Raw genomic sequence first — 72,089 nt, 5'->3', positions numbered from 1 at the left:
ATATATTACCAAGGAAATTGAAACTATAAAAACAAATCAAACAGAAATGAAAAACTCAATTCACGAGCTGAAAAACGAGGTAACAAGCTTAGCTAACAGAACAGCCCAGATTGAAGATAGGATTAGTGAATTAGAAGACAAACAACTTGAGGCACAACAGAGAGAAGAAGAAAGAGACTCAAAAATAATAAAAAACGAGAAAGCCCTACAGGAATTGTCTGACTCCATCAGAAAGAATAACATAAGAATAATAGGTATATCAGAGGGAGAAGAGAAAGAAAATGGAATGGAGAATATACTCAAACAAATAATAGACGAGAACTTCCCAAGCCTGTGGAAAGAACTAAAGCCTCAAATTCAAGAAGCAAACAGAACACCGAGTTTTCTTAACTCCAACAAACCCACTCCAAGGCACATCATAATAAAGATGACACAAACCAATGACAAAGAAAAAATTCTCAAGGCAGCCAGGGAAAAGAAGAGTACAACATATAAAGGAAGGCCTATTAGATTATCATCAGATTTCTCAGCAGAAACTCTACAAGCTAGAAGAGAGTGGACCCCAATATTTAAAGCCCTGAAAGAGAGGAACTTTCAGCCAAGAATACTATACCCATCAAAGCTATCCTTCAAGTATGAAGGAGATATAAAAACATTCACAAATACAGAAAAAATGAGAGAATTTATCAACAGAAAGCCCCCACTCCAGGAAATACTAAAGGGGGTTTTCCAACCAGATTCAAAGAACAAAAGAAAACAACACCACAAGTAACAGCTCCACCAAGAACACAATAAAACCAAACTTAAACTGTGACAACAAAGGAAAAAAAGGGGGGAGAGGATGGAGATTAACAGTAGCAAAGGACGATGAAGTGCAGAAATACTTATAAGATAGGGTACTACAATGAATATGGTAGGTACCCTTTTCATTACTTAATGGTAACCACCCTTGAAAAAACCACCACAAAAACACTTGACTTAAAAAAGGTAGCAACAGAGGAAAGAAGTATGGAACACAAACAAACAAAAACAAATGATAGAAAAACAAAAGAGAAGAATCAAACTAGATACAAAACTAACAGAAATCAATTTATAAAATGGCAGTAGGGAACCCACAAATGGCAATAATTACACTAAATGTAAATGGATTAAACTTACCAATAAAAAGACACAGAGTAGCAGAATGGATTAAAAAAGAAAATCCAACTATATGCTGCCTACAAGAAACACATCTAAGCAACAAGGATAAAAACAAATTCAAAGTGAAAGGCTGGAAAACAATACTCCAAGCAAACAACACCCAAAAAAAAGCAGGTGTAGCAATACTCATATCTAATAATGCTGACTACAAGACAGAAAAAGTACTCAGAGACAAAAATGGCCATTTCATAATGATTAAGGGGAAGTTGAATCAAGAAGATATAACAATCCTTAATATATATGCACCAAACCAAGGAGCACCAAAATATATAAGACAGCTACTTATTGACCTTAAAACAAAAACTAACAAAAATACAATCATACTTGGAGACCTAATACACCGCTGACGGCTCTAGATCGGTCATCCAAACAGAGAATCAACAAAGACATAGTGGCCTTAAACGAAATACTAGAACACCTGGATATGATAGACATCTACAGGACACTTCATCCCAAAGTGACAGAGTATACATTTTTCTCTAGTGTACATGGAACATTCTCAAGAATTGACCATATGTTGGTCCACAAAGACAATATCAGCAAATTTAGAAAAATTGAAATTGTACCAACCATATTTTCTGATCATAAAGCCTTGAAACTAGAATTCAACTGCAAAAAAGAGGGGGAAAACCCCACAAAAATGTGGAAACTAAACAACATACTTCTAAAAAATGAATGGGTCAAAGAAGAAATAAGTGCAGAGATAAAAAGATATATACAGACAAATGAAAATGAAAATACGACATATCAGAATCTCTGGGATGCAGCAAAAGCAGTAATAAGAGGAAAGTTCATTTGACTTCAGGCCAATATGAACAAAGAGAGAGCCGAAGTAAACCACTTAACTTCACACCTTAAGGAACTAGAAGAAGAAGAACAAAGACAACCCAAAACCAGCTGAAGAAAGGAGATAATAAAAATCAGAGCAGAAATAAATGAAATAGAGAACAGAAAAACTATAGAAAAAATCAATAAAACAAGGAGCTGGTTCGTTGAAAAGATCAACAAAATTGACAAACCCTTGGCAAGACTCACCAAGGAAAAAAGGCACAGGACTCAAATAAATAAAATCCAAAATGAAAGAGGAGAGATCACCACAGACATCATAGATATACAAAGAATTATTGTAGAATACTATGAAAAATTATATGCCACCAAATACAACAACCTAGAAGAAATGGATAAATTCCTAGAACAATACAACCTTCCTAGACTGAGTCATGAAGAAGCAGAAAGCCTAAACAGACCAATCAGCAGGGAGGAAATAGAAAAAAACTATTAAAAACCTCCCCAAAAATAAAAGTCCAGGCCCAGACGGTTATACTAGTGAATTCTATCAAACATTCAAAGAAGACTTGGTTCCTATTCTACTGAAAGTCTTCCAAAAAATTGAAGAAGAAGCAATACTTCCAAACACATTTTATGAGGCCAACATAACCCTCATACCAAAACCTGGCAAGGATGGCACAAAGAAAGAAAACTACAGACCAATATCTCTAATGAATACAGATGCTAAAATACTAAACAAAATACTGGCAAACCGAATACAACAACATATTAAAAAAATAATATATCATGATCAAGTGGGATTCATCCCAGAATCTCAAGGATGGTTCAACATACACAAAACGGTTAACGTAATACACCATATCAACAAAACAAAGAACAAAAACCACATGATCTTATCAATAGATGCAGAAAAGGCTTTTGATAAAATACAACACAATTTTATGTTTAAGACTCTCAACAAAATGGGTATAGAAGGAAAATATCTCAACATGATAAAGGCCATATATGATAAACCATCAGCCAACATCCTATTAAACGGCATAAAACTGAGGACTTTCTACCTTAAATCAGGAACAAGACAGGGTTGTCCACTCTCTCCACTCTTATTTAACGTGGTGCTAGAAGTTCTGGCCAGAGCAATCAGACAAGACAAAGAAATAAAAGGCATCCATATCGGAAAAGAAGAAGTAAAGGTATCACTTTTTGCTGATGATATGATCCTATACATCGAAAACCCGAAGGACTCCACAAAAAGATTATTAGAAACAATAAACCAATACAGTAAGGTCGCAGGATACAAAATTAACATACAAAAATCCATAGCCTTTCTATATGCCAACAATGAAATATTAGAAAACGAACTCAAAAAAATAATCCCCTTCACGATTGCAACAAAAAAAATAAAATACCTAGGAATAAACATAACAAAGAACGTAAAGGACCTATATAATGAAAATTACAAAGCATTGTTAAGAGAAATCGAAAAAGATACAATGAGATGGAAAAATATTCCTTGTTCTTGGATAGGAAGAATAAATATAATCAAAATGGCCATATTACCCAAAGCAATATACAAATTTAATGCAATTCCCATCAAAATTCCAATGACATTTTTTAAAGAAATGGAACAAAAAATCATCAGATTTATATGGAACTATAAAAAACCCTGAATAGCCAAAACAATCCTAAGAAAAAAGAATGAAGCTGGGGGCATTACAATACCTGACTTTAAACTATATTATAGGGTCACGATAATCAAAACAGCATAGTATTGGCAGAAAAATAGACACTCAGACCAATGGAACAGAATAGAAAGCCCAGAAATAAAACCACATATATATGGTCAAATAATCTTTGATAAAGGGACCAACAACACACAATGAAGAAAAGAAAGCCTCTTCAACAAATGGTGTTGGGAAAACTGGAAAGCCACATGCAAAAGAATGAAACTCGACTACAGCCTGTCCCCGTGTACTAAAATTAATTCAAAATGGATCAAAGACCTAAATATAAGACCTGAAACAATAAAGTACATAGAAGAAGACATAGGTACTAAACTCATGGACCTGGGTTTTAAAGAACATTTTATGAACTTGACTCCAATGGCAAGAGAAGTGAAGGCAAAGATAAATGAATGGGACTACATCAGAATAAAAAGGTTTTGCTCAGCAAGAGAAACTGATATAAAAATAAACAGACAGCCAACTAAATGGGAAATGATATTTTCAAACAACAGCTCAGATAAGGGCCTAATATCCAAAATATACAAAGAACTCATAAAACTCAACAACAAACAAACAAATAATCCAATAAAAAAATGGGAAGAGGACATGAACAGACACTTCTCCCAGGAAGAGATACAAATGGCCAACAGATATATGAAAAGATGCTCAGCTTCATTAGTTATTAGAGAAATGCAAATCAAAACTACAATGAGATACCACCTCACTCCTGTTAGATTAGCTATTATCAACAAGACGGGTAATAGCAAATGTTGGAGAGGCTGTGGAGAAAAAGGAACCCTCATTCACTGTTGGTGGGACTGTAAAGTAGTACAACCATTATGGAGGAAAGTATGGTGGTTCCTCAAAAAACTGCAAATAGAACTACCTTATGACCCAGCAATCCCTCTACTGGGTATATACCCCAAAACCTCAGAAACATTGATACGTGAAGACACATGTAGCCCCATGTTCATTGCAGCACTGTTCACAGTGGCCAGGACATGGAAACAACCAAAAAACCCTTCAATAGAAGACTGGATAAAGAAGATGTGGCACATATACACTATGGAATACTACTCAGCCATAAGAAATGATGACATCAGATCATTTACAGCAAAATGGTGGGATCTTGATAACATTATAAGGAGTGAAATAAGTAAATCAGAAAAAAACAAGAACTACATGATTCCATACATTGGTGGAACATAAAAATGAGACTAAGAGACATGGACAAGAGTGTGGTGGTTACCAGGGGTGGGGAGAGGGAGGACATGGGAGGGAGGGAGGGAGAGAGTTAGGGGGAGGGGGAGGGGCACAGAGAACTAGATAGAGGGTGGCGGAGGACAGTCTGACTTTGGGCGAGGGGTTTGCAACATAATTTAATGACAAAATAACCTAGACATGTTTTCTTTGAATATATGTACCCTGATTTATTAATGTCATCCCATTACCATTAATAAAAATTTATTAAAAAAAAAAAAAAGAATGTAGTAAAATAAAAACACATTTTTATCTGTACATGAGAGGCAAACAATCATTGTAATAGTAATAAAGGGAAACATTTAGATCTCTGTGAAGATTGATCAAATTTTTTCTGGGTCCTGGCATACCAATACATTGATTCCATACCACTCAATGAAGTATTTCGTGTCGGTTTCATATTATATGCCATTTTTTAAATGTTCTTCAGTCCTTTTTGTCCTCTGCTCCCCTTATTTTTCTCTTAGATTTAAAAAATAATGTTTATTTTTTTTTTAAAGTTAACGTGTGCCTATAATCACATGAAAAGCACAAGAAGCAAGGAACAAAACTATTCATAACCACAAGCGGGTCACCGTGTGACGTGTCCTGTGTCCCCTGTGTGTATCACACAACACGCCTTCCATTTTTGTGTAATTAAGGTTGCAGTTATGTATCATGCTTTTTCACACGTGATGAATTTTTACCATTTCAAAGTCCCAAATCTGTCCAAGTATGTGATAACCGAGAATACACTACACCAACTCAATCTGGAAGAAAAAAACTGTAATCCTGACTTTCTTGGCAACAGAACTTTCATAAGAGACAAAAATGGCAGTAAGTCTCTAGATAAAGACGTTGGCAAAATTACAATTAAAATACCGCATTCCCTGAATGTTCAATTAAAAAGGAGGCACAAAGCAGCGGAGTACACAAAGTATAATGCTCTAAGGGAATTTGTTAGGATCTATTTTTAAAATATTAGCAAAGAGGTAAGTTTCCACTGAAACACTTAGTGTGGTCCTGCAGGACAGCTGAAAGAGAGCCGGACACGTCAAGGTATCATCACAATGTAAATATGCACCCACCCACTCACATTCCTCCCTCCATCCTTCCTTCTGCCACTCTGCTGCCCGGTGAATGGACACGTCCCGACGTCCATTTCTGAGATGGTTTTACAGTTCCATGTCCAAGATGCCTCTTTTCTATCAGTTATAACAAGAAAGATATTTACAAAGGAGTTAACTCACTAACTTTACGTTTTATCATACATTGTCACCTCAGGACATCTAAAAAGCTCAGATTGTTGCAGAAGAAAGAATGCACCTTGTCCACAACAAACACAGGGACTTATTTTTTTTTAAATGAACATGTAGGCCTATGGTTAGAACCTAAAATTTTCTCCTGGTTATGGAGATAGTACCAGCAGAGAGCCTTACCCTCCCCCTGCCCTTCCCCTGCCTCTTCTCCCTCCTCCATCACTTTGGTGACTAAACGCACAGTTCTCTCTCAGATGTGATTTCGCAACTTCGTTTCCAAGAGTCCCTTTCAGAAGATGGCCCTGCGACAAATTTTAACACGGATGTACAAAATGTGTTTGTTTATTAACTCAACTTTTGTTCTACATTGGCAACCTCCTTACTCTTTAGGGACTACATATTATAACCTCAGGACCCATTTGTCCAGTATAGTCGCAGTATATACAGTAAAGATAAACAAAATTGCACGTACCATATAAGGCAAAAGGTACGCTAAAGTTTCCTATTGCACGCTAGCAAAACATCTTTTTGCGATTTCTTCCCTCCCATCTTCCTCAACCCAGTGAACAGGTGCATAGAATACATGATTCACAGGGGTGGGTTGACAAGTCCACTTCCAACGACAATATTTCCTATCAGGTTTTAAAAGCTATTTATAAGAAACATTATTCTATGATTTCTACTTTTAAATACATCAAGCAATGTTAACTGCCCATAAAAACTAGATATTTTATCTAAGAACTTACTTGTCTACTGTGCTCACAGCACTGCTAAAATTTCACACACATAACAAAGGTTATAATCGACGCAACTTCTAAATATGACCATGTTGGCCTGCACCATTCCCTTTCTCACTCCCTTCTCTCCATCACCAATCCAGGAGACAGGTTCGGGCAAGTGTAATGCTTAGTGGTGGTTGAACAAATTCATGTCCAAAAGTCATTTACACAAGACAAGCTTGCCTTTGAGTTCAACACAAAGTCTACAAAATGTGCTAACTTCAGGAACCACTCTGTCATACACTGGCAACCTCTTTATTATCTATATATTCACAACAGAGACTAAATAGTGCCATTTTAGGACTTGTCCATTATGTGTGCTATATACACAGCAAAAACAAAACATATATAACATACAAAAATGATTTTATCTCAAATGTCTACATATGAACAGACTAGCATATTATCATCTGCAATTCTTTCCCTTCTACCTCCTCCAAACCAGTGAACAAGTATAGATTATAGGGTACGGCTCGCAGACATGGTTTATAAAGGCAGTATTTCTTATGAATCTTAGCCAAATGATATTCACGAAAGTTATATGTACTGCCTTTACATTTAACATACATTGGATACTTCTAAACATCTAGGTGGACTAGATGTTTCCAATAAAGACTTCATTTGTCCATGATAGACACTGCGGCTTTGAGTAAAATGTGTCCATGTACAGTTATAACTTGAAAGGGTCTTAGAAATATGAACATGGTAGCCTAAGAGCACCCTGGCCCTCTCTCCTTCCTCCACAGACCCTGTGGGCTCTAATGCTCAAATTTGCAGAAGACAACCTTTCCTAGGAATTCTTATCGCAAATATACTAAATGTATTAGCTGACTATTTTTGTCATACACTGGCACCCTCTTTAACATCTAGAAAGACGAGATGTAAATTAGGACGCATTTGTCTGTTATATACACAGTAGACACAGCAGAGTATACAAAATGTGTGGCCATGAGGGACAATAGATAACGCTGCCTCACTTAGTGAAACGCAGGCTCAGAGAGCTCTTTGCTCGGCCTTCTCCCGCGGACCAGCGCACAAACACAGCGTGCGGTGTCGAAGAGGTGCTTCGGCCATTCTCCAGATCACAGTTTTTGATGTGCATTTCTGCAAGATGTTTCCTAAAATGTCTTTTTGCTACCTCTACTTTTATCAGGCCCTTCAGAACACATAGAAAGTTATTTCAAAAAAGTACTGGCCCTGGCCGGTTGGCTCAGTGGTAGAGCGTCGGCCTAGCGTGCGGAAGTCCCGGGTTCGATTCCCGGCCAGGGCACACAGGAGAAGTGCCCATCTGCTTCTCCACCCCTCCCCCTCTCCTTCCTCTCTGTCTCTCTCTTCCCCTCCCGCAGCCAAGGCTCCATTGGAGCAAAAGATGGCCCGGGCACTGGGGATGGCTCCTTGGCCTCTGCCCCAGGCGCTAGGGTGGCTCTGGTCGCGACAGAGTGACCCCCCCCCCTCATGGGCAGAGCATTGCCCCCTGGTGGGCATGCCGGGTGGATCCCGGTCGGGTGCATGCGGGAGTCTGTCTGACTGTCTCCCCATTTCCAGCTTCAGAAAAAAAAAAAAAAAAAAAAAAGTACTTAGCATCGTCAACTAGTACACAGCAGTGAGGAACAAAATGCACACCTAAGACAATGGTTATAATACGACAATGTCTTCTAAATATGACCAGAAGTCTGGCAAAGAACGTCCTTGCCCTCATTCTCGAGGTCTACGCCGTGTTCTCTCACCCAGTAAATAAATGTGGACCTGTCGCTCTGGATGTCACATGTTTCCAGAGGTAGTCTAACAATTTCAAAAAGTCATTTCCAGACTACATTTATTAGTATTATTTCTAAATGGGCATTTGCAAGACCTGTGACTATGTAACCACTCAGCACACGCTGGTAACCTCTTTACACCAAGAAGGCGTGGGCAGAGCAACGTTGTCTTCTGCAAGGTTAGGAGGGGATGTAGACAGCCGCTCTGTCATATCGACACAGGCCTATAAATGGCCTGGAAATCTGCCCCAAGGGCGGTGGGCACTTCCAGCCAAATGGGTGTTATCTTGCCATTTGTCTCTAATGAAACCAAGGCCTATAGTGGAACAAAGACCTACTGTCCACTTCGGTGGACCTGGTCGCACTCCCCAGGGGGCCTGTGAAGGCCTTTGGCCATCATCTACAGGACCAGGTGAGGTCTCGTCCAGCTGGGACAGAGGAGTCACCCCAGGTGCCATATCCATGCGGCTTCAAGGCCTGATGGTGGGTGAGCTGTGTCCACCCACGTAGACCTGCATCCCAGTGGTCCCATCCTTCTCGCCCCGCCACGCGTGACACTCAGAGGCTGCGCGTCCTCGGTGGCGTGGCGGGGGCTTCGCTGAGACCCGTGGTCCACGATAGGCAGGATGAGGCACCGCCTAGGGCTGCAGAGATGCAGGTAGGGGTCAGGGGAGAGGTTTGCTGCTGCTTCAAAGTCTGGGTCCAGCCGGTGGGCTACCGCAGGCAGAGGTCTGGGTCCCCCTAGGGTGGAGCCTGCGCCTGTCCCCGGGTCCCTGGGTCACCTGCCCGCCCAAGGCCGCAGGACAAGGCCACGCTCCGCTCCTCACCGTGCTCTCTGCAGAACCTTGTTCCCCCTAGCTTGCCTAATATGTTGCAAACTGTTCAAACTCTGTCAGCCAAGGTCTGATTTAATATCCTATTCTAATCTAATGTTATTCAGTAGTCAAGGCAGTTCAAGAGCAATTGTTTTTGTGTTTAAGATGAAGTTAGAACAGAATTATTTTGTTTTGGATAAAAAGCCATTCTAATGTCTTACGTGCGCAACAAAGAATTAAAAGTTAATCTTTGATCCTGAAAGTAGTTGATAGAAATCAAAAGGCTCATAGTTACAGACGTGTGTGTCAGAAAGTACTTTAAATATCTGATACTGTTATAGAGTGCACACTAGTCAAAATGCTCTGGCATCAGTGTTTGGATAGAGTATACAGGGCCGACAGAAAAGTCAGTCTCTTCGTTCAAATATTGTGGATACTTTATAGAAAAAGAAGGGTTGGTTAAAAGGATATTTCATGCAGCAGACTATCATAGATTCAAGAATAATTATAAGATACAACATTATCAAAATTGGAATTTGGGGGCCCTGGCCGGTTAGCTCAGTGATAGAGCATCAGCCTGGCATGCGGGAGTCCCGGGTTCAATTCCCGGCCAGGGCACACAGGAGAAGCGCCCATCTGCTTCTCCACCCCTCCCCCTCTCCTTCCTCTCTGTCTCTCTCTTCCCCTCCCACAGCCAAGGCTCCATTGGAGCAAGGTTGGCCTGGGCGCTGAGGATGGCTCTGTGACCTCTGCCTCAGGCGCTAGAGTGGCTCTGGATGCAACAGAGTAACGCCCCCTGGTGGGCATGCCAGGTGGATCCCGGTCGGGCGCATGCGGGAGTCTGTCTGACTGCCTCCCCGTTTCCAGCTTCAGAAAAATGAAAAAAAAAAAATTGGAATTTGGGGGCAGTCAGAATGCGGAAGCCGGAGAGATGTGTCACCCAGAGCCTTCTAGGAGAGGTTTGTCACCGGCCGTGGGAGTGCAGACGGCCGTGGGCTGCCTCAAGCCGGGGTCCCACCCTTACAGACCAGGCCAGCCCAGCCTGACTCAGACAGCTCTGATGGGTGATACTCTTCCACAGCTCTCTGCTGGGTTCGACAAAGCTTGGTGAGCTCTGGATCACAGTGCTCAAGCAAGCCTCCTCTACCCAAGCCTCCTCCCTCCCTCACTTCCACAGGAATTGATTCTTAATAAATAACTTGCACTCTAGACGCAGTGTTATGGGCACAATTACCTTCTCCTCAAACTTCACATGTTGCAGTTACTACCTCCCCCCCCAGTACCTCAGAATGTGACTGCATTTGGAGATAGGATCTTTAAAGAGGTAATTAAGTCAAAATAAGGTCAATACAGTATATCAGGCCATATATATATAATATATATATACACAGATATATTTAGGCAAATCCATGGACTAAATGTGTTCCTTCAGTGAAGTACATGCAAATTCTCTGTGTTTCTTTGTTAAGGTAGTTCTTTTTTTTTCCTTTTAAAAAAAAAAAGTATTTATGAGCTTAGTGTTATATTCATATAATAGGGAAAGACCCTCAATGAAAAACAGTAATCCTCTGTCCCGTCGTCCAGAGAATGAAGCTCTGTGGTGATATGAATGTTCACGTCTTTAAAGCAACATGCCCATACTGCTGTTTCTTGATGCATGGTCATTGTCTGTTGACTTCCCATCAGAGGAGGTAGAAAGTTAGTTCTTTTCTATCACCACTCTTTTCTTTATTATTGTGTTGTTGTTTTTTTAGGGCTTGTTTCCCAGAAGGCTTGAGTTGAGAATTGCATTTTCAAGAGAACATTCTCTTTGGCTCCATGAAGCAAAAGCATATTTATGAGCGAGTATTGGAAGCCTGTGCTCTCTTCCCTAATTTGGAGCCGTTACCAAAGGGGGATCAAACTGAGATAGGAGAAAGAGTACGGAAAACACTGTTTCCCACATGCAGGAATAAAATTCCATCCAATAAAATACTGATAGCCTTTTGACTGACACCTTGAAGCATTATACTACTATAATTTTGAAAAGTCATTATAGAATTCCTATAAAATACATGGCAATATTAAGGACAAATACTTATAATTGACTATTTGGGAAAAGAGATTAAAGATCATCAGGAAATCCCGTGGTTAGTATCCACGTGAGGGGTTGAAAAGGCCGTGGTTGGATTATCGACACTATGTTCTAGTTGCTGGCGTAACGCTACTGATAGTCTAATGAGTGAGTAAAAGTTTTGTGTTTTCTTGGGTCTCTTGTGTGGAAAGTCAAGCCTGGGACAGGAGTGACAGAGCACCAGTCTTAGCGGTGGCACCGCGGCCAGGTACGAAGGAGGCTCTGAGACGGTGGCGTCTCTCCGTGCCTATTCCATGTGTACTTGTTCTTGTTTGAGAGGAACTTGCCTCCCAGCCATCTTATTCTTTGTTCTACTTTACTTGCATTGTGTTAAGGAATAGTCATTATGCTGATCAGTGTTTTGGAATTAAAACAGAACAAAACAAAACAAGATATCACGAGGCAAAGTATGGACCCCAAGAGTTTATCCCCAACCTGTAACTAAAATCTTCATTAATTAAACATGAATGCAAAAGCAGCTTCTGCCTGTGGTCCCTGCATACTATAAAGATGAATGAATAATCCTACCAAGTACCTCGAATTTCTGAAAAGAGGGTTTGCATGACATTGTTAGGCATTTTTACCCCTGGCCTCATTGTTATTTAATTGTTCTCTTATATAAATTGATTAAAAAATATATAAAACAATGTTGTAAAAAGTGTAAATATTGAAAATCAGGTATGAGGCAAAGTTTACCTTTCAGCTAGACTTACATTGGCTTCGTTCATAGCCTGTTACTTTGCGGATGTATTTTCTCAAGGTATTAAATTTCGTTTTTTCCCAACCCCTGTGTTTCTTCTGGCGTCTTCACTATTTCTAGGCAAATGGCACCACAGCTAAAATTGTGCAGATATGAGACTTCTTCTTCAAATTTGTTAATATATAGTGAACAGTGTGCTGATAAAGTCAATCTCTAATAATATGAACTAGCTGGTAGTCTGTAACTAAAAATAATTTAAAGAGGAAAAATTCAAGCATAAAATATAAATTTAATATAAGCAGTAATTGTGATTGCCATTTACAATTTCTGCTTTTTTATAATTACGTTTTTCCAAATCTGGTGAGGCACTTTAAATTTAACATGCAATTGAATTTTTTTTTTTAATGTATTCATTTTTTTTAGAGAGGAGAGGGAGAGACAGAGAGAGGAGAGACAGAGAGAGAGAAGGGGGGAGGAGCTGGAAGCATCAACTTGCTTGACCAGGCAAGCCCAGGGTTTCGAACCGGCGACCTCAGCATTTCCAGGTCGACGCTTTATCCACTGCACCACCACAGGTCAGGCACAATTGAATATTTTTTTAAAAAATGTGTTTACAGCTGTTTAAAAGACAACCAAGATAACAAAGGTAGAATTTTCCTCACTTTTATTCATCTTTTCCTTTGGCACATTTTTTCCCCGTCTTTTTTCCAAGTGACAGGATGGGAGATAGAAATCGCACATGTACCCTGACCAGGATCCACCCAGCAGTCACCATCTGGGGCCAATGCTCTGCCCATGTGGGGCCATCTTGCAACTGAGCTATTTTTAGTGCTTGAGGCAAAGGCTCCACAGAGCCATCTTCAGTGCACAGGCTGATGCACTTGAACCAATTGAATCATGGCTGTAGGAGGGGAAGAGAGAGAGAAAAAGAAGGGAGAAGGAGCAGGGTAGAGAAGCAATAGTCACTTCTCCTGTGTGCCCTGGCCAGGAATAAACTTGGGATATCTAAGCACCAGCCAATGCTCTACACAGAGCCAACTGGCCATGGCCCCTTTGGCATTTTTTAATTAACCACAAACATTCCCTAATCTGTTACATGCCCTTATTCTGCTATGAGGTATGTACAGTGAGCAAAAGAGCTATCACCCTGCCTTCAAGGGATTTGCAGTCCAGTGGATCTCTGCCAATGATAAGTGTTGTCTTTACTAATATTTATTCATCTCCTCGTGTCACACGCTGTGTCCTGGGAATGCAAGGGTGGACTGGGTGGGAGCGTGGAGGCCAGTGAGAGAGACTGGCTCGTGTACTGCCACCTCTAGCAATGGGATGAGCCCACAGAGCACTGCGAGACAAGAAGGGAGGGAGTGAATCACTTCACTTGGAACACTGGTGGGTGGAGGAATGCTTTCAAAGAGGACTTCTCAGAATGAGTAGCTTTTGAGTTGAAAAACGCTCTATGAGCTTCCAAGTAGAGGGATCAGCCCCTGCCCACATGTGACAGGGCATGCTAGTGCATTGGCAGGCCACAGTCTCTTGTTGAGGGGAGAGCATGGGAGAATGGTTACAAGATGAATTAGTATCAGAATAGAAGTATCTTAGATTTATTCTAAGGGATCTTTTGTTGATCACAGATAAGAGAAAGAGAGAGATGTGGGCATTCAAGATTTTTAAGCAAGATGATGACATAATTACAGAATAAATAACAACCAGGCAGAGAGGGTGGATAAGAGAGAGGATAGATTGAATGAAGGAGAAAAGTTAATGCTGATTGCGTCTATACTTGGTGTTGGATTTGTCCTAAGTATCTTACATTCATCTTGCTAAATGCTCCTGTAAAACCCAGGAGTTGAGGATTGTTATAATCTCACCCAAACACAACACACATTTACATCATGTATATGTACTTTTTCATTCTTGCCTTCCCTGCTAAGCTGTGACTTCCTCCTGACAGAGAGTCAGTTTCATTTATCTTTGATTCCCAAGTGTTGGCATAGCGGCCAGACCATTGTTATACGAAGGCGATCTCTGTTGAGTAAGAGGAGGGTGAGAAAGGAAAAGAAGCAGAGGCATGTTACAATCATAGGTCACCGGCTAAGTTCTGTGTTGCATGGCGGGTTCTTCAACCATATCAGTAAACACAAAATACAAAACAAATCAAGTAAATTGGGAGATGCCGCGTAATTCTCCATACATGGCTGTACATGACAACGTTAATTCTCACACGGAGTGATGTATGCTTCTTATTCTTGCTTCTTAAGTTGTACTTTTGCCAATACGACTTGTACTAATCTTTTTACAGAGGGAAATTGGACACGTTGGTTATTGCTCTGGTAATTTAGCTATTATTCTCAATTTCCTATGTGTCAATTGAAAAATGATCAGTGATGTCAGTATATTGTTGGCAGCCTCAGTTCTTACTTAATATTCCACAGGCATGACTTCTCAGAGTCAGGGAACTTGAAAATTTTCCCTCCTTAATTGTTAGTATCTAAACTTTGAGTGCAGGCTATTAAGAGAAAGTAGATATAGCAGTTAATTTGCACAATTTAGTAGCACTGGGAACAAAGGGGGTGAGGGAAGGCCTTTGGAATCCCAGTGTAAAGAAAGATTTGAGCGTTAATGTTGAATTATTATCTAGCCGTGCTACAGAAGAGAATTGGATATAGCTGCATGAACTGTGAGATTCATATTTTCCCTCTGTCTTGTTTTTTTTTTTCTCCTGCTCTGCTTTCAGGGTGTAAATATAAGTGGGAGCCAGAAGCATCAAGTACGTCTGGCTAGAGCTGTCTGTGGTGGGGCTGACAGCTACCTCCTGGGGGATCCCTTGTCTGCTGTGATGATGTTCGTGATGGAAAGCGACTTGTTAAAAAGGTGATCAGGCTCTCAAGCATTTTGAAAAACAAAGTGGCCATAGGTACACATTGTTTTGGGGGTGGTAATCTACACATCCTTGTGCCTAAAATTCCGATATTTTATTTGTTGAAGAAAAGTAGTCAAATTTCACATGAAAAATGGGATGTTACAATGTTCTTTAACAGACATATTTTAATGAATAATTTTTAAATTTTTACTTACCAATTTTTTCCAATGACAATTTATATGATTGTTAACTCATAGACCAGGGTTCGGGAACCTATGGCTCGTGAGCCAGATGTGGCTCTTTTGATGGCTGCATCTGGCTCTCGGACAAATCTTTAATAAAAAAATAATAACGTTAAAAATATAAAACATTCTCATGTATTACAATCCATTCATTTCCTATTGCTCATGTTCATGGTTGCAGGTGGCTAGAGCCAATCACAGCTGTCCTCCGGGACAACACCAAATTTTTACTGGATAATGCGTAACGTCCACGGGTCGTTGTATGGCTCTCAAGGAATTACATTTTAAAATATGTGGCGTTCATGGCTCTCTCAGCCAAAAAGGTTCCTGACCCCTGTCATAGACTAAGATCATTTTCTAAAGGGATTTATGCATCAAAATGAGTTCTTTTTGCCCTGGTCGGATGGCTCAGTGGTAGAGCGTCGACCTGGCGTGCAGGAGTCCCAGGTTCGATTTCCAGCCAGGGCACACAGGAGAAGTGCCCATCTGCTTCTCCACCCCTCCCCCTCTCCTTCCTCTCTGTCTCTCTCTTCCCCTCCCGCAGCCAAGACTCCACTTGAGCAAAGTTTGCCCAGGCGCTGAGGATGGCTCTGTGGCCTCTGCCTCAGGTGCTAGAATGGCTCTGATTGCGACAGAGCGACGCCCCAAGATGGGCAGAGCATCGCCCCCTGGTGGGCATGCCGGGTGGATCCTGGTCGGGCGCATGCGGGAGTCTGTCTGACTGCCTCCCCGTTTCCACCTTCAGATAAAAAAAAAAAAAAAAAAAAGAGTTCTTTTTTACTTAATTGATTTTAAATGGCATTTTAATGCATAACACTTTTTTAAAAAAGTATTATTTTATTGAGTGTTTATTACTTAAATAACAACTTAAAGTTGGCTTCATTAACAACAAAAATAGTTTATTTCGTGAAGGGACCAAGAAGAAGAAAATTAATATTTACCAACTCTATACCATGTTTGACACTATATTATTTCATTTAGTTCTTATAGCAAGACTCTAAGGTAGGTATCATTATTCTTGTTTTACAAATGAAGGAACACTGGACTCAAAATGACTCGACATAGGTTGTTCAAGTTGAGAACAGCAGAAATTTTTAAAAGTCTGTCTGACCACAAAACCATACCATTCCTTCACCATTTGTGTTTACAGATTTTTAATATAGAACACTCTGGAAAAACTTAAATAATGTATAAAATGATAAAATATACAAGGAAATAATAAATTGTCTTTACTTCCTGTAATGAACCCAAGATAAAAATTTCTTGTTTAATATTATGTGTATGTATAAGATAATATGGTAATATTTCAAGAGAAAGACTGAATTATGACTTTAATTAAACACTTTTTTGTAATACTACAAAACCTTAAAAAAGTAAGCAAGAATCAAAGATACGAAATTATTTTTAATTTGTTATGGAATTGATTTTTTTTTTTTTTATTGAGAGAGAGAGAGAGACAGACAGGGACAGACTGACAGGAAGGGAGAGAGATGAGAAGCATCAATTCTTTGTTGCAGCTCCTTAGTTGTTCATTGATTGCTTTCTCATATGTGTCTTGACCAGGGGACTACAGCAAACTGAGTGACTCCTTACTCAAGCCAGCGACCTTGGGCTCAAGCCAGCAACCTTGGGCTTCAAGGCAATGACCTTTGGGCTCAAGCCAGTGACCATGGGGTCTTGTCTATGACCCCATGCTCAAGCCAGGGATCCTGAGCTCAAGCTGGTGAGCCTGTGCTCAAGTTGACCACCTTGGGGTTTTGAACCTGGGTACTCAGTGTCCCAGGTTGATGCTCTATCCACTGTGCCACAACTTGGTCAGGTGTTGTGTCTTAATTTTTAAGTGAGATGAATGTGACTGAGTTTGGAAAACATATTTTCATTAAACATTGTAATTTCTAGCCAAATTCTAGTAGTAGAAATCTGCTCTTTTTTGTTGTTATTTTTTGTGTGTGAGCTAAATATATCTTCAACCCATAGTCTCTAATATATATTATAGATGTAAATGTAAAAATAGGCTGTAGACTTGAAAAGTCTGCTTGGATTGAGGTGATTATCAGACCAGGATACATCACCTAAAAATATAGATTTGTTGTAAGAGTTGAAGAATTTTTTTAGAAAAACAAAAAGAAGGAAGGACTCAAGAGAGGGAGGCAGGAAGTAAGAGAAGAATGGGAAAAAGTGAGAAAAATAATAAAACATTTGATCCTGATTAGATTTTGTTATATTATATTTTTTTGTAAGTGACTAAAATGAGTAATGAGTGAAGCAAATTAGCCTAATTAATTATGTGCCTCAAAATTTCCCTCTGCAACTCCTAATAGGAGACTAAAAGAAAAAATAAATAATAGAAATATGCAAATTAAAGAATGTGTGACTAGAATTATAGGGAAGAACAACTGGTCAAAATGGCTAAAATGGAGAATTGGAATGGATTACAGAGAATCAAGATCTTCAAGATCCAATAACACAGAATGTTGTAGATTTTACCTTGAAAAAAAGAGATTGGACTTTGAATTTATTTATTTATATTTTATTTTTGTGAAGGATAGGCTAATGCTAAGGATATGTGTATGATGTAGATGCTTCAGGTTGGAGCTTTGTGTACATACCAGATGTAGCTGACCCAATAGGTCAATTAATTAATTCTTTTCTCAGCTTAGAGATCTTGGACTGCTTCTCTTATTTATTGTCTTGGTGTTGACATCCAGTTTCATGATTTCAGTTACCTTTTATATGCAAATGCCTCCAAGTTTGTATCTCTAGCCTGCCCTGTCCTCTGAAGTCCAGCGTTGGTCAGCCCGCTGATCCTCTGCCCCTTTGATATGTAAACCACACCTCCGTCTTGTACGTACGGAATAGGACCCTTTATTTTCCCACACTACGCACAATCCTGCTCCTACTATATAGCCTTCTCAGCTAATTGCAACACTGTTCCTTCAGTTATTTCGATAAAAATATCTTGCGGTCACCTTTGACTTCTTTCTTACTCTGCATCCAATCCATCATCAAATCTCATTGGCTCTATCTTCAAAATATACCCAGTAATCCAGAACTCAGTCACTACTCATGACATCCACAGCTGCCCTGTGTCCGAATCACTATCATTTCTCATCTGCATTATTGTAATTATCTTCCCACAAGGCTTACTGCCATCATCCTTGCCCTACACAGCCCACTTGCTACATATCATCCTCATCCAGAGTGGCTTGTTTCATAAATATCAATCAGTCAGATCATGTCGCTGTTCTTCCCAAAATCCCCATAGAATTTCAATCTCAGAGTAAAACCCCACATCTTGAACTTCCGGTCAAGATAGCTGGCGTAGGTCAATGCAGTACCCACCTCCTCCTACAAACACATCAAAATTACAACCTTAGTGTCCAATAAATATTTGTTCAATGGATGAATAACTAGATATTGAAAGAACACTCAAGAATATTTTAATCTAACATTTATTTTTATTTTTAATATTATTATAATAATAACTTTCAGTTAAATGAATGCTATTTTTAAAGGATATCCGAGAGGAATAAATCCATAAGACATGAAACAGAGTTTGCAACCGGAGCTGTAAGAGCTATACACATCTCCAAACCATAAAGTGAGTCTTCACCTGTGTATAGTCTCACTGTGCATGCAGTAAGTTGTTTGCTCAAAAGTTTAAAACTTAAAAATCAATTTAGTATTATTGTAAAATTAACACATCATTCCCACTGTAATAAAGCTGCTTCACTGATTTATAAAATTATTGTTAGTCATAACATTTAATTTGAACCCCTTGAAGTTTCTGTGAACCACTTTTGGGAAATTTCTTCTTGAAAAAGAACCCCAACCCCTACAAGGTTTTGTTTACAGAATTTCTCAGGTTGTGGAGGCTCAGACTGGAGTCAGCATTTTGAAACTTACCTCTTCAAGGAAGAGTACATTGGGAAGATCATCTCAATTTCAATATATCGTGTTCTTCTCAACACAACTGAATGTCAATCTTACTGTTTAACAGCTGTGCTAAAAATGTTACTGGAAGTCCATGAATCCTCCATACTGGTCTTCTCTTGTTTTTAATTCTAGGAATTAAATTATTTTTATCTACTTTTAAGAAATCAGAAACTAGATTTAAATATTTCCAAAATATGTGCACATGTGACTATTTCCTATGTATTTCCTGGTTTGGTACTTTCTATGCTATTTCTTATTCTAGCTTTTATTTTTTTATCTACCTTATTATCTAGTAAGATAATATTGCATAAGTAATAATTTCCTGGCTTTTCAACCTGATTTTCTATTTTTTAGAATTCCACAATTGTTTCCAGTTAGTGCAGAATTAAGATAGAGTAAGTAAGGACAGGAAGACGGAAGCAGGCAGGAACTTTATAAAAGAGGGTGTAAGGCCAGGAGCCGCCATCGTGGCCATTCACATGCAGGTTCCCATTGGATTCGGGCAGACGATAAAGAAATGGCGGAGTCAGAGGACGGGGGGCCATCCTATTTATTGGTGTCTCACCAAGACAGGCAAACCACAAAAGAAGACAAAGGAAAAGCAGAAAACCAGCTCTTCCCATGAAGGGCAAGGGATCAGGGAAGCCCCTGCAATTGTGATAGCAGGAACTGTGTGTCCAAGCTCCTGGTCTGTCCCACTTTATAGTGTAGAAAACCAAAATCCCTTAATCCAATATACAAACAAGGAAGTCTCCGATACAAAGTCACCCATCCAAGGCATAATTGGATTCCTCATGAGAGTGCACCACCCAGATCATACAATCATTCAAGGGTGTGGGAAAAAGCTTAGTCCCAAAACCAAACCCCAGGCTACAACGACCTGGCCTGCTTATAGCCTGTCCCCCACATCCAATATAAGTCACAAGCGAGCAAACATATATATCACATTTACAAACTTATTTGACCAACAGAGGGTATATTGAGATACATACAGTGAGTGTCCCTCCTCAAATGGCTCTTGAAAAACTGGCTGACTTCCTAACAGGAGGGAGGTGGGAAGGAAGGGACCTGGACCAAATAATGTCTGAGAATCCCTCCCTTTGAAATTTAAGAATTAAAATTATTTTATGACATTAATTCAGTTTTCTAACATGAATTGAAATAATATGAAATGCTTTCAACCTTTATTTTTTCTCTAAGTTTCTATGGCATTGTTGGGCAGATAAAATATATTATGCTCACTTTGTTAAAGATGGTGCTGCCCACGTGGAAGCCGTTGCCCAGGTGATGTTAATGTGTGTTGGGGGTGGGCTGTGGGCAGGCAGGATCCTTGTAGCCTGGGGCTTGGTTTTAGGATTAAGCCTTTCCCACCCTTTTTGATGTGGGGTGGTGAATCCCATCATGTCCCTGATAAGTGTCTTTGTATCAGAGACTTCCCTATTTTGTATATTGGATTAAAGGTTTTGATTTCTACACTATAAAATGGGGGCAGAACGGGAGCTTGCTCTCTTGGTTCCTGAGATTAGCATTAGAGGAGAGAGCAGAGAGGAGAGCAGAGAGAGGCCACGTGGAGGAGGCCAGGAGAAGCAGCCAAGATGGCGAGTGTTGAGTGAGAAGCCAGTTTGTGCAGGGAGAAGGAAGGAGATGGGGAACAGAGGTGAATAAGTCTGGTGAGCTAGAAAGTTTTGATTCTAGGAAACTCAGATAAGTCAGTAGCTTTGTGAGCACTGGATGTGAGTGGGTTTTGGAGCCCAGAGTGTGTTTTTATTTGCCCGCCGGTGCAAGCTCGGATTAAAGATGATGGCCCACCAGTTTTTGGCTCCGTTGTTTCTTTACCGACTGTCCGAATCCAGTGCGAACCTGCATGGGCCGGGCAGCTGTGATGGTAGCCCTGGCTACTGGCTTTACAGGTATCTATTAATTTATTTTATTTTCTTAAATATTTATTACTATCTTCCTTGAATAAAATAAACTGGAAATGTTGTTATTACCCAGACTTCCCCCTTCTGGCTTTCATGTCAAACTCTATTAATCATAATCCTCCCAAACATACTCTACACTTTGCAACTGCATGTTCAGTTCAGGGATAATGATTTCAATATGTTAATTTTACATCTTTATACAAAAATATACAGATAGGTATTATGCCAGCTTTGCTGAGGGTCTCTGAAGGGCAGAACAAGCCTGATTTTTAAAACTTCTCTGCCAGCATAAAATAATTTGCTCTTTTAAAATTCACGTAAAACCTGTTACAGCAAAGTGTCCAGAACCAAAAACAGAATTTTTTAGGAAAAAGGATATATAACATTGTTGATTGAAAAAGCAATAAATTCTTGTATAGTGTCCGATAAATGATGGTCTCTGTTAGTTCTGTTTAATTAGGATGCTTCAATTCCCTTTTAACGGTTGGGTTTCATAGCATCTTATACCTAGCTACATTAATAATTAATCTTTTGGCTTGACATGAACGCTAAACTTGCTTATCCAAACAGAATTCCTGCCAAGGACTTGAAGGATACTGACAATAATTAACCCAAATCATATACCAGGAGCGATTCCAATGTAAGTGTCTGTTAAATAGTGTATCTTTTCCTGATGGGGAGCTGACCCTAAAAGGGGCGTGTACTGCAACTTCCCACAGAATGTTTCCTGACACTCGGGCCAGAGCTGGGAAAGGAAGAACTACTGGACTAATCCAGTCAGGCGAGGCTCGTTCTGAGAAGTAAAATGGGAAACATGGAGAAATGGAGGCACATACAGAACCTCAGTTCAAGATTTCCTGAGGTCAGTTTGATGTTAGATATATCAGATGACTTAGAATATAGTATACCTCATGTTTCTTTTCTCTTTCTTTTTCTTTTGTGACAGAGACAGAGAGAGGGACAGACAGGAAGGGAGAGAGATGAGAAAGATGAGAAGCATCAGTTCTTCATTGTGGTACCTTAGTTGTTCATTGATTGATTTCTCATGTGTGCCTTGACTGGGGGGCTACAGCAGACCGAGTGACCCCTTGCTCAAGCCAGCGACCTTGGGTTCAAACCGGTGAGCTATGCTCAAACCAGATGAGCCCACACTCAAGCGAGCAACCTCAGGGTTTTGAACCTGGGTCTTCTGCATCCCAGTTCCATGCTCTATTCACTGCACCACCGCCTGGTCAGGCCACCTCATGTTTCTATGTCTCTACAAGGGACAACAAGACATGTGTAAAAAGAATGACCATGCCCTGGCCAGGTAGCTCAATTAGTGCGGGTTTGATCCCTGGTCACAGCACATAAAGAAGAAACCAATGCATGTATAAAGAAGTAGATCAACAAATTGACATCTCAGTCTTTTGCTCTAAAAAATTTAAAAATTGGCCCTGGCCGGTTGGCTCAGCGGTAGAGCGTCGGCCTAGCGTGCGGAGGACCCGGGTTCGATTCCCGGCCAGGGCACACAGGAGAAGTGCCCATTTGCTTCTCCACCCCTCCACCGCGCTTTCCTCTCTGTCTCTCTCTTCCCCTCCCGCAGCCAAGGCTCCATTGGAGCAAGGATGGCCCGGGCGCTGGGGATGGCTCCTTGGCCTCTGCCTCAGGCGCTGGAGTGGCTCTAGTCGCAACATGGCGATGCCCAGGATGGGCAGAGTGTCGCCCCCTGGTGGGCGTGCTGGGTGGATCCCGGTGGGGCACATGCGGGAGTCTGTCTGACTGTCTCTCCCTGTTTCCAGCTTCGGAAAGATGAAAAAAAAAAAAATTTTAAAATTAAAAATAGATGATTACAGCAAAAATTAAAGTAGGAAAAAACTAAGAAGTATAAGTATTGATTTTATTAAATAAACTTTAATATAGCAAAATGGTAAAATATTATGTTGCCATATGATAAAATAATACTGTTATAGAATAATACTTGAGGTTCATTACATATTGAGTTACAATCATTTATAAAATGATATAAAGTTAAAGATTGGTTGTGGAGCAGCATTTGTAATAGAGTACCATGTGCATCTAGAGCAGGGGTCTCAAACTCGCGGCCCGCCGAACAATTTTGTGCGGCCTGCAGACTAATCCACGAAGTTGCCGTGAGTTTGAGACCCCTGATCTAGAGCAAAGCAATACACATAAGAATCTGGTGCCAATCGTCTCTGGAATATAGGATTGTGAATCTGTTTTCTTCTCCTGCTTCTTTTCCTCCTGTTTTCTTTCTCCTTTTCCTTCTCCTCTTGTTCCTCCATCTCTTCCTCATCTGTTGTCCTTACTTTTATTGGTGCCGTTCAGTTCAATATGTTCCAAGTATTTTTTCAATTCCAGAGGAACTGAGAAGTACCTGGTGATTGGTCAGAACTATGCCAAGATGGAGACACAGGAAGTGTGGCCCTTTACAAAGGGGGAAAAAGCTTTAGCGGAAGTAGGGAACTAATGGGTCCAGTTTAAGATGTGTAGGAATTGAATGAACAAACAGATGAAGTAGATGGCAAGGAAGCATATCAGGGGAGAAATATGCACTACAAAAATCAGTGTGAGAGTCACCCACAAAGAACAAGGTGATTGAAATGGGGAGAGTGGTCGAACTTGCTTAGGAGAGTATGGACCATGCATAGGAAATGGCTATAACAGAGCCGAAGAAAAATAGACATCAAAGGGATGACAGAGAAAAGAGCATAAAGAGAAACTAAGGCGGGCCAGAGAGATGGGGGAAAATACAAATGCATGGTGGTAGTTAAGTAAAGGGAAAGGCCCCTTAGCAAGGGCGCAGTCATTATGTGGAATGTCATGGAGAGTTTACGTGCAGTGATTTACAGAGCATCTCATGGACGCAGCAATAAGAGTTTGACTTATCTCATCCAGGCATAGGTGATGCGTCAGCTGGGTGCCGGGATATTTGAGGAGGAACAGGTGGTTTGACAGAAGAATGTTAGGCTGCCAGCGAAGGCGAGAAGTAGGATGGTAATTGAAGGGCGACACAGGGTTGATAGTGGGGTTGCCTTTTGTGGCGGTGGTATTGATTTTAAGACGACAATATGCTGTCGTCTATGGACTGACGGGAAGGAGTCAGAAGAAAGGAAGAAGGTGAAGATCAGAAAAGAAAGCGATTTGCCTTAAGATAAGAATCCTATGGATTGTTTAGTGCAAAGACAGATTTCTGAAGGGGACATCTTATCATTTGTATTAAGTACTGTTAAGATACTCATTGATAGTAAAGTGTGGAAACACTATAGGTAAAAATACATTTTGAGAAAACAGGCCAGGATGGGATTGAGGTCCTAAGGTTATCCTAAGATTTGAGAAGAGAACTTGTTTATTACAAGAGAGAATTTGTAAAAGCTGAGTGGAACTGCACATAAAAGCAGAGATTTGGTGACTGGTTTCCCCGTCTGCTTCCACTCTTTCCCTCAAACAGGATGTAAGTTCCCCTTCTGAGAGTGAGACCAGTATCTCTGGGCGCTATTAAGAGCTCAGTTGGAAGGAAGATACGGTGGGACCGATTTGCAAGACTGGATTATTATTTTTTTTTTTTGAAGTAGCATTCCTCAGGTGGGGAGCAAGGATGACAGAGATTACCACGTGAGTTCTAACATGAGGTTTCATGGAAGGAAAGCAGGGCCGTAGAGTTCAGAATATTTCCACAATTTATATGAAATGACAACCATGAAGTCTAGGCTGGGTAAAGAAGGGGGTAGAGAGAGGATGTAGGTTTGCCTGTGTCTGAAAGTTTCCTGGAATATAGGACAGTAAGTGCTGAAAACAGGAAAATTCCAGGTCAACTAGGATCATTGAGCATCTCAGAGGGCAAAGAATTTCTAAATTTGGATTCACAAATTGGGAAACATAGATGGAATTAAAACCAAATGTAATGAGAGTAACTGAACAGACAATTTAGGAATAGAAGAGGTTATAGCCAGAGACTGAAATGTTTAGAGTTGGGTTTTCAGAGGTGGATTAATTCCAGGTAATAAGGTTTGCAGCTTCAAGTTATAAAAGTTGATGGTCAAAATAGAATGCAGAGTAAGGACTCTGAAAGTAAGTTGGTCACGAAGTTGAGAAGAGATTGAGTTGCTCATGTAAATGATGACGTCATCCAGGATGGTGGCAGGATGGTGGGACAAACACACCTGAGACTAGTCTTCTGATGGGCCACCAGCCAAGTGGATGAGAAGGCATAGACTATGGTACAGCCAGATGGCATCCACTTAAACAATGTAGGGATTTGACTCCAGTTTGAAGGGTAATTTTTTTTTAAATTTATTTATTAAATTTAATGCAGTGACATTGATAAATCAGGGTACATATATTGAGAGAAAACATCTCTAGATTATTTTGACATTTGATTGTGCTGTATACCCCTCCCCCAAAGTTAAATTGTCTTCTGTCACCTTCTATCTGGTTTTCTTTGTGCCCCTCCCCTCCCCCAACCCCTCTCTCCTTCTTCGCCCCATCCCCCCTCCCCCCACCCCCACCCCTGTTGCCATCACATTCTTGTTCATGTCTCTGAGTCTCATTTTTATGTCCCTTCTATGTATGGATTCATATAGTTCTTAGTTTTTTTTCTGATTTACTTATTTCACTCCGTATAATGTTATCAAGGTCCATCCATGTTATTGTAAATGATCCGATGTCATCATCTCTTATGGCTGAGTAGTATTCCATAGTATATATGTACCAAAGCTTTTTAATCCACTCGTCCTCTGACGGACACTTGGGTTGTTTCCAGATCTTCTCTATTGTGAACAATGCTGCCATAAACATGGGGTGCATTTCTCATTTTGGAGCCATTCTATGGTGTCCTTGGGGTATATTCCTAAAAGTGGGATAGCTGGGTCAAAAGGCAGTTTGATTTTCAGTTTTTTGAGGAATCTCCATACTGTTTTCCACAGTGGCTGCACCAGTCTGCATTCCCACCAGCAGTGCAGGAGGGTTCCCTTTTCTCCACATCCTCGCCAGCACTTAGTCTGTGTTGTTTTGTTGATGAGCGCCATTCTGGCTGGTGTGAGGTGATATCTCATTGTGGTTTTAATTTGCATTTCTCTAATAATTAGTGATGTTGAGCATTTTTTCATATGTCTATTGGCCATCTGTATGTCCTCTTTGGAGAAGTGTCTATTCATCTCTTTTGCCCATTTTTGGATTGGATTGTTTGTCTTCCTGGTATTGAGATTTACAAGTTCTTTATAAATTTTGGTTATTAACCCCTTATCAGACGTATTGTCAAATATGTTCTCCCATTGTGTAGTTTGTCTTTTTATTCCGTTCTTGTTGTCTTTAGCTGTGCAAATGCTTTTTAGTTTGATATAGTCCCATTTGTTTATTCTGTCTTTTATTTCACTTCCCAGTGGAGATAAATCAGCAAATATATATTTTTAAAAGATTTTATTATTCATTTTAGAAAAGAGAGAGAGGAAGAGAGAGAGAGAGAGAGAGAAAGAAAGGAGAGGAGGAGCAGGAAGCATCAACTCCCATATGTGCCTTGACCAGGCAAGCCCGGGTTTCAAACCAGTGACCTCAGCGTTCCAGGTTGACGCTTTATCCACTGCGCCACCACATGTCAGGCTGGATAATTATTAATGCAGTGAAAAAAATCAAACAATATGTCCTGGCCCAAAAATATGTGGGGCATCGGAAAATGGAGGATATTAAAGAAGAATGTTATTATCAGAGCAAGTCAAGTTGCTTTCAGGTAGTAAAGGAATATGTGACAACTTGCTGAGAATGTATAACTTTTTAAATGTGAGATCTAGAATCTGAAAACTGTCCATTGTGTTGCTTTATCAGGCCCTTGTTAGACTGAGGAAAACAGTGTTCAGTATAAAAAGAAAAGATCCCTATTGGTGGGCACCAGAATGACTAGTCTTATTCTTACTAACTACTCAAATATATACATTTCCACATTGCTTTTTGATTGGCATCCTCACTTAGAATTTTTTTCACCCATGGACAGAATAAACATTACTATGGGCACTTAGAATACGCTGTCACACAGATGAATGTTAAAAATGTGTAAGTAATGTAAACTTACAATTCCCACATTGGGCAGCTGCCCAGTTCGCTCCCCTTAGAGAGAACCCTGATGACAAGTGCCATTTTAACAACCAGGTTGCCGAACTCCACAAAATTTAGGTATCGGTTCTGCCCAACTGGTGTGAACCGACTGAATCCCACCACTGGCTAGATCCTACTTTTCTAGCCGTCCTGCCCCAAGGCAGTGGACCACCTGTGTAGAATACAGAAGTCAGGACTGCTGGCTGTACTGGGAGCCGACGGAATCCCACCGACTGAATCCCACCACTGGCTAGATCCTACTTTTCTAGCTGTCCTTTTCCAAGGCAGTGGACCATCTGTGTAGAATACAGAAGTCAGGACTGCTGGCTGTGCTGTGAGCCGACTGAATCCCACCACTGGCTAGATCCTACTTTTCTAGCCGTCCTGCCCCAAGGCAGTGGACCACCTGTGTAGAATACAGAAGTCAGGACTGCTGGCTGTACTGGGAGCCGACGGAATCCCACCGACTGAATCCCACCACTGGCTAGATCCTACTTTTCTAGCCGTCCTGCCCCAAGGCAGTGGGCCATCTGTGTAGAATACAGAAGTCAGGACTGCTGGCTGTGCTGGGAGCCACATCCCTCCAAATCTTCTTCTGAAAACAAGGACTACGTTGGAGTTCATGTGGCTGCTGTGCTGCTGGGCTCCTGAGGCCAAGGCAGCGGCAGGACCTGGGTGGACGCCGGCTGGCTTCTCTTGCTGATGGCTGCCCACCAGGTCACCAGGGCTGCTCTTCTGTTATTTACAGACTGACTCGTCTGAGCACATGCTGTTATCACAGTTGATCGAAGACAGAAACCTTTTATCTCGTGAGTGTAGTACAAAAGAACAAAATAAGTCGGCAAATGGCTAAAATGTAAAAATAGATCATAAATTGAAACATGTTTGTGAATAACTTGACGAAGACTTGCTCCAAAACATCTAGAAGCGACACCGACACATTTTTTTTAGGTCCCTAGGGAAGTAAGTGATCTAGATCAATTTTGAGTTCATGTTTACAAACCCCAGCCCGTCATTATTACAGCTGTGAATGATGAACGGTTTATTGCCCTTTTCAATTCTATATACACAGTAGAAAATGCGACGAGATCAGGGAGTGAGACTGAATGAAGGATCTGGAATGTGTGACAGGGACTGCGCCAGGAACGAGTCACACGTGTCAGAGCCCAGGCACCGCTGGCTTCCCCCGAACACCTGCTCCGGAGCTCTCTTCTGAGCGACCGTGCGCCCATTTCCAGGTGTTACACAGCAGCCTCCTCCTTTGCCTGTGTTGCCATATCTATGATCTTACAGAGGTGACGGACAGGAATTAATGTTGGCCACAAATGTGTAGGGTCTTGAGAACTTGTTTCGTTTATTGTCTGACATTTTAGTTGAATCAGTTCCTTTTCATTCCATCTTGGCCGGAAGCAGAAGCTCAACAAATGACAGTTGAACTGAATGTTAAACCACAAACTTAGGGTCAGAAGTTTAAAGCTCAAGGGAAAATAAAAACAAAACAGAAACAAACAAGAAATGTAAAGCATTAAGAGGCTTATTTTTCTCGGGCAGAACGAAGTCCTGAGGTTGAGAGGGCGAAGTTGGATAGAGTGGCCCAGCCACACCCCCGGGCTGCTCCCCCCCCCACCCCCACCCCCCATGGCATGTCTGCGAACTCAGGGCGTCATCTCCAGCACCATGTCTGCGTTCCAGGAAGAAAGGAATGGTGAGGAGCAACCTGTGTGTATAATCCAAACGTGTAAACTTAAAAAAAAAAAAAAAAAAAGCGTATGGTCTCTCCCTAGTGACTTATGCTTACGTCTCTGTGGAATGAATTATGTCACGTAGCTGTTCTTAGCTGCACAACAACCCGGGAGAGATTAATAGGAGTGGATGTTGCTGCTCCAAAAACCAACCAAACAAACAAAAACAAAAAACTGGATTCTAGAGCAGGGGTCTCCAAACTCCGGCCGCGGGCCACATGCGGCCCCCTGAGGCCATTTATCCGGCCCCCACCACACTTCCGGAAGGGGCACCTCTTTCATTGGTGGTCAGTGAGAGGAGCATAGTTCCCCATTGAAATACTGGTCAGTTTGTTGATTTAAATTTACTTGTTCTTTATTTTAAATATTGTATTTGTTCCCGTTTTGTTTTTTTACTTTAAAATAAAATATGTGCAGTGTGCATAGGGATTTGTTCATAGTTTTTTTATAGTCCGGCCCTCCAGTGGTCTGAGGGACAGTGAACTGGCCCCCTGTGTAAAAAGTTTGGAGACCCCTGTTCTAGAGTAATGAAAAGATAGTGCAATAGTATTTAGCAGGACCTGCCACTCATTTTTTTGGCCACAAAGTCTTTTTTTTTTTTTTTTACCACAAAAGAGTTGTATTAGTGATTTGGAGACAAACGAAGGGTAGTCATTACAGCTAATAACAGATCCAGTTTCCAGTATCTGATACTCTGAGCCATGTTAGAAAACTTAACGTGTCAGATGAACTAGTAACAGGAGAAATGTGTGTTTGTGTGTTTTATATATATAAATAAATAGTTATAAAGTTACAAGTACTATATTAATTGAAATATTTTAGGTAAACCAATTAATAGTTAATTCAATGAGTGAAAATAAACTCCGTTTGTTTGTGCTTTGACATCCTAGTCACTTCATGTGAGGCAAACTATGAGTTCTTTACAAAAATAGATAAATGCTTTACCAAGGCAAGTTTATTTTCTTTTCAAGTTTTTATCAGGGGAGGCAGAAATTTTAGATTCATATTATCAGGATCTTGAGAATATTAGGGAAAATAATAACTAATTTTCTTCTGGCATTTTCTTTCTTCTTTTTTAAGTGAGAGAAAGGGAGATAGATTCTGGCATGCACCCGGAACAGGATCCACCCAGCAACCCGTCTGAGGCTGATGCTGGAATCAACTGAGCTATCCTCAGCGCCTGAGGCTGATGCTCGGACCAACTTAGCCATCGTCAGCATCCTGGGCGGATGCTTGAACCAGCTGAGCCACTGGCTATGAGAGGGGAAGAGAGAAAGGGAAGAGGAAGTGGATGAGAAGCAGATGGTTGCTTCTCATGTGTGCCCTGCCAGGGATCAAATCCAGGACGTCTGAACACGGGGCTGACACTCTATCCACTGAGCCAACTGGCTAGGGCCACTGGCATTTTCTTTTAATCCCGAGAATAACTGGCAAGCTGCTGTTCATTTCCCTTTCTAAAATATCCATACATTCACAATATTTATTCTTTTCCATGTGCCAGGCACTCAAAAAAACCCAGTGAAGTAGCTACTATTATCTCCATTTTGTATTTATAAAATCTTTGCTTGTCAGCAATGGAAAGGATTAAATAGCACCAAACCTTCCAGTTTAACAGTATCTGATAAATAAAAGGTCTTTCATGGATACTATCCATTTAGTACTGAATAGAAAAAGCACTACAGGATTGTATTATGGGATAGATAAGGCAGCAGCTATTGGGGCTAAGCAGAAACTGGCTTTTAATCATGACACTACTCATTAGTTGTACAATCCTGGGGAAATTACCCAACAGATCTGTGCCTTAATTTCCCTACCTGAAAATGGGTAATGAGTACCTACTCATTAATTTGCTAGAATAAAACTAAATTGGTTAGTATTACTAATATATTTAGAACAGTGTTGATACATAGTAAGTACTCTATTATCTATTGCTGAAAAACAAATAACCAATTTAGTAGCTTAAAATAACAAAAATATATTCTGTTTCATGAATCAGGAATCTGGAAGCCACTTAGCCGGGTGATTTTGGTTTAAGATTGCTCATGAAATTACATTCAAATTTCAATGGTGGCTGCATCATCTGCAGCCCTGTCTCCCGAGAGAGGGTTCGCTTTCAAGAGGGTGGCACAGCTGGAAGGTGGTACCATCAGCTGGGGTGCCTGTTCACCGACGTAAGCCTCTCATCCTCCAGCAGAACAGCCGGTTGCCTTTACAACAAGCAAGAGTGCCTACGCCCAAGACAGTGCCAGTCATCCAAACCCAACTTCAAAATGACATCCCCAACACTTCTGTCCTATTCTGTTCATTATCAGCGAGTCATAAAATTATGCTCAAATTCAAGGGAAGAGATGGCCCCAAGAAGTGCATGCCAAGAGGTTGGGATCACTGGAGGGCGCATGGGAGGCTGCTTACCTCAGCGGGACCCCGGGTATTCGTTAAATGAAGTAACTCCAGAAGTGTCTATTTCCTCATGCGCCCGAGCCCCTCAGTAAAGGCAGTTGATAACTATGAAGGAATCACAAGTCTCAACACTGATGACAGTCAAGTGCACTCTATTTAAAGGCTCACTTGAAAAGACTACATCAAATGAATTTCTCTAAAAACCCCAAACTGAGGTTTTTGTAAAATAAAAACGTGTACTTTATTAGAAAATTATAAAGTACCAACTATCAACCAAAGGATCACAACAGTTTATTATGCAGGGTTACTTATGAACTATCTGGTGTAGGTGTTGGTCCCACTAGTCAGAAGCCGTAACTTGGTGTTTGAAATTCTGGAGGCAACGTTTATAGAATACAGAAACTGTCTCTTCTTCTTGTTTTAGTGAGAGGGAGGCAGAGACAGACTCCCACATGCGTCCTGACAGGGAACCACCCAGCAAGCCCACTAGGGGGCAATGCCTGCCCATTTGGGGCCCTTGCAATCAGAGCCATTTTTTAGACCCAAGGTGGAGGCCATGGAGCCATCCTCAGCGTCTGGAGCCAACTCACTCAGCTCGCTCTAACTGAGCCACTGCAGGAGGGAAGAGAGATCAGTGAGAAGGGGAGGGGTGGAGAAGCAGATGGGCTCTTCTCCTGTGTGCTCTGACCAGGAATCGAATCTGGGACATTCACATGCCGGGCCGACGGTCTACCACTGAGCCAACCGGCCAGGGCCCAAACTGTCTCTTCTAAATTAAGGATGTAAGCAGGAAAGTAAGCAATTCCAGGGATGGGCAGGATGCAGGGAACCAGGCAGCAGCTGCTGAGGCCACATGCCAGGAGCAGCAGGTCAGCTCTGTCCCACTGCCTTTCCTATCTATACATTCAGACAAGGTACTCCGGCCTAGTCCTGAGCGGAAAAATAAAGTACACAGTGTAAACCAAACTGCAAAATCATATTTATTTACAGTAATATATGAATGGCACACAAATTGAAGAGGCACAATCTGTTATGCACAATACTATTACACACAGTAGTGTCTGTTGACACGTTAAGTGGTATGAATGAAAACACAGTACCAAAACATTCCTGATACAAAATAAATTACTCACTTACATATTCTAATCATACAAGGCAGTTAATATTTTAAGTTATGTAGCTAAAAAACCACTCACTAGATGTACAACCAAACTGTAGTTTACTTTAAGAAAAATGTCTTCAATTATGCGTAAATGATCACTTTTAGGATGCACTTTTATCTTTTAAATAAACTACACTGAAGTCAAGTCTATTTATATATAGCCTTCTAAGTTATGATTAAACAGACATTACTTCATTTCTTCAGTGTTAACTATACCAGAGAATATGCTAATCGCTGCCCCCAATCCCAACACTGCCATTAGAATTTTCAGACACGTGAAATTTCAATTTTAGAGTTTAAGATTCAAGCCCCTATTTTGCAAATTGTTTCTTCTAAAAAGTATTAACAGATTGTCCTAAACTATCTCAGATATTGGAGAAATTCAAGCTTTAAAAAAATCTTAAAATGCTTTATGTTAAAGCTGATGGGAGATTTTGATACACTGACTACCTTTAAAGACCGACCTTCATAGAAAGATCTCTTTTGATTATAGTCGAATATTTTCATATTGCAGTGAAGGATTCATCTTTGGCATTTCTCCATTAGTTCTCAAATAGAATATGTCAACAAACATTTTATATTTTCCTACCTACCTACTTCAGACATTTTCTGTACACACAAGTGTTTGAAATTACATTTTAATAGCAATTTCATTGCTAAGTTTTTTTTAGATATGCAAAAAATATTAACATTCAGCTTCTGACTGAGAAGCTGATATGTTCTGACGTTTTGAAATAGTTTGCTTAGTTCTTTTTCAGTGAACATCTGAACATCCTTTAAAATTCAAAAATGGATAAAGACAAAATATAACAAAACTGTTGACCAGAGTATAATTCTTGAATGACAATGTGAAGCACGCCTCTATGAAGGGAAAAGAAATCTCCAGATAATTTGGGCAGCACAGAAACAAAACTGCTGTATTTTCCTCCTTGGTCCCTGTAGCTTTTCTAAAAGGAAACAGATAAAACAAAACTGCTACAAATGCTGATCGGTGGAAATTTTCCACCTTCCCTTCCATATTAGAGCTTCACATTATTTCTAGAGACATTTTTTTTGTTCTCATCACTTGCTAACCTTAAGGCTAAAAACAGTCAAGTGTGATTATTTTAAAATGACAGTAGGAAACAATAGCAAGATTTTTATAAATGAGTATATTTTCCTCATTCAAAACTAAATATGGGGGGGTAAATCTCAGTGAAATCGAATCAAATGCAAGCTACATTCTTAACAGTTTACTACAAATAAACAAAAACATAAAATAAATACTGTAGCTAATTACAGCTATTTACCAAAGTCTGCAAAAATCTTAAATAACAAAGTGATAGCAATGATAGCTTCATTGTGACATTAACATATTTTAAAACACAATTAAAAATTGCCCACTGTTTGCTTACCAGGCAGAATTATGGCAACCCAAGCAGAGAATGATGCGTAGCAGACGAAGGCAAAGAATATACAAATTGGGTATTTCTACTATCTGGTATTGAAACATTTGAGTAAATCTACTGCTATTTTAGAAGAGAAATTAATTCATAAATACATTTTAAAAACCTGGAGAAGGCAGATTACATGAATAGGACACAAAATGGGATATTGAATTTGTGAAAGTAATTTTGTTATATAATATGGTAGTTACTGAATATTACACATGTCGTTTATATTAATAATACTGCTTCTCCTGACCAATGTCAAAACCTGACATCAACACTGTCCTTCAAGTATAGTTCAAGTTATTAGTTACATGTGATAACCAAGTAAATAAATCACCAGCTCCTGCTAATACAATTTAGTAAGAACTGGAAATCCTGTTATTGGCACTAGGCAATGTTTACGGAATATCATTTTAAGTGCATATGGTTATCTGCTTCCAGAACCCAGGAAATAGAACCACTCGTGCTCCCATTCGCCTCTTTCCTTTTAGAAGTATTTCTTGGAATGGGATTTCTCCAAAATCAAATAGGATCAATCTGGTCACATTCAAACCTAAAACAAATGCTATGTAAATTTTGTACATCTGAAGTTGCCTTTATAGGTCAATTTTTGAGCTAGGTTAGAGACTTTTATTTCGGAGGAGGTGGTCTGACCAAAGGTAGTAGATCATCTGACAAGATCACAAATAGGACTCACTCCTCCATAACTCAGTTGAAGTTGGTCTTCTGTAAATGCTTGTTGGGAATTTCCAAAGCACTGACTTGCAGAGGCCAGGAGCCCCCGTCAATGCCTGCTTGGATGGCCACCCCCGTCACCACTGCCAGGTCAGGGTCTACAGACGTGTTGGGATCTTTTCCGAAGAACTCCTGGATGACTTGGCGGATTCGAGGAATGCGCGTGGAGCCCCCGACCAACACCACCTCGTCAATCTCGGTCTGGTCCAGGTGGCCTTCTTTCAACACCTGCTGGATGGGCACCAGTATTTTCTGGAAGAGGTCTTCGTTGAGGCTGTCAAAAAGCTTCCGTGAGACTTCCGTTTCAAATAAAACCTGACTTTCTCCACTTTTCTTTTCAGAGAGGCCAGCTCCAAACATGCTGTTGACATGGTGGCCATCTGCGGGAGACAGTCTGTCCCCTGGCGGCTTCGTGTCGCTCTGAGGTTCCTTCCTATCCTCTTCCTCCACCGTTAGTAATACAGACAGGTGAGCAGACTGATGAAGAGTCAGATTTAATTTGACCATTTCCACAGCTTGTCTCAACCTGTGAATTTCCTCTTTCCGAGAGGGTAGGAAGCCGTATGTTTGATAGATCTGTTTGTATAAGTACTGAAGCAATCTCTGATTGAAGTCCTGGCCTCCGAGTTTATTGTTTCCTAAATTAAAATAAGAGTTTATATTAGTTAATCGTATATGTACGTGTACATGTATCTGTGTAGTATGTATGTATAAAAAGAATATTCCGGGAATAACAAAATCTGTAGTTAATGTATTAAGATTTGCTCAAAGACTAATTCAAAGTAGCTAGGTTGAAATGATTTTAACCCAAATGTGTACTATAAAAAAAAAACAGGGCACATTTTTTAAATGATGTAAAAAGAAGTAGTAATTCAGTTACATTTTGTTCTTTATAATCAATTAATTTTTTCAGAAAATAGAGATTCAGAACACAGACTGGCTTCCAAGTACCAATTTAGAAACACTAAATGTCATTATTCAGCAGAAGATAATCCTTCCTACAATTAAAAAGTACCAGTAGGGATTTTATCTTAAAAAAAAAAATCCCTTGTATGATTGGGCTGAAAAGCAGAAAAATGGTTTAAAAGGAGAGTAATGTAATATAATGTAATGTAAGTCCCAGCGCTGAACGCGGTTCTAAGAGTCCAGTCAGGAGGGAGACCTATGCAGAAGTCAGACCGTCTACACAGCCTACAGCTCACTTTTCAAACGTGCTTCTACCTCCCAGAGAAGACTGAACATTTCTACTTTGTACAACAGATAATCAGGTGAAAGAAACGGACCACCTTTCATTTCAGAAGCCCTTCCCTCTGTTCCCTCCACCACGGTCATGAACAGAACTGGCTCCTGAGCGCCCCCCGCAGTCTATGTATTAGACCTACAGGAGGATGCCCGTCATTTTAAGACCAAACTTTTCACTGTAAATACACATAAATGGTGTATATTTACATAAAATTACATTCATACAGAGATTATCAAAATGAAGTCAAAGACCACTGAAAAGATTTTTTAAATAAACACTTCACACATCAGATACGTTAATGTGCGAACCTCCGTGACTCCCCCTACCTTCCTTACCAGACATTGCCCGGGTCAGAAACATTCCTCCTTGTTTATTCAGCAGCGACACATCCAGAGTCCCTCCGCCCAGGTCGATCACCAGGACGTGAAAGACGTCAACCTTGTGGAGGCCGTAGGCCATGGCTGCCGCTGTGGGCTCGTTTATCACCCTTAGGATCTTCAGTCCTGTGTGGTCGGGTAGAGGCAAGAATAATTCACAAGAGAACACCATTAAGAAACTCCTTCCCACTCAACTTCACATGTCTTCTATGACATGAACTTCACTGAGTAGTAATGAGAAAGAACAGTCACAAATCCAATAAAAATAATAAAATGGGAAGGATAAACATAGGTTCCTCTACAGCAGTGGTAGTCAACCTGGTCCCTACCGCCCACTAGGGGGCGCTCCAGCTTTCATGGTGGGTGGTAGCGGAGCAACCAAAGTATAAATAAAAAGATAGATTTAACTATAGTAAGTTGTTTTATAAAGATTTATTCTGCCAAACTTAGTGAAAATCCAACATAAAGTACTTGGTAAGTAATTATTATTATATGCTTTAACTTGCTGTAACTCTGCTTTATAAATTTTATAAAGTAAAGTTACTTCCCTACTTTATAAATCACCATTACTGTGGAACCGGTGGGCGGTTAGAAAATTTTACTACTAACAGAGATACAAAAGTGGGCGATAGGTATAAAAAGGTTGACTACCCCTGGTCTAATGATACCACTGAAATTATTCTAGTCTGACCAGGTGGTGGTGCAGTGGATAGAGCATTGGACTGGGACGTGGAGGACCCAGGTTCGAATCCTAGGTCGCCGGCTTGAGCACAGGCTCACCAGCTTGAGCGTGGGATCATAGACATGACCCTATGGTCACCGGCTTGAGCCCAAAGGTTGTTGGCTTGAAGCCCAAGGTCACTGGCTTGAGCAAGGGGTCACTTGCTCTACAGTAGCCCCCCGGTCAAGGCACATATGAGAAAGCAATCAATGAACAAGCAATCAATAAACAACTAGGATGCCGCAACAAAGAATTGATGCTTCTCATCTCTCTCCCTTCCTCTCCCTATCTATCCCTCTCTCTGACTCTGTCAAAAAAAAAAAAAAAAAAATAAAAAATCCAAAATGATTATAATATAATGAAATAAAGGCCTAGATTCAGTGGAATACATCTTTCTATCCTTAGTACTTAATTAAAAAAAAATAAAGTTTGAGTCAGGTCCAATAGGGTGGTTGGGCAGAGTGACATCCTGATATGCAAAGGTTGTGGGTTCGATCTCTGGTCAGAGAACATACAGTAAAAGATCAATGTTTCCCTCTTTCTTTCTCTCTCAAATCAATAAATAAATTAGAAAGAAATACTCGAGTCTCTTCTCATTCTCATATTTTACTGGGGAATTTATGAGCCATAAAACTTTAATCATTATATAACAAATTGCTGTAGAAATGAGATAAGCTTACCACACTATTCTTTTAAAAATAACTTTTTGATAAAAAAATGAATAAACAGAAAATAAAAAGAAAAATTTAGGTGAGATGCTCAAATAACTACAATAATACTCCCAAGAAGGCCTGACCAGGCGGTGGCATAAGACTGGAATGTGGAGGACCCAGGTTTAAAACCCCAAGGTCGCCAGCTTGAGCATGGGCTCATCTGGTTTGAGCAAGGCTCACCAGCTTGGACCCAAGGTCGCTGTCTTGAACAAGGGTCACTCGGTCTACTGAAGGCCCCCGGTCAAAGCACATATGAGAAAGCAATCAATAAAGGTGTCGCAACAAAGAATTAATGCTTCTCATCTCTCTCTTCCTGTCTGTCCCCTCTGTCTATTACCAAAAGCAAAACAAAACAAAACAAAACAAAAACTCCCAAGAAGTATTTAAAATATAAGACCTTCAAATGGAAATCTGAAGCATATAGCCAATCTGTGATTTGTTGTATATGTGGAGGCCTAAGACCAGATCTCCTTGAGCAAAATTCCTGCTTTATAATACCTGCCACACCTGAGTGGTCTGGAAAGGAACATAGCTGTCTGTACCAGGAGACATGAAAAGTATTCAAACTCTTAAGATTTTATTCAAAGATCCTAGTACCCTTCACCTTCATTCTCTGACTTTATCATTCACTGTGCCCTGGCCTCATGGCTAATGTCCTATCTTTTCATGTAACAGTAAGTTCCCATTCTCTGGCTGCCCGCTGACCATTCTCTCTCCTGCAGCCTACTTCTTCTTCTTTTCTTTTTCGTTTTCTTTTTCAGTGAGAGGAAGGGAGATAGAGGGACAGACTCCTGCATATGCCGTGATTGGGATCCACCTGGCAACCTCCATCTGGGGCCAATGCTTGAATCAACTGAGCTATCCTCAGTGCCTGAGGCTGATGCACTCGGACTAGCAGAGCCACTGGCTGGAGAAGAGGAAGAGAGAGAGAAGAGAGGGAGGGGGAGAGAAGCAGATGGTTGCTTCTCCTGTGTGCCCTAACCTGGGATCAAACCCAGGACATCTATACACCAAGCCGATGCTCTATTCACTGGGAAACCGTACAGGGTCTGCAACCTACTTCTGTATATCTCCTAGGCCCCTGGTGAGCAAACTGCTGCTCGTGAGCCACACGCGGCTCTTTGGCCCCTTGAGTGTGGCTCTTCCACAAAATACCACGTGCGGGCGCTATCTATAAGGAGTGTACCTACCTATATAGTTTAAGTTTAAAAAATTTGGGTCTAAAAAGAAATTTCAATCATTGTACTGTTGATATTTGGCTCTGCTGACTAATGAGTCGACCACTGTTAGGCCTGTGATGGAAACCTTTTTATAAAAGTGGGCGGCAGCGGAGCAACCAAACGGCGTTGTAATTGGCCCACCATGAAAGCTTGAACACCCACTAGTGGGCGGGAGGGACCAGGTTGACCAGCACTGCAAAAGTGGGCGGTTTTTATAAAAAGGTTCGCTCGCCATAACTGGTCTAGGCTATCTTCTTTGCTTCTTCTATATACATCTAAATGTCACCTTCTCAGTGAGGCCTACCCGACCCTTATCTTTGAAACCTGCAAGACTCCCGTATTCTCTGACCACCCAGTAATCCTGACCCCTTATTCTGCTCTTTCTCCCCATAGTATGCTACCTTTCGATATACAGTGTACCAAGGCTCTCAACCAGGGGCCATCTGACCCCTCCAGGGACATCTGGTAATGTCAGGAGAAAAACAGATTGCCAGCACTTGGACGGGGAAGGTTCTGCTATCTGGTGAGCAGTAGCGGGGGACACGGCCCAATATCGGGCAGTACACTGGACAGTCAGTCCCTCCACGACAAAGAACAATCTGGGCCAGACCGTCAATAATGCTGATTTTCTGTGCCCCTCTAATAGAAATGACATTTATCTGTTTACATTAGTTCAAATCTACATTTGTATAAGGGATTTTTATCTGTTCAAGGTAAATTCTATGAGAACAGGGGTATAAAGACATTCAATATTTGTTGAATGATGTTAAATTAATTCTCCCTCACCTCAGACTTATAAAAAACATTATATTCATTTCAACGTTAAAGAATATTTAGAAGAAAAGTAATTTCTAATATGCGTCCGTGTTGCCGGGATATATACATTTTATATTACGCTATAGAGTTTTCTTAATTATTGTTTGTAAACTTGGGTCAGAATCCACCTAACTTACCTACCATATATGCCCTAGTTAGGTGGTTTTACAAAGGGATATATCTTACTGTTGAAGACTTTCAACCTCAGAAAATTTTGATGAAAATGTAACAAGGGTAATAGTACCTGCAAGATTAGCAGCTTCAATTGTGGAATTTCTCTGTCTGAGATCAAATTCTGCCGGTACAGAAATAACAGCGTTGGCGACTGGCATTCCAAGATAATCCTCCGCCATTTCTTTTAGTTTCAGTAACAGTCTAGAACCCACATACTCTGGGGAAATGGTGATGGTCTCATTACTTGTCACAGAAAACTCGACCATTCCATTCTTGTTTAAGACCTGTGCATAGGATTTGCAAAGAAAAGAAGTGTAAAAGTATATGTATACACACACATATACTTGCACACGCACACGCGCGTGCACACACACACACACACACACAGGACTTATTTAATTAAAACTTACTTTTACCTTTACAAGGTCATAAAATTCATTTGTAATCCATCAAGTACATTTATTAAGGTTAGAGGTTATTAAAAGTTATACTTTAAAATCTACAAAATGAATCCAAACAAGTTTTTTATAACAGCAGAATAACATTGGTCACCAAGCATGTAACTGGAACATAAAAGATTCTCAATATATATTTGTTAATGAAAGAAAAAAGAAATAATAAAATATAAGGAATAACAGTTGCTAAATCATGCATGTGACTAAAGATTTTTTTTCTTAAAATTAACTTGTTACAAAAGGAATAGATAACTGAAAGAACATTCTGGCACAGATTATTAGCAAGGATAATTTTAGTTCCTGATTATGTTCTTACCAAGAATCAAATATCACTCACATTCTCGTTTCCATGAAAGCATGCATTATGTATTTATTAGCTCGTTATCCCTGCTAATGTAGTTTTCCACTTAAACAACTAGATTGATTCTAAAACATACTATCCTAGATTCACCAGAAGAGAAAACTGCATTAACATCAACAGTAAAGAGAATTAGCCTGTTCTAAGAAGATATAAGAGTATACCCCAGTCATTCTAGACTACATAATTAGGTTTCAATCAAGAAAACCTGGCCTTCCAAAATATTTCACCTGTATGACAACAACAAAAACAAACCACAGACAAACACTATTAAAATAAGTGCCAAAGACACCAGTACCATCAGACCCAGGAAACAGAACAACAAAAGACCAGATTACTTCAGAAACTTACAGGGGGAAAAAATAAAACCTCAACATATTGGATCAATAAGTAATGTACCCAAACCTATGATTTAGAAGAAAATGTATATAGCTTTATATTATTTTATCATTACATAAGAAAGAGTACAAATTAATAAAGCTTCCTAAGAAAGAAGCTAAAAGAGAAAAAAGAAAAGAAATTCAGAGAATGTTTTCTTTGAAAATGGATAAAAATATTGAAAATTTTTATGAATGGATTCAATAAGCAGCACTGATACACTATTGTAAAACCTAGCATTTAAAATTCCATTTTGTATTTTATAAGGAAAACCCTACATGAAATAAACATTTATATATTTAAAATAAAAATCCCAGGAAAACCCAAACCTATAAAATACTAATTTAAAGCACCAGAAAAAGAGATACAGTAGACAGGATTGGAAAGGCCACCGTACGCACAATAAGAGACCAAAACCAATAAAAAATATTAAGAGATGAGCTTTCTACATAAAATATTGATGCTCTTGACAACTCAAAAAATAATATATCAGGAAAAAAAGGAGAAACTACTGTAAACATATCACAAATGGTATTTTATATCAACAAGGAAAAGATACACGCCCAAATGCAAACAGGACAAAGAACAAGAAATGGATTACTAAATAAAATAAAAATGCCAATAAAGCAATTTTTAACTCTGACTTCATTAGATACACCGGGGATTGATACAAGATCCCACTGGTTATTTATCTACCGGCAAAGAGGAAAGCAGTAACTAGTGAACATACAGGCCCTCTAAAAATAAGTCGTTAAGAGCACGTAGCCTTTTCAGTGCACAATTTGGCAAATTTATAAATCAAAAGCCTTAACACACGCATAAATCTGACGTACCAATTCTACTTCTAGAATTCAAATTTAGTAAATAAATGTAAAAAGATGGGTGTACAAGAATATTCACTGAAGCTCCATTACTGAGAAACCAAGAAAAAAATAAAAGTATATATTGATAGGGAAGGGTAATTAATAGTTGAATATTCCACGAAACCATGAAGAATAATGTGACTACATTGACTGTCTATGACATGTTGAGTTTCAAACAACTCATAAAACAGCATGCCTAGTTTGATATTTTTATGTATACAAATATGTATACACTCAATATGTATATACTTATACAGAGAATATAACCATTTGTCTGCCCATCCATCCACCCACCCATCCACCCACCTACCCATCTGTCCATCCAGCCACCCCCCCACCCACCTATCCATCCACCCACCTACCCACCTACCCACCTATCCATCCACCCACCTACCCATCCATCCACCCACCCATCCACCCACCTACCCACCTATCCATCCACCCACCTACCCACCTATCCATCCACCCACCTACCCATCCATCCATCCATGCACCCATCCGTCCATCCATCCATCCATCCATCCATCCATCCATCCATCCATCCATAGTCCATTGGGCTTCAGCAGCCTTCCCGCTACAATGAGTTAGGCGATATTTTAAGGATGGCGGAGCAAGGATATGATAAGGTTCTAAGTACTTCATAGAACTGAATTAATTCACATTGGACCTGCTGTGAAATTGCTTGTTATGTGAGAGAATATATATAACTTCTATACACATTGAATCAGTTGAAATAAAACGTTTTCCAGCTTGTAGCCAAAGCATTCACTGAAATGACAACAGATTTTTAGCAAAATGACTTACCTTGAATGGGTACCTGCCAATTTCAGCCTCCAGCTCCTCTGGGGTAAAGATCTTGCCTATGAACCTTTTGGCATCGTATATAGTGTTCTGAGGATTGGAGTCTGCCAGCTCCAAACTTTCATGCCCCACATAAACATCGCGGTCAGTGAAGGACACCATGCTGGGGATGCTGATATGCCCATTTTCATCTGGAATGACCTTGACTTTCCCAGTGCCAGGGAAAAAGACCCCAACAGAGCAGTAGGTGGTGCCAAGGTCAATGCCAATCACTTTCGGAGTAGGCAATGGTAAGTACTGCTGTGACAAATAGCCAGCCAACAGGAGAGTCAAAACAGCTGATCCTGAAATACAGGCAAATTAAAAGATTACATCTTATCAATCCAGTGCGATATGCTCAATTACTTTAGCAAAGTCCCTTAAATACCACTGTTGGAAACAAGACTAAAAATAAACTCCCCCAATTTTTTCTTTTATACTATTAGTGAAAATTATAGGCTAATATCCCTGATGAACACAGATGCTAAAATCTTTAACAAAATATTAACAAAGCCAATCCAGCAATGCATTAGAAAGGTCATACACCATGATCAAGAGGGATTCAGTACAGGGATACAAGGCTAGTGTAATAGCCGCAAACCAATAAGCATGATACACCAGTGTTTTTCAACGCCAGTGGGTTGCCAGAAAGTTCATGCTGGTCCAACCACCCTGATGTTGTAGGGTTACAGAGATGTCACGAAGATCATAGAATCTATAATCATTAAGTCTAGGGCCTCCAGTGGTGCAGTTAGCACGTGGTACTTATAATCATTGAGTCTATAATCTTCATACATCATGGTGGTTAACTCTTTTGCAAACCAGCATGAACTTTCTAGCAGACTGCACTGGCTCACGGACCAGCAGCTGAAACACTGAGATACACCAGATAAACAAAACAAAGGCTAAAAACCACATGATATATCAATAAATATAGAAACAGTATTTGGTGAAATCCAGTAGTCATATATGATAAAAACTTTTACTGCAAAGTGGGCAAAAGGGAACATGCTTCACTGTAACAAAGGTTGCATGTGACAGACCCACAGCTGACAGCATTTTCAATGGGCAAGAACTACAGGGTTTCCCTTAAGGTTGGGAGCGAGCCAGGGTGTCCACCGTCACCACTCTTAGTCAACACAGCACCAGAAGTTCTGGACACAGCCATCAGACAAAAAGGAGAAATGAAAGGCAACTAAACTGGAATGGAAGAAGTAAAACTGTCATTATTTATAGATGGCATGGTACTGTCTATAGAGAACCCTCAAGATCCCACCAAAAAACTGCTAGAACTGATAAATGAATTTAGTAAAGTAGCAGGATACAAAATCAATACCTAGAAATCAGTTCCATCATTGTACAGCAATAATGAACTATCAGAAAGGAAAGCGGAGAAAACAGTTCATTAATGCATCCAAAACAAACAAACAAACAAACAAACAAAACCCATAGAATAAATTCTAGGAATAAATTTAACCAAGGCTGTAAAAGACCTGCTCTCAGAAAATGATATGACACTGAAGAAAAAAGCTGAAGAAACAAGTGGAAACACATACTGTGTTCATGGATTGGAAGAATGAACATCATAAGATGTCTATACTACACAAAGCAATCTATAGATTCAACGCAATCATGACACCAATCACATATTTCACAGAACTAGGGCAAATATTCCAAAAACTTCTATGAAACCATAAATGATCCTCCCCCTGATCAGACACAGCAATCTTGAAAAAGAACAAAGTTGCAGAAATCATACTACCAGATTTCAAACTATACTATAAGGCTATAGTCATCAAAACAGCACGGTACTGACATAAAAACAGACATGTAGATCAATGGAACAGAACAGAGAGCCCAGAAATAAACCCATGCCTTGAGAGCCAATTAATATTTGACAAAGAAGGCAAAAACATACAATGAGGTATAGAGAGTCTATTCAGTAAATGGTGTTGGGAATATTGGACAGATACCTGCCCACTGAATGGAAGAATATCTTTACCGATACATCTGATAAAGGGTTAACATCCAAAATTGATACAGAACTTCCCGTCAAAAAATGGGCAAAGGGCCTGAACAGATACTTCTCCACAGAGGACATACAAAAGGCCAACAGTCAAATGAAAACATGCTCAGTGTCACTAATCATCAGAAAAAGGCAAATTAAAACCACGAAGAGCTTTTTTTTCTTTGCTTAAATGCTTCATCTTCGCCCCCTCCTACCGACAGCTGTCCGTCCGTTCTCCCTATCTATGAGTCTGTTTCTGTTCTGTTACTTTATCTTCTTCATTAGATTCCACACAAAAGTGAAATCATATGGTGTTCATCCTTCTTTGCCTGGCTTATTTCACTTAGCACAATGCTCTCCAGGCCATCCATGCTGTTGCAAATGGTGATTTCCATTCTTTTTTTACTGCTGAGTGGGGGAGGTAGAAGAGGAGAAAGGGGGACAAATGATAATGGATGGAGACAAATGATAATTGTATCGTGTGATAGTGAACACACGATACAATATGCAGAGGGTGTGTTACAGAAGTGTACACCTGAAACCTATATAATTTTATTAACCAATGTCACCCCAATAAACTCAATAAAAACATATTTACAATGAGATGGTCACCTCACGTCAGAATGGCTGTCATCAATAAATCAACAAGTGCTGGTGAGGATGTGGAGAAAAAGAAAGCCCGTGAACTGTTGGTGGGAGTGCAGACTGGTGCAGCCACTGAGGAAAGCAGTGTGGAGTTTCCTCGGAGAATTAATGCACTGCCTGAGGACCCAGCAATTCCACTTCTGGGAATGTATCTGAAGAAACCCGGAACACTAGTCTGAAAGAATACATGCAGTTCCATGTTCACTGCAGCGTTACTTATAATCGCCAAGGTTTTGAAACAGCACAAGTGCCCATCAGTAGATGAGTAGACACAAAAGCTGTGGTCCATTTATACAATGGGATACTAATGGGATACTACCTGGCTGCAGAAAGACAAGGAATTCTTACCTTTCTGGATGGACCTGGAGAGCATTATGCTAAGTGAAATAAGCCAGTCAGAGAAAGACAAGTGCCAAGTGATTTCACTCATGTTTGGAATCGAATGAACAAATGACATGGAAAAGCAAAATAGGGACAGACGCACAGACAGAGAGCAGGCTGACAGCTGTGTGGAAGGTTGAAGGATTACGCAAGAGAGAGAGAGAGAGAGAGAAAGAGAAACTCAGGAACATGGCAAATTGTGGTGATGGCTGGGGAAGGGAAGTGGGGAGGAGGAGTTGGACGAGGGGGTGGGGGTACAGATGGCGATGGACGGAGACTTGACTTGGGGGACCGAGCACACAATACAGTGCATAGATGATGTGCTGTAGCATCGTGCACCTGAAACCTGTGTAATTTTGTTAACCAGTGTCACCCCAATAAATACAACAGGAAGGTGGGAAAAAGCGTGTCCTGTAATCGTGATGACAACACAACTCTTTTTTTTTTTTGTATTTTTTCTGAAGCTGGAAACAGGGAGGCAGTCAGACAGACTCCCGCATGCGCCCGACCGGGATCCACCCGGCATGTCCACCAGGGGGCATCGCTCTGTCGAGACCAGAGCCATTCTAGCGCCTGGGGCAGAGGCCATGGAGCCATCCTCAGCGCCCGGGCCATCTTTTGCTCCAATGGAGCCTCGGCTGCGGGAGGGGAAGAGAGAGACAGAGAGGAAGGAGAGGGGGAGGGGTGGAGAAGCAGATGGGCGCCTCTCCTGTGTGCCCTGGCCGGGAATCGAATCCGGGACCTCCGCACGCCAGGCCGACGCTCTACCACTGAGCCAACCAGCCAGGGCTAACACAACTCTTTGCAGGCAGATTTTGTTCACTGTTGTATTAGCTACACCAAGCACAGTGCCTGGCAACTCTGAGCAGATGTTCAGTAATTATCAATTCATAAGAAAAACAAGCATGAACTAACAATACCACGCAGATTGGAAAGGAAACGTAAGTGATGAAACGTGTTACTTCGCATATTACAATTAACCGGTTCTTCGGTTTCAGGGGGCGGTGTTAGCTCCTGGGTCGTCCGCCCGCCCGTTACACACAGAGGACCTCAAGCGTTTGCAGGAGCGCGTTTCTACTCCTCGTTAGCACATCCTCCTGCGCACGGACTCAAGCACGTGACATCAGGTGCCAACGCCACTTTCCTACGTGCAACATGTCAGAAGCCCTTCGCCCCGTCCCGTCCCGGGCGGTGACTGCCAGCCAGGCCCGCGGGAGACCCAGCACCCCGGCGTCCGCGGCTCGAGCCGCCGGGGCTCCTCCCCTTCCCCCACAAAGGGGTGCCGGAGACGCCGTTCTCGCAGCCTCATAGGCCCCGGAGCAACCAACGATCCAGCACCGGCGCTGCTGGTAAAGGACTGTTCCCGGGGCCGATGTCCCCGGCTTGCAGGCAGAAGGCTCCGCCGGCCCCACCTGCTGGGCCCACTGGGGCCTGGACCACCGGAGAGGCGACTCCCAACCGGCTCCCCGAACGGCCCCAAACAGCCTCGAAATCACCTTTCCGTGCCCGCCCTGCTGCGCCAGCGCATCCAGAACGCGTGACAACCACTCGCACCCATCCCGGCCTCCCCAACACGCTCCAGCGCCCAGGACAGCGACAGGGACCCCCGCGGCCACTGACCTAAGATCGTCATCTCTCCGGCCATCACAGTCCCGCCGAGCAGGCTTGGGATGACTGTACCAGACGTGAGGCTCCGCCCCCACGGCGCCCCGCCCCCGGAAGCCTCGGGCACCCTGGGAAGTATAGTCCTCCTGCTCCGACGCGGCCGGAGAAGCTACAGCTCCTACCAGACAGAGGACTTCATTTACCGTGAGGCCGCGAGGCTGGGGGCCTCCATTCAACCGCTGCCAGGGACGCTCTCCACGCATCAACTGCCGAACTCACGAGGCTGAGGCGGGAGACAAGAAGAGGGAGCGCAGTTTACCATCAAACCAGAAGCGCCTGGAGCCTACTGGACTTGAAAACACGCCGGCTCTTTAGCGCCGCTTTGCCTTCTGGGAAATGTAGTTTCCGCCGACTCGATTCGCGGCAGCGAGCGTGGGGACCGTCAGTTTATTGCTTCGCGGGGGCTTTGTCCCAGCCAGGCCCGGTGTCAACCTTTGTGCGGCGGCGGGGTCGGCCCGTGCAAGCTCCTTTACCTGCGATCTGGGTTCTAGATGGGGTTTCACTTAAACGCGGCCCCTAAAGTATCCCCTGCGCAAAAGATCCTCAGTCCCCTCCGTTTTTGTTTTGGGATAAACGAGTTCACGCAGTTTTCAGCTAAGGCGTTTATCCGAGGGAACAGAGACACGTTTTCTCCATTGCTAATACCGAAGCAGGCCGTAAAGGAAAACGAAGCCCCTCAGCTGTCCGTTTAATTAAGTGCTTCGCGGCAGGAATCGCTTTCATAGCCAAGTCTTGTATAATGGCCACAGAGGACGTTGAGGAAGTGTTTTTTTGAGGTTCCAGTTTATAAAAGACTTGCCTTTTCTCACTCCTTGGTCACTGGTAACACTTAATGGCTCCTTCCGAGAGTGTTTTGCTTTTCACATTCACAAGAACCGTGAACCCGGAGAACTGACATTTATTTCTTCACCTGCGCTGTAAATCAAATAATCCCTGTTGACAACAGGTCAGCCCGCTGTGGGCATGAATTGCTCATGGTTTACTAGTCGGTTTAAAAATGTATAAGAAAATAATGATTATTGAAGCTGCATTAGGGTTAATAGGGGATTCATTATAAAATTCTCGCCACTTTTTTTTGTATTTTTAAAATATTTTATAATGTAAACTAGGAAAGGTGTGACGTGTCGACAGTGAGTACTATTTAGGGTAATTATAAAGAATGCATAATTCAAACATTTAGCGTCTTAGACCAACACAAATTTAGTATTCTACAATTCCATAGAATGCAAATTGGGTACAAGTCGTAGTGAGCTAAAATCAGCAGGGCTGCATTGCTTTCTGGAGGTGCTAGGAGAAACTTGTTTCCTGCTCATTTGATTTGCTGGCGGGATTTATGTCCATGCGGTTGTAGGATCGAGGTCCGTATTATTTTGGTGACTGTAAACTGAAGGCCATTGCCTGCTTCTAGAGGCCACCAGCATTCTTCAGTTTAGACAGAGACTGTCTTCCTCTCTCTCCAAAGCCAGCAACAGTGGACCAGTTCCTTCTCAAAAGACACCAGGTGATTAAACTGGATCCACCTGACAATCCAAGATAATCTGATCTCAAGCTCTGGGACCTTAAAGTAATGCGCCAAGTCCATTTTACTGTGTAAGGTAGCATCTTCACACGTGCCAGAAATTAGAATATGAACCCCACTGGGAGGCTGTTATTCTGTCTACCACAGTTTACTCTCTGGTCCCCAAAGATTTACTTCCATCCACGTGCAAAATGCAGCATCCTCCATGGTCTTATCCTATAACAGCATGAACTCAAAGTCCACCAACCTCATCTAACTCATCAGCTCAAACATCTTAAACATCATGATCTCCGTTGTCTAAATTGGGTAGAAGCTGCTGTCACTTCTCCCTTCTTGTTTGCCTATACTCAGAGAAACAATGAAGTGCATTTAGATAAGAACGCTGGTGACACTATACCAGTTGTTTCTCAGGGTTGCAGTACTGCTATAAAGAACAGAAAACACCAGATGGGAAATAAAGATGAGTGCAGGGGTATGGAGAGAAATGTGGATATACTGATTTCTTCATTTTTCTCAGCAGGGAGTTAATAGGTATCATATACAATGGAAATTTTAAGAAATAGGAGCTTACATAGAACTCTCTGGGGTTTCTTTCATAAGGGCACGGATCCCTTCATGAGGGTTCTGCCTTCTGGATCTAGTCACCTCTCAAAGGTCCAACCTCCTAATACCATCAGTTTGCAGAGCCTCGACATTGAATAGTAACTAGTTGCTGCAGTAGTTATATCATTTTATGTGTTATAAAATGCTTTAAATAAAGATTTATCTGGGTGGAGAGTAGGCTTTTTTTGATATTATTTTATCTTTATTTATATACACTTCCATGTATTAAAGGGAAGTATTCACAGTCCTGCCCTTTTAGTACTCAAATGAGACTTAATTAATAATCAGCCAAAATTTCTATAGAGAGGACAATACTTGTAATGCAGTCTTGCATAGGACTCTTTTAGGTTAACTTTAGAATTCTTTTAAATATATTTTTAGCAAAACTTTGCTGTCCATTTTCCTAAAAATTATCGTTTGCTTTGTTCTAGGAGATAGACTTAACCTTATTTCTCTACCATCGACTTTAAGAATTTTAAATGTTAGAAATGAATTGTTTTATTCATGAAGATGACGACCTCAGAGAACCGGGTGTAATATATATATACTGTGCCCTAGATTTCTCCTTTTTTTTATGTGAAATTTTTTTCTCTCTAAATTTTAGGCCGGCTGGAAACATTTTCTTTATATAGCTCATACATATGTATGAGCCACTCTCCCTCCTAGCCTCGTGGCTAGGGCGGCGTATTATCAATATTTGCTAATCTCATAGGGGCGGGCGACAGTACAGTTGCTTTCGATTTGCACTTATATGTTTATCAGCGAGGCTAGAACTCTTTGTTAATGGTTGTGATTTATATATACTTACTTTGTCTATTTCCTTTACTCAGTAGTTGGTCATTTAACTTATTAGTATGTAGACAATTATTGATATTCATATCAAAACTCTCAGTTATATGTTGTAGTGACTTTAAGCACTATTTCATTTGGTTTCTTATTTATTTCTGTCTTTAGTCACATAGAAGTTTAAATTTTTTACATAGCAGGTTTTAATTTTTATTATTATTATTTTTTATGTTTCAATTACAGTTTACGTTCAGTATTACTCTGTATTCATTTCGGATGTAGAGCAGTGTGGTTAAAAAATCACATGCTTTACACTGTGAATGGTCCCCCAATGCTTCAAGGACCCATCTGGCCCTGTAAGTAGCTATCACAATGTTATTGCCTGTATTCCCTATGCTGACTAATTTTTTTCTTTGGTGGCTTCTAAGGTTGGTGTCATCAATAGAAAGACCTCCCCAGATTAAGATTTAAACCATGTCTCCATATTTTTTCTACATATTTATAGACACTTTACACAAAAATTAGCACATATTTTATCGCTTCATATTCATTTTGAAATATCTCCTAATTTGTGAGCAGTATTTTTATATTCATACCTTAAGTTAGCAGAAATTGATTGTAATGTACCGGGGTGAGCAAAAGCACGTTCGATTATCAGCCATCGTTACTCACAAGAGCGATCATAAGTAAGGATATGAAATCATAACAATAATAGTAGTAACCGGAAGACAAAGAATACTAATAAGTAATCAAATAATAGATAAATAATGCAAGAATAAACTGTCTTGTGTACTCAAAACTGTAAAACTATCCTGTTGCGAGATTTATTTCCTACTGTGTTCTTAAATATATAGGCAATTGTTATAATAATATTTACCAGGTAAGCTGTTCTTTCCTCACTGGTTTAGAATGCTTCGTTTACCATAAACAGAATTTACATATGCACTTGCGTCTTTTGCTTGACTATGGTGTGTGATTAATCTGATTATCAGGGTCCCTAGCCTACTGTTTTAATCACATAAGATATGTCATGAATATTTATATCCGGTTAGAAAATGTATACTTACTATTCGTTGGCAGTTTTTGGGCTCTTTTCATTGACTTTTCCCACATGGACGTAAGAATCAACTTAGTGCCTTTTCCTCTTAAAAATCCTGTTAGGATTTTAATTAAAACTTTAATCATATGTATTTTTTTTGAGGAAAACTGACATCGTAAAAGCAATGAGATTTCCAATATAAGAACATGCCCCCCCCCCCCCCCCCCATGAAATGAGGGCCGCTATTCCATCCTCGTTTTCCTTACGTAGGTCTTACACAGTTCCTGTTAAGTTTATTTCAAGGTATTCTGTAACTTTTGTTGGTATTTCATGTAACCTTTGTTAGAATTACATCGTCAATTAACAACTCTCAATAACTATTGATTTTTAATCTATTTAATCTGTTTAATGGATTCTCGCGTGGTTTATTTCTGCTTTTTTTTTTTAAGTAGCTATCATGACCAAATAATCATAATTGGTATCGGCTGTGGAGGAAGACAGCCGTGAAAGAGATCCTTGCAAATACGTGGAAGCATTTTTCTTTTCATTTGTGTTGTGTGGAACAGTGTTATGTGTAGATATCAGATATCACTTCATTGCTTCTCTGTTGTGGGAACCTCAGTTAGGGACCTGCTGCAACTTTGTCCAAAGTGGAGTCCTCACTGGCTGTAGCCGTTGCTCATTGGAACAAGCCCTTCTGGTGTGTCCCCAGAGCACTTACTGTAAAGGCGCTCTCTGCTCTTACAGTATTCCTACTACCCTGTGGCTTACTCCGGGGCCTGCTCGTGGTCCAGCCTCTGCTACCTCTTAAGATAGTGTCGCTCTAGGGCTGGTTCAGAAAATTGGGGCACCTTCTGCTCCGGACACTGCATTCCTTTCTTGTTGAATTTCTTCTTTCTTAACTCTTATTTTGTTTTCATGCCCTTCTTATTTCAGTGTTTTATTTTTTTATTTTATATATTATTTGTCATCCAAAATATACAAAGAATACTTAAAACCCAACAATAAGGAGAAAAACAATGGAAAAAGAGAGGCCAAAGATCTTAACAGACACCTCAACAAAGAAGATAAACAAGTGCCAAAAACTCATTTGTAAACATGCTCTACATCACCTGTCATCAGGGAAGAGCACATTGAACAACCATGAGGTACTGCTATACACTTACTATAACGGCCCAAAGCCAGAACATTGACAACACCAAATGCCGGCGAGGCTGTAGAGCATCAGGAGCCGTCATTTATCGCTTGCCGGAATGCGGAATGGTACAGGCACTTTGGAAGACAGCTTGGCAGTTTCTGGCAAAGCTGAATATACTCTTACCCTCCAATTCAGCAGTCGTGTTCCTTGATGTTTACCTAAAGGAGCTGAAAAGTTAAGTCCACACAGAAACCTGCCCAGGGATGTTTACAACATTCACAATACAGTAGATGAATGGATAAACAAACTGCAGCCCTCTCAGACAATGGATACAGGGAGTAACCCTTCAATGCCTACGACTAAATAAAAGCAGTCAATATAAAAAGGCTACATGCTGTATGGTTCAAACTATAGGACATTTTGAAAAATACAAAATTATGAGGACAGTAAAAAGATTTGAGGATCCTAGGAGTTGGCGCAGAGGGGTGGGTGAACTGACAGAGCACAGAGGATCTTTACAGCGGGAGAAGTAGTGGGATTTTTAAGACGGGGGATAATGTCGCTATATGTTTATCTGAACCTGTAGAATACACAGCAAAAATGAGCTAACAAAACAGAGGGCTGGAAATTAAAGTATGAACTTTGGCCCTGGCTGGTTAGCTCAGCCGTAGAGTGTGAGCCAGGTGTGTGCAAGTCCCAGGTTCGATTCCCAGCCAGGGCACACAGGAGAAACACCCATCTGCTTCTCCACCCTTCCCCCTCTCCTTTCTCTCTTTCTCTCTCCTTCCCTCCTGCAGTCAAGGCTCCATTGGAGCAAAGTAGGCCCGGGTGCTGAGGACGGCTCCATGGCCTCCGCCTCAGGTGCTAGAGTGGCTCTGGTTGCAACAGAGCGATGCCCCAGATGGGCAGAGCATCGCCCCCTGGTGGGCATGCCGGGTGGATCTTGGTCGGGCGCATGTGGGAGTCTGTCTCTCTGCTTCCTTGCTTCTCACTTCAGAAAAATACAAAATAAATAAACAAACAAACAAATAAATAAATAAACTGTGAACTTTGGATGATAATTATGTGTCAATGTAGCTTCATCAGTTGTAAAAAAACAATGTACCACTCTAGTGGGAGCTGTTGATAATGGAGGAGTCCCGGCCTGTGCGGGGGCAGGGACTATATGGGAACTCTGTGCTTTCTCCCAGTTTAGCTGTGAACCTAACACTGCTCTAAAAATAAAGTCTTGCCCTGGCCGGTTGGCTCAGCGGTAGAGCGTCGGCCTAGCATGCGGAGGACCCGGGTTCGATTCCCGGCCAGGGCACACAGGAGAAGCGCCCATTTGCTTCTCCACCCCTCCGCCGCGCCTTCCTCTCTGTCTCTCTCTTCCCCTCCCGCAGCCAAGGCTCCATTGGAGCAAAGATGGCCCGGGCACTGGGGATGGCTCTGTGGCCTCTGCCTCAGGTGCTAGAGTGGCTCTGGTCGCAACATGGCGACGCCCAGGATGGGCAGAGCATCGCCCCCTGGTGGGCAGAGCATTGCCCCTGGTGGGCGTGCCAGGTGGATCCCGGTCGGGCGCATGCGGGAGTCTGTCTGACTGTCTCTCCCTGTTTCCAGCTTCAGAAAAATGAAAATAAATAAATAAAAAAATAATAATAAAAATAAAGTCTTTATAGAGAAACACTTAGGAGATGATACACTTCCAGAGAGACAGTCGATGTGAGACCACTTTTTCCTGTCCAAGGCCCCTGGTTAAATCCATGAGTTGCAGGTTCCTTTTCTCTGTCTTGCTACTGGTCCAGGATTTAGAGTGATACTCTTGGCATTTTCCTTCAGGGAATCTCTTTCTCCTGAGGATTCATTTTTTTTAATTTACTTTTGAGTTTCAGCAAACCTTAAAAAAAAATTGTTTTAGTCCCTTAGAGATTTTTCTCAAAATTTCAGGAGCCTAGCATATAATAAAAACAATGTTTTGCCAAAGCTGTTATTTTTTTCCTAGTGAGTGGGCTTTTAAATATATCTAATAAACAGGATAGAGCGAAAGTAGGTTTAGAGTTGTTAGTACATGAAAGAGTTTATTCTTGTATTATTTATTAATTCTTGTATAATTTTCCATCCTAACAACAATAAACCTAACTTTTCCCAATCCTGTATGATTTTTCCAGATATGTAAGTCCTCTATATTTTTTACGTTACAACCCTAAACTTGGAGCCAAATGTCATGTTTGGAACTGACTGATGACCTTTGAAAGGGCAATTTTTGTTAGTTAAGGTCAGTAAAAGTGAACCAACACCAGTGAACCCAATGACTGTTGGCACCAATTCAACAACAGCAGCAACCCCCGATTTGGGGTGCAGTGAAGAAGGAAACTTCATTCAGCGTGAACAGCTGAACCATGGTACCACACGGGATGGAAAGAGCCCCGCTGTGGGACGGCTCACGTGTGATACGGCGCAGCAGTGTGGCTGTGATTGGTCACAGCTGCACAGCTCCAGATGGGGAAGGTCTCTAGCACGTGGGTTGACATAGGATTCCAGGAAACCTTTGTAAGAGCCGGTTCAGACCGCAGAAACACGGTGCTGACAGGTAGCTCAATGCTAAGAATTCCACAGGAACTGCAGTTTGCATGATAGTACCTTGTACAGAAATGGCTGCTAGGCTCCGGTTTTTGTTTTTTTTTTTTTGTTTTTTTCTGAAGCTGGAAACGGGGAGAGACAGTTAGACAGACTCCCGCATGCGCCCGACCGGGATCCACCCGGCACGCCCACCAGGGGCAATGCTCTGCCCACCAGGGGGCGATGCTCTGCCCCTCCGGGGCATCGCTCTGCCGCGACCAGAGCTACTCTAGTGCCTGGGGCAGAGGCCAAGGAGCCATCCCCAGCGCCCGGGCCATCTTTGCTCCAATGGAGCCTTGGCTGCGGGAGGGGAAGAGAGAGAGAGGAAGGAGGGGGGGGGGTGGAGAAGCAAATGGGCGCTTCTCCTATGTGCCCTGGCCGGGAATCGAACCCGGGTACCCCGCACGCCAGGCCGACGCTCTACCGCTGAGCCAACCGGCCAGAGCTAGGCTCCGGTTTTTAAAATGTGAACCCAGTCAGCCACCAAAGTCCTTCTTAGTAGGAACCTTCCCCTGTGTCCCCCCCCCCCCCCGCCCCGCCCAGGGTTCACATACCTTAGCTTCTGCCATTAAAACCAACTGACCCATTTTCTTTTTCATGATTGCACATTATTACTGAAGTTGGAAAGAACTGTATGAATACCTAGGTAGCTAGTAGCAGTTAACCTTTTTCTCTTTTATTTTTTAAAAAATATTATTTTTAAATTTATTAAAGTGATGGAGAGAGGGAGAGAGAGAGAGCGAACCATCAATTTGTTGTTCTACTTATTCATGCATTCATTGGTTGATTCTTGTATGTGCCCTGACCGGGTATCAAACGTGCAACTTTGGCAATATTGGGAAGACGCTCTAACCAACTGAGTAATCTGGCCAAGGCCCTTCTTCCTCTTTTTTAAAAACAGAGATTACTTGCTCTTCAAATAAGGATATACTAATCAATAATAGTGACAAGCCATGCCAAAATGAGAGGCATTTAAGAAAATCTCAACGTTAATCATTTATTTCAATAACTTTAAGAAAATAAGGTATCTGAAACAAATAAAACGAGAAGATTATTTTGTTACCTCTTATACAATGTCAGGTTTCATTATGACTCTAGGATACTTTGAATTAATTTTGAAATTACGCACTGGAAGTCTTCCACTCGGGTTCTTAGGCAGACCTTGCTCGCTGTGCTCAGACTTTCACGATCTCTGCAGAAGTAGTCCACTACTATTAATATTTTGGCCTGCTATAGTTTAACCGTAGTTTGAGGTGGTCTGTAACTTTGCCTTTTAGCTTTATGGGAATCATTCAGGGACCGGGATCATTTCAACGTTTCAAGCAAGTGTCCTTACCAGACAGTCTGGATAACACAAGTGTTAGAGCCAGACAGACCTGATATACCACATCTGGTATACAACCTGAGGGAAGTTCTTCCTTACGCTGTGAGTGTCAGACAACCCAACTGCAAAAGTGGAGGTCACAGTCCCTGCTTTGCCAGGGCTGTTGTGGGAATGGAGTGAGATAATATGTATTTCATGAGTGACAAATAATAGGCACTCATTTATGATAGTATATATTCCCTATTAGAATTATCGGTATGTAAGATTCTTGTATAATTCACGGCAAATCTATTTTTGGCTAAAGAGGCTAGGATAATAAAAAGAGAATTATAATTATTCCATTCTCTTAAGCAATCCTTACCCTCTAACGGGGGAGTGGAGTAAGGGAGATGGAAAAGGCCTGCCATAGGGTTCTTGTTTGCCAGGTTGGACATCTACATGCATCAAATTGATTGCTTAACCTTCTTCCTCATTTATTGTAATAGATGTAGAGTAAATAAGTTAATCATCATATAGAATGTATGAGGAACTACTTTCCCTGTGGCTGAAGTTTGAATCCAAATATTATTAGCAAAGTAACTCTAATAGAGCCAATCTATTTTAGATCACTTATGGGAAACGGTGCTGCCAAGCTAACCTTCCCTAAACAGTGAATTTATCAAGTCACTCTCTTTGAATTTCTCAAAACTCATCTTATGTCCTGATGCATCAAATCTAAACTTTCTGCCAAGCTTTTAGGCCTTTTCCTGCACTGGCCCTACACTTTCAAGCTGAATATTGCTACACTCTTCTTTTCCTTTTAGAGAGAAACAGGGAGAGAGAGAGAAAGAGATACAGGAGCATCAAGCTGTTCCTGTTTGCGCCCTGACCTGGGATCGAACCAGCAACCTGTGCGCTTTGGGACAAGGCTCCAACCAACCGAGCTGAGCTATCTGGCCAGGGCTTAATTTATTATTATTTTTTGATTGATTAAATTTTAGAGAGACATGGAGAAGAAGGGAGAGAAAGGGGAGGGGGAAGAGAAACACTCATTTGTTGTTCCACTCAGTAGTGCATTTTCTGGTTCCCTCCCATGTGTGCCCTGACCGGGGATGGAACCCACACCTTATTTTGGGAGGACACTCCAACCGACTGGGCTAAGCAGCAGCTGAGGCCACACTGTCCTGTAAAGAGACCTCCTCCCTGCCCATGGACAAATTCTTATCAGGCTTTGCTGCTTTTCCATTACTCCTGGTGCTCTCTTTGCCTGAAACAAATTTTACTAAGACGTTTGCCTCCTCAAATCCAACCTAGTATTCACGTGCCCGCCACTCAGTGCTCATTTCTACCATGAACAATTAATTCCCCAACTCATCTCTAACTATCCCGATGTGCATGCGTGGACGTTCACCTGGCTTTAGGTCATCGTCACTTAATTTAGCTCACGATTCAATGCTGACTGTTATTGTACAATACCATTTCACTCAGAATAAAATGGTTTATCCAATTAGAATATTGTATCCTTAAAAATAGGTTGTTTTGCACTTCTAGAGCTCTTTAGTATTGAACATAGAGGGTTAAAATGTCAATTGATTAATTTATTGATTATAATTAGCATTTTTATGTTTTCCCATATTACGAATTTTAGCCATGAACAATATCTAACTTACTGAGTTAATTTATGCTATATACAATTATATATTTTTATTTTATTTTTATTTTTTTTCTTTTTGTATTTTTCTGAAGTTGGAAACGGGGAGGCAGTCAGACAGACTTCCACATATGCCCGACTGGGATCCACCTGGCATGCCCACCAGGGGGCGATGCTCTGCCCATCTGGGGCGTTGCTCTGTTGTGACCAGAGCCATTCTAGCGCCTGAGGCAGAGGCCATAGAGCCATCCTCAGCGCCCGGGCCAACTTTGCTCCAATGGAGTCTTGGCTGCAGGAGGGGAAGAGAGAGACAGAGAGGAAGGAGAGGGGGAAGGGTGGAGAAGCAGATGGGTGCTTCTCCTGTGTGCCCTGGCCGGGAATCGAACCTGGGACTCCTGCACACCAGGCCGACGCTCTACCACTGAGCCAACCGGCCAGGGCCGCTACATACAATTTTAGATGCTGATTGTGATTTTTGGTTTTTGAAATATTTTTAAAATCTTTGTTGTTAAAACATAAATCTGTTGGTGCTAAAGGCAAGTTGTATTTTGTTTGCCAAAAGCATGTTTATTGATATGTTAGTTAATCTGGAGTATTTAACAAAAAGAGATATATTCTCACCAAGTCAAAGTTATCTTAGGAATAGGAATCCTAATTATCAGTCACAATCAGCTGATTAATGTTTATGTCTGACATCTTTTAAGTATTACTGTAGTTGATATTTTGAGAATTTATAGCTGTGAAGAAAAATGTCAGTTTCTTTTAAATTATACAGAGAGAATGATATAATGAGAATTGTTCGTATGGAAAATGATATAATAATTAATATATAATACAAGAATAAATTCTGTGTTTTGTGTACTCACAATTAAAAACTTACTTTTCCTCGCTCTATATAACCTCTTAAGATTTCTACATAATCATGGCTTACATTCCTTTTCGAAGAGAAAACCGTAACCTGGTGTCTTAGATATATTTGTTTTACAATTTTTTATCTTTATCATTAACCAAACTATTATTAGATACTTCCCCAAAACAAACACTAGTTATTTTTTCTTGGTAAAAGAGAGTTGTATGATATACTTTAACTTCTAAGAACATATTACATTACAAAGTAAGCTTAATGTATTAATGTAAATATATTAGTCATGCTATTAAAATGACATTAGCAAAGTTGTCTTGCTAGCACATATTTTTCCCCAGATTCAAAGTGAAAAATACACTCCATGAATTTAATTATATTTTGATATGAATTTCTCATCACATTCATGTGGTGAATTTTCAGTGATTTAGAGCAGTGGTCCCCAACCCCTGGGCCGCAGACTGGTACCGGTCCATGGACCATTTGGTACTGGTCCGCAGAGAAAGAATAAATAACTTACATTATTTCCGTTTTATTTATATTTAAGTCTGAATGGTGTTTTATTTTTAAAAAATAACCAGATTCCCTCTGTTATATCTGTCTAAGATTCACTCTTGACACTTGTCTCGGTCACATGATACATTTATCCATCCCACCCTAAAGGCCGGTTCGTGAAAATATTTTCTGACATTAAACCGGTCCGTGGCCCAAAAAAGGTTGGGGACCACTGGTTTAGAGGCTATTGGGCAGGATGCAAGATACAGAAGGAAAGAAAATATGTATTTTGAGGGTTTGAACAGTAAAATATATAATGACCAGCAGGTGTCTCTGTTACACAATGTAGTTGAGATTCTGGAAGCTTTTCCAGCATTGACCCTATTTTATATCTAACCAATTTTCTTCAATTTTTACATTTAAATTTTCTTTTTTACTTTTGCATGCCATATGAAAAAATCCTATTCCTCTTATGTTGTTAATTTTTCTTTATTTTCTTTAAAATGCTGTATCCCAAATTATTTTTAGTGCTTGACTTCTACCTTTTTTCTCCGACTTTATCTTTGGATACACTCTTATTTTGGAACGAGGGCTGGGTTAAGATCTTTTGAACCTCTCAGCAACTGAAAAGATTGTAATATCACTTCTTCCCATATTTAATTACATAAAATATGATAAATTGTAAAGTAGTGGTAATGAAGTTTGGCAAAGTTTTTTTTTTTTTTTATTTAATTGAAAATTAAATAATAATTTCAACAATGTGGCAATTTTTTTTTTCTTAAAATTTTGGAGAAAAGAATTTGCTGATCTATATTAAGGCCTTTCTAAACTTAGTCTCTGTCTTTCGTATAATCTGTCGTTGTATAATGAGAAGGGCAAGATGAAACCCACAATTATGCAAAATGCCCCTGCCAAGTATTATCTATAAATCATAAGGGGCCCAGGGAAAGTTGAATGACAGCAGAGGAGAAGTGGATGTGCACACCTAGACAGTGCCAGTGGGAGGGTCATTTGCACATTCTTTCCAATAAAATCTGATGTTTATGGATAGCTTATTATGTGCCAACCATTGAATGTATTCTCTCATTTTTTCCTTATCATAGCTCTAATTGGTGCTGTGATTAATCTCATACTAAAATGAATAAAGTGAACCTCAGAGATAAGTGACAAAAGGTTAAGAGTAAGAAGTCATTTAACATTCTTGTACATATTTGTATAAGGTAGTCTGTGTGTGTGTGTGTGTGTGTGTGTGTGTGTGTGTGTGTGTGTGTGTATAAATAAAAATTTTTGGCTTAGCACCTCTGAGATTTAAAGAATAATGGATAGGTGAAAAATAGATCTACAAGGTTTTTGTTAGATTTTTATAACATTGAAAGTCTTAGTTAATGCTATAGAATCAGACTTCCACAAAAGTTTGTTTACTACAAAGGTCCTTGGGAGGAACGAGATGCTGACTTAGTGAGGATGAAGGTATCAAGAAGGAAGAGGAAAGAAGCAAAGTTGTCCGATAGCTAGCACATCCGGTCTGAGTGGCCTCACAACTCTAGCAGATGCCTCTCATTGGGACGCGCAACTCCTGCCATTTTCCTTCTCTACTCAATTCCACGCCCCAGGCTCTAGGTCCCAGAGGAGAGCCTCCAACTGGCCAAATTTAGGTACAGTAACAATGCCTGGCTGTTGAGCCAAGAGAGATAATTTCTTCCCTTTGGCTTCTGTAATAGAAGTCAATCTCCCAGGATTTTTCACCCCCAAAACTTAATTTAAAACAATGTAAAAGAGTGAGTTTCCCAGTTGGAAATTGGGGTGCTACTGCAGAGAGGCAATGAAGCTAGAGATACCGAAGATAAAAAAGGGACAAATGACTGAGACTACTTTAAAATATGTATGTCCAGCAATGGTGGATTAACGAATTAATTATATTATGTCATATCAACCTAACAGAATACAAATGAATAATTAAAAATCACATTGTAGAAACAGTTTCTTAACATTGAAAGATGAGCATGATATAGTCATAAAATAAAAATAAAATAAAACCAATATGTAGCCCTGGCTGGTTGGCTCAGCGGTACAGCATCAGCCTGGCATGTGGAAGTCCTGGGTTCGATTCCCGGTCAGGGCACATAGGAGAAGCGCCCATCTGCTTCTCCACCCCTCCCCCTCTCCTTCCTCTCTGTCTCTCTCTTCCCCTCCCTCAGCCAAGGCTCCATTGGAGCAAAGTTGGCCCAGGCACTGAGGATGGCTCCGCCTCAAGCAATAGAATGGCTCCAATTACAGTGGAGCAATGCCCCAGATGGGCAGAGCATCGCCCCCTGTTGGACATGCCGGGTAGATCCGGGTCCGGCAAATGCGTGAGTCTGTCTGCCTGCCCCCCCCACCGCTTCTCACCTTGAAAAACTATAAAAAAAAAACCCCACAAAAAAACCAATACGTAATGTGTGAATCCTTTCTTGTAAACACAAACACACCAAGTCACAAATATGCATTCCATTATAAGGAGTTAAGAAACACTAATTCTGCTAATTCTTAGTGGAACTCAGTATTTTCCTAAAATTGCCTGACAGCCTTTTCTTCTCAACAGTTACTTCCTTTCTTCATGGCTTCTTTCCTGGGTCTCTCATCACTTATCAGTTCCGGTTCCTCTTTTGGGGAGAGAGGAGTGATGTGAAGTGTGTGTGTTTGTGTGATCTTCTAGAACTTCAGTTTTCCCTTTTGTCATTTGTTTTGTGTGTACATGTGCTTCTGTAAATAGGTGTAGAGGCTGATTTAAGTCATGTGGACTATGTCGTGAAATCATCTGAGAATCACTGAATAAGCATGATCATCGTTTGATTTGAAGCAATTAGAAAATTTGGGTGGTTCTAATCTCTTTGCTTACTTCATGAATTTACATTATGTATTTTTATGAGGAAAATGCAATCATAGTTGGTTACTGAATTTATAGGAGCACTGAGAAAATGAACAAGAACATTTGTAAAATGTCTTAAGTGTTTTAAAAAAAAATAAAAGAAAAAGAAAAAAAATGCCTGACCTGTGGTAGCGCAGTGGATAAAGCATCGACCTGGAAATGCTGAGGTCGCTGGTTCGAAACCCTGGGCTTGCCTGGTCAAGGCACATATGGGAGTTGATGCTTCCTGCTCCTCCTCCCCTTCTCTCTCTCTCTCTCTCTCTCTCTTCTCCTATCTAAAATGAGTAAATAAAATAAATTTAAAAAAGGAAAAAAGTGTTTTAAGCCAATTTTATTTGAGAACCAGTAGATAGTAATGATAAATTTCAGTTTATAAAGATTGTTAATTTTCCAGCATCTAATTTATAGCCTTTTTTTTTTTTTTTGAAATATCATTTGGTCTTGGAAACACTTCTGAAAAAAGCTTAAGATACAATCTAACAATGCGTGCAGGACTATGCTGACGTTTGTTGAATGGTTCTTCTAAATAGTCCAAACTATTAACCACTGAAATGCCTCATCATTTAAACACTGCGCCTCAGTTGCACTGACACATGGCTTGTAGTTGTCCAGGTTTCTGATTAGAGTAAAGAATTCTTTTTTTTAGATTAAATGTAATTTTGAGCCTTCCTGCTCCCTCTGGTCAGCTGAGAATGATCTAATTAATACAGACCTCCTCAGTGCACCATAAATTGTTCTGAAAATCACAGCTGAGTGTATTCTGAAGTTAGAGTACAATGGTAATGAGGCCACGGAGATCGACGACCTTATCGGTCAGTTACATTTGCCGTGTTCCTAACCCCAATGCCTTAACTGCATGCAATTGTCAGATACCTAGGCGGGAGAACAGGGTCAGTTTCTATCCCATGTGCAGAAATAAATATGTGTGTAAATGCATTAAATGATGAGCCCAATATTTGTACTACTTTTTTTTTTTTTTTTTGTATTTTCCTGAAGCTGGAAACGGGGAGAGACAGTCAGACAGACTCCCACATGTGCCCGACCGGGATCCACCTGGCACGCCCACCAGGGGCAATGCTCTGCCCATCAGGGGGCGATGCTCTGCCCCTCCGGGGCATCGCTCTGCCGCAACCAGAGCCACTCTAGCGCCTGGGGCAGAGGCCAAGGAGCCATCCCCAGCGCCCGGGCCATCTTTGCTCCAATAGAGCCCTGGCTGCGGGAGGGGAAGAGAGAGACAGAGAGGAAGGAGGGGGGCTGGAGAAGCAAATGGGCGCTTCTCCTATGTGCCCTGGCCGGGAATCGAACCCGGGTCCCCCACACGCCAGGCTGACGCTCTACCGCTGAGCCAACCGGTCAGGGCTATTTGTACTATTTTTAATGTAAAGGCAATGTTGAACAAAACACATTTTTAATACTTTTCGGTTTTACAGCTTTTGCAAAATATCTTGTAAATGATTTCCCCGAGTTTTTTTTTTCCTTTGAATCTATGTGAAATCACTTTTCAAAGTTATAATAGTCTGTATATCAATGTGGAAATAGGAAATTAATAGGTCTCACTCTTACATTTCCATATACAACAATTAAAATAATAAGGATGCTTCCAGCAGGATGACTAATGAAAACAAACAAACGTGTGATTATCCTCCTGCTGCAAACATGGATAAAATGTAATCATTTTTAAATGCACAGAAGAGTTTAAAAAAAGAACGGGAAATATCAAGGTGCCAAAAATGAAGAGGCACCAGATCCCCGGAGTGCTAAGTGCATGAATTCACAGTTTACAGAGCTCTCAATCCTGGCAACCAAGGAGTTGCAGTTTAAAGGCTCATGCCGTGGCTGGATATGAGACTTGGGATCTGACTGATCTTTGGAACCAAGATCAATGCAGAAGCCAAGATCCTTGAAGAGCTATGCCATTGAAAGAAAGACTCTCTGAAGGGGAAAACAATTCATCTTCAGCAACAAGGAAACTTTCTTTAACTGGACCCAGAGAAGAAATAAAAGGGAAGCACAACAACAGGGGTCTTTTTGGAAAATCAAAATCCTTAGTTTGATATCTTACAAATTAGAAAGCCAAATGTATACTTTATTGCTGATCCAGAGACTAATATAAAAACTGTCCCAAGCTGGGAATTCTTTTGATTTTCCTGCCTTTACAAAAGCACCCTGTCATTAGACTGGATAAATCTAAGTCACACAGGAATCCACGCATACACACATTCACACCAAACACGGGGGGGAATGACAAACAGGATAGAACCTCTGCAGCCATGTGTAATGGAACAATCTGCAAGGATTGAAAAAAAAATGGTGGAAGCCATAAAAGAAGAAATTGAAACAATAAGAAAAAAACACTCTTTAAAAAGAACTAAATAGAACTTCTAGGGGGAAAAACGCTCCACTTTTTTCTAAGAACAGTAGATAGATAAAGGAAACAATTCCCAAGGAGGTTATAACAATATTGAACTTATATGCATTAAGAATAGAGCTGTGAAACACATTTATTTTATTATATCCATTTTTGTTTTAAATATAATGAGAAATTTTAAACCCCCTTCAGTTAACAGTATATTAAGCCAATGAAATATTTAATAAGACTGTAGAAGACTTGAATATTTCAATAAGCCTTTTTTTGAATTTTGTAAACCCTATATCCAAGATTTATAAAATTCATGTCTTTTCAAGAACACATGGAATGTACCAGAAGTAATTATGTACTCAGCCTGAGAAAAGTCTCAAAAACGCAGAACAATCAGTATTAAGCAGACATTTCCTGAGCATGGAAACAGATAAAAATAATGAAATAAATAAAAATTGATATCTACAATAAAGAAAATAATCAAAACTCCTTGTACATTAAAAGATAAACACAATACATTTCTAAATAATTCATGGGCTAAAGTAGAAATCAAATTTTATTTTTAGTGAGAAAAGGACAGACAGAGACAGACAGGAAGGGAGAGAGATGAGAAGCATCAGTTCTTTGTTGGAGCTCCTTAGTTGTTCATTGATTGCTTTCTCATATGTGCCTTGATGGGTGGGTGGGGGGGGGGGGAGGTTCCATCCGAGCCAGTGGCCCTTGATCAAGCTAGCGACCTTAGGTTCAAGTCAGCAATCTTAGGCTTCAATCCAGTGGCCTTTGGGCTCAAGCCTGTGACCGTCTATGATTTCACTCTCAAGCCAGCGACCCCGCGCTCAAGCTGGATGAGCCAGTGCTCAAGCCAGTGACCTTGGGGTTTTGAACTTGGGTCCTCAGCGTTCCAGGTTGAGGCTCTTTCCACTGTGCCACTGCCAGCCAGGTCAGGAAGAAATCAAAATTTGAATTTGAAAATAATTAGTACTGGATAATAATGACCATGTTATGTAACAAAACTTAACAGATGCTGCTCAAGCAGTAAAGAAAACGGTTAGCCTTAAATTCATATAAAGAGAGGTCAAAGTCATAATTATTGAGGCATTCAACTAAAGAAATTAAAGAAAGAATAAAAATAGAAAGCAGAGAGAAAGATATAATAAAGGTCAGAAAATTAGTGAAATAAAATATAAATAAATGAAAAATAAATATTATCAAAAGTGATATACCAGGTTCTCAGATCTAAGCAGGTTTATTTCTCTGTGTTCTAATGTTTCTTTCTATTTTTAAAATTTTCTTGCTCCGATACTGTGTTATTATGATACATTATTTTAAGAGATTGTAATCAAGACAAAGAAGGCATTACGAAATCAGAACAAATAGGGACTATTTAATAAATGATTTTGTGATAAGTCACTATACCTGTGGAATATATAAATATAAAAATAGACACTTTTCACCATATGCAAAAATATATTTGCAGTAGATTATATACTGAATATAAAAATCAAAACTAAGAATTTTAAAAGTAAATATTTTATTTTATTGCAGTAACAAATACTTTTGTAAACAGAGAAACTTTACAGGAATAGCAAGTAAACATATTCAAATGATCTCAACATCATTAAAGAAAGCAAACATTAAAACCACAATGTGCTATCTCTATTTTCCCACCAAAGTGACTAAAATGAAAAAGATGTGACATGCCAAGTGTTGACATTGCATTGGTGTGGAGCATTTAGAACACTCATAGGCTATAAATTGAGATAACTACTGTAGTTTGTAAAGTTTTTTTTTTCAATTTCATGAATTTCTAAACAAATGCCTATCGTGTTCCCAAGCAAATGCACACATTCTATAATATTTATAGAGCTTTTCTTCATAACTCTAGAGCTCCCATCGCTAGAAGTAACCCAGTGCCCACCAGCATGAGAATGGATAAACTGTGGTAAAGGATGAACCACTACCATTCACAGCATGGATGAATCTCACAAATGAAAGGCTGAGGGAAGAGAAACCGGACACAGGAGTAGACATTTTGTGTTCCTATTTTGGATGATACTTAAAAACAGGCAGAATTGATCGGTCATGACAGATGTCAGCATACTGATTCCTTTTTCCAGTAAGTACGGACAGGGGAAGATCACAAGGAAGCCTGTCGGGGCGCTGGAAATGTTCTATACCTTGATGAGTGTGGTGAGTATACAGCTATATAGATACGGAAATGATTATTGATAGTGCACTTAAGATTTGTATAGTTTAATATTAATTTACACCTTAACATAAAGAAAAACATTTATCCATTGGGGTCACTAAAAGATTGAAAATATAGGTGACAAAAGAGTGACAATACTTGCAACTATATAACCAACAAAGAGTTAGTATCCAAGCTCTACAAAGAATTCTAAAAAACTGATTTAAAAAAATCACAAATAATTTAGAAACAAGTTAGCAAAGTACACAAATGAGCAATTATTAGCTAGTAGCCAATAAGATGAAAAGATGTTCAAGTGAATTAATAATTAGGGAAGTACAGCTTAGATCAAAGTGAAATATTTTATACCCATCAGATGAGTAAAATAATTGGTCAGGTAACACAAATCTCGGGAAGACATCAGTTGGTAGACTCTCTGAGGGGTACCTGATAGATGTCCATACTGACATACTCGGGATAGCAATTTGGCAATTCTAGGAAAATTGAAGAGGTGCATAACATCTTTGCTTCTATAACCTAGAAAATTTCTCTAAATATTCATGTACAAACATTCAAGTATAGCCTGTTTATAATAAAGAGTAGAAAAACCTGTCATCCAATAGAGATGTAAACAAACTTTAATTGTGTTCTACTGATACAAAAAATACAATTTCTTGATCAAAATAAATGAGTCTATCAACCTATGTCAACACATACATTTGTTGCAAATATGAGTGAAAAGTAAGATATAGTGTGATATCACCTATGTAACATTTAAAACATACAGGCAGTAGAGTATGTTAATATACATCTGCATGTACCTATGTAGTACAATAAAAGTATTTATGAGAAATAAATAATAGGTGATAGGTGGAAGGTGGTGAAATTTTTACTGTATCTATATATTTTTTTAATTAAAAAAGCAGACCTAAAATGACTCTGCCATATGTTCCAATCTGTTATAATTGTATAAGAATGATGTATTATTTTCTTTTCTCCTTTTTTATTTAATGACTTTAATGAAAGGGGAAGGGAAAGAGAGAGAAACAGAAACATGGATCTGTTCCTGTATGTGCCCTGACCAGGGATCGAACCGGCAACCTCTGCAGCTTTGGGACAATGCTCTAACCAACTGAGCTGTCTGGCCAGGGAAAGAATGTTGTATTATTTTCTGTATTTGGGAGTTCCTTCATATTTAAAATTTCATTTAATCAAAAATCAAGACTAGAGTATGCCTTGAATTTTCTTGAATATTTTCTCTTAGAGTTGATCACATATTGCATCACAGTTTTATAAAACATGAGGAAATATTACCATACAGAATCTTCCTAAACTGTCATTTGTCTTTAGATATTCTGATCTTAGAATGATTTCTTCTAGAGACAGGACAATGAAGAGAAGTCTGTGGCTCAGGAAAAAGACTTGGCTTCTTATCCAGACATTTCATCATCCTTGTTGAATGTGTTTACGTCACTGGCTTGGTTTTCTCACCCGTTAAATACTGAGTTTGGACTCTGTGATGGGCTGAATTACTTTCCCCCAAAACTAATATGTTGAAACTCTAATTCCCAGTACCTCAATGTAAGATTATATTTGGAGATAGGCCTTTAAAGAGAAGATTAATTTATAATGAAACCATTCTGGTAGGCACTAGTCCAATCTGACTGGTGTCCTCACAAGAAGAGGAAATTTGCACATACAGAAAAGAGTCATCAGGGATACATTAGCCCTGGAGGAGGACCAGGTGAGGACCCAGCACAAAGGCAGCCAAGGAGAGAGACCTCAGAAGAAACCAAACCTGCCAACACCTTTTATTAAAAAAATATTTTTAAATTTTCAATTAGAGTTGATATATTAGTTTCAGGTGCACAACATAGTGATTAGACATTTACAGAGCTTAGGAAGTAATCACCTCCTTTGTATCCATCTCACACCATACATAGTTATTACAATGTTACTATGTTCCGTATGCTATACATTATATCCCCACGACTATTTTGTAACTACAATCTGTACTTTTTAATCCCTTACCTTTTTAAAAAACCCCAAACCCCTTACCTTTTTCATCCATCCACCTCAACCCCCCTCCCATCTGGAAGCCATCAAAATGTTCTCTGTATCTATGAGTTTGTCTCTGTTTTGTTTGTTCATGTATTTTGTTTGTTAAAGTCCGCATGTAAGTGAAATCATATGGCATTTTCCTTTCTCTGTGACTTATCTCACTCAGTAAAATATTACCCTCTGGGTCTATCCATGTTGCTGCAGATGGCAAACTTTCATTTTTTTAGGGCTGAGTCATATTCCATCGTATATACGCACCACTTCTTTATCCATTCATCTATAGACAGACACTTAGGTGCTTCCATATCTTGGCTATTGTGAGTAATATTTCAGTGAACATATGGATGCATAGTCTTTTTCAAAATTAGTGTTTGGGGTTTTTTAAAATAACTACCCAGAAGTGGAATTGCTGGGCCCATTTTTGTCTCTAGTTATAGCCTTTGTTTTAAAGTCTATTTATTTGTATAGCGTAAGCGTTACTACCCCAGCATTCTTTTTCCTGTTTCTATTTTCATGCAATATCTTTTTTCATCTCCTTACTTTCAATCCGTGTGTGCCCTTCAAATCTGCAGTGAGTCTCTTTAGTTCTTTCTCTAGACTTTTGTTCTTTTATTTGAGACGTGCTTCTTTGTCTCTTTATTTTAGTTGCTTTCCTGTGTTTGTGTCTATCTCCTAAGTAGAACTGCTACATTGACTTGTCTTGCTAGAGTGGCCATATGTACAGTGTGTCCGTAAAGTCATGGTGCACTTTTGACCGGTCACAGGAAAGCAACAAAAGATGATAGAAATGTGAAATCTGCACCAAATAAAAAGAAAACCCTCCCAATTTCTGTTGGATGATGTGGCAGCATGCGCGCATGCGCAGATGATGAGGTAACACCGTGTGTGTATACAGCGGAGCAGCCCGGGGCCATGCCAGTTGAGATGAAAACGGTACAGAGGAAAGTTCAGTGTGTTCTGTGGCTCACTAAATTCGAATCCGTGACCAAAGTGCAACGTGAATATTGGCGTGTTTATAACGAAGCGCCACCACATAGGAATAACATTACTCAGTGGGATAAGCAGTTGAAGGAAACCAGCAGTTTGGTGGAGAAACCTCGTTCTGGTAGGCCATCAGTCAGTGACGAGTCTGTAGAGGCTATACGGGATAGCTACCTAAGGAGCCCTAAAAAATCTGTGCGTGAGCCCACATCGAACTGCACTGAATAGGTATGAAACTGGGATGGTTTTCCTTTTATTTGGTGCAGATTTCACATTTCTATCATCTTTTGTTGCTTTCCTGTGACCGGTCAAAAGTGCACCATGACTTTACAGACACACTGTAGTAGGTGTCCTGTGGGGCCCAGTGGGGCCATCTTCCTGGTCTCCTGAGCCAGTAACTCCAGGTGTGTTTCTTGTGTGGTTTGTGTGTGCCTTTCTGTTGTAGTTGAGCCTTGCCTGCTGCTGGTGTGCCGTTGGGAAGGGCTGGCTCTCAGGCTGATTGTGAGAGCTGGTATGACCGCAGTGGAGGAGCTGTCGTGTAGAGGGTGACCCTAAGGGTTTGCTTTAGCAGAGTTCTGGTGTCTGCCAAGTCTTTTTTTTGAGCGTGCTATTTGTGGAGGTAGATGGGAGGTGCTCTGGTGTGGTCTGAAGCTGACTATAGGATGTGTTGGTTCTGGGGTCTCTTGAAAGGTGCACCTTGATCTTGGACTTTTAGCCTCCAGAACAGTGAGAGATTCAATTGCTGTTGCTTAAGCAACCTAGTCTGCAGCACTTTGTTATGGCAGCTCTAGCAAACTAATACAGACTGAATCACTGCTAATGTCCTTTCCAGAGCTGAAGGTTTACTGTTGTTTTTAAGAGGGGGGTGGGGGAGAGAAAGAGAGAGAGAGGAAGGGGAGCATCAACTCATTGTTCCACTTTGTTGTTCCATTTGGTTGTGCACTAATTGATTGCTTCTTGCATCTGCACTGATGGGGATTGAACCCATGACCTAGGCATGGCGGGCCAGGACAATGCTTTATCCACTGAACAACCCAGCCAGGGTCCCAAGGAACTTTTTACATTTTGCTTGTTTATCTTTCTTCCTCCCTCTGTAGATATTTGCCACATATTGTTGGAATCCCACTAACTGACAGTGTAGAATTCTAGTATCATACATCACAAAATGTACTCACTGCATTTTGTGTGTATTTATTCATTAGTATATTTGGTGTTTCAGCTCAGAACCAGTGCCTGAGGATTAAAGTATGGATTCTTCTGACCTTTATCTATTCTAATGTTAAAATATTGATAAAGTCTGGATGATTAAACTCTTCAAATGTCACATTTTGTTTCTAAAATTACTCTTTCTCTTCAGGTTCCCAGGGCCTTCTTCATCAGATCCTCCCCATTTGACCATTTTCACAAAGTTATGATAAATTATTAATATCTTAATGTGTTTGGTTTCATTATAAGTTAAATAATATTTTCAAGATGCATGAGGAAACATATTGTGTATTTTCACGATGATCTATAAATAAAAACCCTTTGATACTCAGGACTCCTTAGAGAAACAACTGATTCCAGATCTGGGTTGGGAAATATATAAGATGCACCTGGATCCTCTTCTCGCAGCAGAAAGTAAGGAAATGCTCACAAACAAAACCCATGTCGATGGCAGCGTGTCAAAGGGGAGGAGGAGCCAACTGAAAGAGCTCTCGGTGGCCATAATGGGAACAGTCCAGGCAATAAAATAAAGCGGTATTGGATTATAACCCAAAGTATAAAGTAAGTATGCATGAGCCCAAACTGATATAATATCAGTATGATAAATGATTGAAGAAATCATTGCAGGAGCAGAAATGAAACTC

At 40.5% G+C, this 72,089-nt stretch overlaps 1 protein-coding gene and 1 non-coding gene across 2 annotated transcripts; one reads left to right on the top strand and one right to left on the bottom strand.

Annotated features, from left to right (window-relative positions):
- Positions 1-8,184: 8,184 nt before the first annotated feature.
- Positions 8,185-8,260, top strand: TRNAA-AGC (transfer RNA alanine (anticodon AGC)). The gene has a single exon. It is a non-coding gene; the product is annotated as a tRNA-Ala (tRNA).
- Positions 8,261-32,521: 24,261 nt separating this feature from the next.
- HSPA13 (heat shock protein family A (Hsp70) member 13) lies at positions 32,522-47,824 on the bottom strand. The gene is made up of 5 exons (XM_066347001.1): positions 47,704-47,824; positions 43,014-43,354; positions 40,226-40,439; positions 36,470-36,637; positions 32,522-35,529 (listed from the first exon to the last, which is right to left on the bottom strand). The coding sequence occupies exons 1-5, from the start codon at positions 47,726-47,728 to the stop codon at positions 34,865-34,867; spliced, it is 1,413 nt and encodes a 470-aa protein (XP_066203098.1). The 5' UTR covers positions 47,729-47,824; the 3' UTR covers positions 32,522-34,864.
- Between the last annotated feature and the right edge of the window lie 24,265 nt (positions 47,825-72,089).

This window comes from Saccopteryx leptura, chromosome 8, assembly GCF_036850995.1.
Source record: "Saccopteryx leptura isolate mSacLep1 chromosome 8, mSacLep1_pri_phased_curated, whole genome shotgun sequence".
NCBI classification, from domain to species: Eukaryota; Metazoa; Chordata; class Mammalia; order Chiroptera; family Emballonuridae; genus Saccopteryx; species Saccopteryx leptura.
Note: the sequence above shows the minus strand (reverse complement) of the source record. Positions and strands in the feature narration are given on the sequence as shown.

Bases quoted from the DNA above. Each gene is read 5' to 3' on its own strand.
- HSPA13 (XM_066347001.1), bottom strand. From the start codon at position 47,728: ATGGCCGGAGAGATGACGATCTTAG. The intron at 43,355-47,703 runs GTCAGTGGCCGC...CCTGTATTTCAG, and splicing joins CGGAGAGATGACGATCTTAG to GATCAGCTGTTTTGACTCTC. The intron at 35,530-36,469 runs GTAAGGAAGGTA...ATTTTAATTTAG, and splicing joins TCTGACCCGGGCAATGTCTG to GAAACAATAAACTCGGAGGC.